The sequence below is a fragment of the Chenopodium quinoa genome, unplaced genomic scaffold (assembly GCF_001683475.1).
Source record: "Chenopodium quinoa cultivar QQ74 unplaced genomic scaffold, ASM168347v1, whole genome shotgun sequence".
NCBI lineage: Eukaryota > Viridiplantae > Streptophyta > Magnoliopsida > Caryophyllales > Amaranthaceae > Chenopodium > Chenopodium quinoa.
In genome coordinates, this window is record NW_018743955.1 from 6,246,326 (window position 1) to 6,318,414 (window position 72,089).

Here is a 72,089-nt window from a genome sequence, read left to right on the forward strand (position 1 = left end):
GTGTCCACGATCCATTCACTATTGTTCTCAACCAGGTTGACTTCAGAAACAACTGCAACAATGACATCTTCATCCTCATTCTCAACCAGATGAGCATGACCCTTGATTCCTCCACTCGATTTCAGATTTTTCTTCTTCTTGTTTTTGCATTGTGAAGCAAAGTGCCCCACTTCACCACATGACCAACACTTGATAGTGACTTTCTTCCCAATCTTGCCCTTAGCTTGGAGATTTCCCTTCTTCTCAGAGCTCCCCTTCTTGGCACGATTATCACCTGCTTTCTTGTGAGAGTCAGCACCAGATTCAACAAGGTTAGCCTTGATTTCTAACACATTCTTTGGCTTAGAGGAAACATCCTTAAGCCTGTTGGCTTCCTCAATCTTCATGTGGCTCACAAGTTCTTCTAGGGTTAAATCCCTCTTTTTATGCTTCAGGTGATTTCTATAATCAGACCAGGAATCAGGTAATTTTTCAATCAAAACATTAGCCTGAAGGATTTCACACATCTTCATACCCTGAGCAAGAATTTCAGCAACATAATTTTCATACACATGGACTTGGTCCATAATAGGCTTTGTATCAACCAATTTGAAATTCAACCAATTTCCAGTCACATACTTCTTTTTCCCAGCATCATCAGCACCATATTTCTTCTCTAAAGACTCCCACATCTCCTTAGCAAATTTCATATTAACATACAAATCAAATATGTTGTTTTTCATGCTGTTCAAAAGATGACCTCTAACAAATTTATTATCACGATCAAATTTCTTGATTTCAGATTCATTAGCAATAACAGTAGTGGTCCTTTGACTAGAGCTAGATTCTTTATTCCCAGGAACAGGAGTACTAGGAATTTCAATCATGGTATTGGTTTGCTCAATAGGTTTTGGAGCATCCCTAAACAAAACATAATCAATTTCTACTTGTTCAAAAGCAATCAACATCCTTTGTGACCATCTCTTATAATTAATTCTATCAAGAGACTCAACCTTAGACAGATCTAGGTATAAACGAGTTTGAGAATTGCTAGTCATGATATCAACAGAATAAATCAAAATATTTCGCTTCTAAATTGTTGGTAAAATAACTGTTGAAATCAATAACAAACAAAAAAGATTAGAACTTTCCTGGATTGAAGATCTCAAACTCACAGTCGCGCCGTGGAACAAAATCCACTGCTTTAGAAGCGAAATACGCCACCACCGGTGCAAGTTTCCTAGTGACGCACGCCCCCCAAGTTTAACGCAACTCTCTCTGTAATCCGTGCACCCGAACTCGAAGAGTGGAATTGCTCAAGAACTGTTCAGATCTCAAAAGGTAGGTTTGTGTTTTCGGCTAGAAAGTGAATGAAACTCATGAAAAGGCAAGGCTCGTATTTATATGAGTCCCGGAAAAAAGGAAACATGCAAAGCAAATCGACCTAGGAAAAAAGGCGGGCCCGATCGGGCGTGACAGGGTAAAGTCGTATCCCCTAATCAAAAATAATTCCTAAGTCCTCTAACTAAAGTAGATAGGGAAGTAGGGTCGATATCCACAGGGAAACAAGTCTTTTTACTCCTAATAATTAATTATTATAATCTAAATTATCTAAGTAACCAATATTTATAATTGAGTATGAAACTAAACTACAAAGGATAGGAATAGGGAGAAAACAATATATAAAAGGATCTAGGGCATAGGTTCATCAATAAATAATACTCCAGGGTAAAACATAGTAATCAATCATTGACATTGCATAAATAACATGATTAACAGGCTCTCGCAATTTATTAATCAACATAGATCTAATAGGTTCTCGCAATTTACTAGATCTAACTTCTTATTGAAAATAGTCTTTAATATCAAATTAACATCTGCTCGATTCATCAATTTAATATTGCTATACTTTTACAAGCCGCAATTGTAAAACATTAAAACAATCCAATAAGAAATTATCATGCAATACCAACAATCAATAATAGTCAATCATCAATGCATCAATTAACCAGATTGTAAAGGGCTTTCGCTACGTATTAAAATCACACAATTAATCTACCGGTATTAAATCTCATCTCTCGAATCTCGACTTAACCATTCATAAATTAATCTGCCTATTGAAACTAGACCTAAACATTAATTCTCATCTCTCGAATCTTGAATCAATATTGTCAAACTCATGCATAAAAAATAGGCCTAATCTAGTCACAGAGCATTAAACCAATCAATAGGATATTAATCTAGCATTGATAATCAACAACAATAATTTACCCCTTCATATTATTTATGGATCCCCATAAACCCTAGAAATGAAACTACTCACACATATTAAAAACTAAACTAAACAAAGTAATAAAATAAATCATGATGAAAGGAATAAAATAAACAACTAAGATTAAGGGAAGAGAAATCGTTACCAAAATAAATCTGGAATTAAGAGTAGAATTAAGAACAAATGTTTAGAGAGAAAAATAGAGAGAGAAAAACACTAAGTAGAGAGAGAAAGTCTAAGAAAGAAGGTAACTAAAAATTTCGTACATAATCGTATTTAAACCTTTCCTAAAACAAGAATTAAAACTAAACTTAATCAGGTCCTCCAGAAACACGCGCCCGATCGGGCGAAGGGCCACCCGATCAGGCGCGCCTTTTTCCTCGCGTTCCTATCCAGCACATCGCCCAATCGTGCTAGATGCTCGCACGATCGGGCGAACACCGCCCGATCGGGCGCGAGCATCCGTTTGCATTACTTATTTCCAACAATTAATGCTATTTTATACGGAACCCCTAACAACATTAGCGGTTCTATTTATAGAACTTCTAATGGTATAGCGGTTATGTACATAAAATCGCCAATCACCATGAGCAGTTTTAAAGGAATGGAGCATCATGAAGTTGGGAAGGAGACTTTAAATAGTAGTGATTGAGCAATTATATGTGAAAAGAGCTTCCCCCAGTTCATAAGCCATATGAACAAAATTCGTTCATAAGATGGCATTTTTGAAAATATTGAAACATCTTTCATTATTTTATTGTTTTCGTTCTTTTTAGCTGGCATGGCACTTAACTTGGCCGTTACCGCATAATTAACAGTTCTCCAATTCCCATCTCGTTTTGTCTTCTCTTTGGCTAAGCTCTGCCTCACCAGTTGTCTGGAGAACACGATCATGAAGTTGTCTTCTCTACTTCTGCACTCGATTTTTTTTCAAGGTTTGAAGATAGCGAGATTCCGAATTGATGTCCTTAGCCTCTAACAGAGTTCCAAAGACTAGAAGCAGCAAAAACAAGCTGAGGCCAAACAGCAGCGACATCGCGAAAGGCAACGGTAGAAGTAACACCAATGGCGACACTTTCAGGATAACCAGGTTTAGAATCAAGCTTCATTTCAATAATAGCAAGACGAGTATTAGCAGTATCAAGCTTTCTAGAAGCTTCCGCCATTAACTTATCTTTCTTCCCTTTTCCAGAAGTAAAAACCCCAATTGATCAGCAATAAAAACCCCAATTCGTTTAATTAGTGTTAATTTGTGAAATTGGTGATCTCGTTTGTTGCAATTGGTAAATATATGCATGTAAAGGGTTATTGTGTGGTTGAATTGAAGTTTTTTTTTTATTGAATTTTATTCAAAATAATCGGAAAAGGCAATTGATTGATGGGGTTAATTGGGGTTTTTATTGCTTGAACTTGTTGTAATTGGAATTCAGTATACATTCCTCATTCATGGCCAACTTAAATGCATTTATTAACGGGATTATAGTCGCCGCCAAGTCGACGCGCCGCCACCACCTCCTCCACACTTTATCATTCGTATACAGCAAATGTGTAATTTGTAAAGGCCAAGAAATTTCAGACAAACTCCAATCGACAGTCCCCTCAGTTGCAGAAGCTTGCTAAAGCTTACTGAAGTAGGATGGGTGAGCTACGGGATCATAATTCTTCAATAACGGGATGTCACATTTCCAAAACTGACGTTCGCTAACAGCGGTAGTTTGAAGTTAAGAGACAAATTTCATTTGGACGACTTTACCCTAACTATACCTGGCAAAATGACGCAAATAGCCTCTTATAAACGAAATTCGTTCATATGGCTTATGAACGAGGATTTTCTCTATGTGAAAATATTTGTTAGCGATTTTATGAAATTAATCAATAATGTCACTATCAGTTTCATTCAGTGAATCGCTAATAATTACGAAGTAGCTTTTATTTTAGAAAATCGCTATGGTTATTAGCGGTTTTTAACCTCGGATAGTTTTTAAAATAAAAATTTCTACCAATACTATAGTATGGTGGAAAGTATTTTTTAAACCAACACATTAATTGAATCGGTTTACGTATTAGCAATATAATTTAGGTTCTTACACGGTTCTAAAAAATCCAACAACACGATTTATTAAATTGAACAACATTAGTTTACAACGTGGTGCATTCAACAACATAACTATGAGCGATCACCAAATAAACACCACTTCAGTGTCTTCTCATATACCCAAAAATTATGGTGTTCCAAAAAATTAAACAAGTAATAAAACCCCAAAAATGTTGGTTAAATTCCCAATTGGGCAGCTAAATCCTCTTCGTTACGCAGAAATCAGTTTGATAATGCCCATCACTAGATATTCTTCAAAGGCTCTTGCCCTCAATATTAAGCAAGAACCCCCAAATTTAGAGGCAGTCCCAAATCAAGGTATGACCTTTTGAGTTATGGCAAACAAAATACAAGAAATATGAGCAAATATTTACATACCCTTTTGAATTTTTTGCACACTTTTTTTTTGCATTTTATCTGTTTGTTTCTGAATTTTAATGGGTTCATGATTTGTGTACAGGTTCTGAGTTAATAACCGCAGTTTCTGGATCAGAAACTCAAGTTTTTGTTAGGAAAAAGAGGGTAAAAAGAGAAGCAGATGAAGAAAATAGTCGTAGTGATAGAGTGAGTATGAATACCCTTAAAGTTCGTGTCTTTTCGTTTAATCTTGTGTTTGATATACTAGTAATAGTTAAGTGGGTGTTTGGGCATGCCCTTTATCTTTATACCCAAATTGTTTGTTTTGTAGGTAGTACTTCCTTTGTCTCTAAAAGTTATCACAAAAATTCAAAACATGAAGAAGTTTAAGAGATGGAGGGAGTATTAATTAATGTTAATATAGAAGGTTGAATTAGTTAGTAGAAGAGGTGCTACTGTGCTATATTGTTGTTGATATAATGTGCATATATGGTCTCAAGTAGTCAAGTTTGGCTAAGCTTAACCTATTGGAGTAATATGGAACGATTTGAGTAGAATTATAAAGTGTAATTTTAGGATATTCGGTCGTGTTTATACTCCACTCATCGCTAGGCTATGTTTTTAATAGACACATTGTGCTTTTCTGAGTTCTAAGTAGGTTACATGCAAATGCAACCTTATATAGTTGTATCACTTATTCATTTGTATGTGTTTTAATGGACTATGATCTTGAATTAATGGCTTTAAATATTTGGCCACTGAGGACTGAAGGCTTTCAATTTTATAACCCCTTTAGTTGAGAATATTAGATTGCATTTTCTTGTTATTCTGATCTGAATAGAGCAGTGCTCGAATCATGTTTTCTGATAATTTCTTGTCCTGCATAGCAAAAGACAATCTATGTTAATTCACTCCTCATGATGTAGAATTCTGGCCTACCTGATATTGAAGATTTCACCTTTCAAAAGCGCATTGCTAAATCATCTACAAAAGGCAAGTGCTTAAGTGCTGTGTAGAGCTGTTTGTTGCTAGAGTTTCTTACTTTGCAAACTTTTCACATAAGTTATTTGTCATAAGTCCTGACTTCTATAAATTGATTCTTTTTCAAATTTATAATGACTACGTTTGTTTCAGGAAAGTCAAAGCCTATGCCTCCAACACATCCTACAAGAACTAATGTTGTTACTTTGAAGCGTGGTAGGTGTGTCATCATGGATTCATGAATATTGAAGGAATCATTGTATTAATGATTGACATGAAAATTGCCTAATTATGTATTTGAGTTTTTCTGAATAGACTCTAATCATGAATTATCTCTCTGAATCATATCTCTATTGCTCTCCCTCTGTGGCTCTGTGTTTGTTAGACCCTTTATTACAAGTAGGAAACTTTTGCTTACAGATGAACTCATTTTTCAAGGTTTTGTTGATAAAGTCCATTTTCAACAGAAAGTGTTACTCTGGGATCATTTACTTCGAGTGAATCTCCAGAAAACTGGGAGAAAGTTCTTGAAGGAATCCGTCACATGAGATCTTCTGAAGATGCACCAGTAGACTCTGTTGGATGTGAGAAGGCTGGTAGTTCTCTTCCCCCAAAGGTACAACGCCTTCCTGATGCTCTTTACTTTGGAAACCTTCAATGATATAATTTCAATTTTCATTCCCAAATTTTTATCTAATTTAGATGACCAACATACGGGTGATGACCGCCTGTTCATCTGCAATATCACAATTTTTGGATGATTTTTTATTAATTCGGATGCAATTTTCATCTTGTCACCCACCACTCTCTGAGTGACGAGTTGAAGATTAAAAGTTAGTTCTTTAGAATTTCTGGAGAGCTGATAACCTATTATAGTATGTCAAAGTTATGTTCCATTGACTTGCTAATTTGTATTCCCTTTATTTCTCGTGATGGTCATAGTTGACTTATCACTAATAGTAATAATGTCGATAATATTTTATAGCAATAAGTATTAATGGATTAGTGCATACTGAGATAGAATGATAATCATGACAAGCATGTTGAAATGTGGAGCTTCAAAAGACTAATTATATTGCTTTTCTTCCAGGAAAGAAGATTTGCTGTACTAGCTGGTACACTTCTTTCAAGCCAAACCAAAGATCATGTTACTCATGGCAAGTTCTTGTTCCTATCTAAAAACTTATCTGTTTTTTTAACATTGTTTTTATAATAATGAAGGCATTATGAGTGGTTGAAGATGTCAAAATTTTACTTAACAACAACAAAGGTTTTCCAATCTCTTTTTCAATCCTATACCTTTAAAAGAAAAGGTCTACATACCCACTTGGTATGAAGGCTCTCTCTCTTTCTCTCTCTCTCTCTCTCTCTCTCCCCCCCTCTCTCTCTCTCTCTCTCTCTCTCTCTCTTTGCTACTCTAGAGGAAAAGAGGTGATTATTCTCCAGTGAACACCCTTCTTGTAGTTACTTGCTTGTTTTCATTCTAAAATGTCAAAGTTGACTATCAAGTGTTGGAAACACAGACACTCCAAAGCCTGCATCCTGGTTGTCTTATTATTCTTTAATATACATCTAGTTTATACCTCATTTGGTGTATTGAGGATTTGACGCCCTTACATTTATTTATGGTTTTTTGTGATTTTAAACAATTTATAATGTACATTAATATACTCCTTGTTTATAGTCTTTACCTTGGCTTGCTCATTTATTCTTTTGCACGTGTGAACAAATTTTCTGCAGTTCTCGAAATTGGAGGGAGATACTGTTTTCATTTGTGAATAGAAATTTTTAGGAATGGAATCAATGTGAAATTTATGTGGTTTTCACGGCTGGCTTAGTGAGAATGCTGTGAGGTCATATTTCTCACAGATTTTGTTTGATCTAATAAATCTTCAAAATTGTTGTAAGCCAATTTACCTAGTATATAAAAGGGTTTCCCGTATTACCTTACTCTTTTCTTCATATATGACTGGCTTCTTGGCATTGCAGGAGCAGTGCAGCGTCTCTTGGAAAATGGACTTCTTGATCCCTACTCCATTGAGAAGGCTGATGAGGATACAATCAAGAACTTGATCTACCCGGTAAGCTGATGAATAAGATAAATATTCCTGCTTTATACTGCAATTTTGAATTGATATTGGTCTGGTGATGTCTGGGGCATGAAAAGTATAAAGCAAGAATATTTATCTTACTCTAACCAATTCTGTCTGATATGTAGTTACGTGAACAAATTTTTATATATCACTTGATTCATTGTAGGTGGGGTTCTACACTAGGAAGGCCAGTAACTTGAAAAAAGTAGCAAATATCTGTATTGAGAAGTATAATGGAGATATTCCCAGCTCACTGGAACAATTACTTGAACTCCCTGGGATAGGTCCTAAAATTGCTCATCTGGTGCGTCTTTGAACTTGAATACTTTCATTTCAAAAGTTGCTTTGATTGCTAAATTCATGCCACAATGTAGGTTTTGCACATTGCCTGGAATGATGTCCAAGGAATATGTGTTGACACTCATGTCCATCGCATCTGCAACAGACTAGGATGGGTGACACGAGCTGGCACGAATCAGGTAAACTCTTCATATATTCTGCATCAGCAACACTGGCTATTTTCCTCTCCCCCTTTTTCATCCTTAGCTTTATTATTTAATTATTTATTTTATATTTTCATTTAATTTTCCTTTTTTGTCATATTATATCACATTGCCAGACAGCAATGTTATTATTTATCACCTTTTTTCTATGAAGGCTTTATGTCTGGGATTTCAATTTTAATTATGGACAAATCAGATGAATAGTTTATGTGAAATGCCCCCCCCCCTCCTTCCCCCCGAACCGAAAATGTTGCCATAGTGGCTTGCCTACACCGCTACACGTCAGTACGTCACACCTATGCAGAAAATTCCGTGTTATTCTGTATTTCTGTGCTCCTTGAATGTTGCCATAGTTCAGCTATTTTGAACTAAATCTGAAAGCCCGGCATTGTCAATGTAATACTTAAGAAGTTAAGATGGTATAAAATATTCATGTTGCATTTGTAGTCTTTTACACAGTTGCGTCCTTCTTTCGTTGTCCCCTGCATAGCCAACAATTGTGATTATACTCATACTCTTCCTTCTACTTATATTGTATGATGAACTTTCTTCTAACCGTTATTTGTTTGCAAGTATATATTTTAATATTTTTGTTCATGTTATAGAAAACTAAATCACCAGAGGAAACTAGAGAGGCATTGCAGAAATGGCTTCCCAAGGAAGAATGGGTTTCCATAAATCCACTTTTGGTATGACTGCATCTCTCATTTATACTTAATCTGGAATGTTTTTGAATCAAATATTTGCTGAATAAAACAATGTTTAAGAAGATCCTTCACATATCTTGGCCTCCCGCCTCCCGGGAGACCTTATTTATATGAAATATTTTATAATTGCTAATGAGGCGTCATATATTTTCTTTACCAGGTCTGGAAATCATAAATTAAAGCTTATTAGCCATTTAGTAGTACTGTATATGGAAAATCAATAACATTTTTATTTCAAGACTCTTCTCATGTTCCTGTGTATATTTTGTTAGTTTGCAAATGAGATGTTATTTACCAAGCTTGACTCTGTCATGTCAAGGATCTGACTATCTGAGATGTCTGATACAGTATGTTTGTGGCGATTTTGAATCTATATGCATTGAATTTATTCCTGGATGCTGTTGTGTACAGTATTTTTCTTCATTGTACTTGATATGATGTTGTGTACAGTATTTTTCTTCACTGTACTAGATTTTGTGTGCCCGAGTTATTTATTCTAACCAAGTTACCTTTTGTTACTTTTGGTGGATGTTAAACAGGTAGGATTCGGGCAGACCATATGTGCACCGTTGAGACCACGATGTGGTGTCTGTCAGATTAATAGTCTCTGCCCATCTGCTTTCAAGGAGGCACCTAGTCCATCATCAAAGTCGAAGAAACCAGTACGTGAAAAGCTATAGTAACAGAAGTATTTCATTGTGGATGTCCAGATTCTTGTAAATTTGCTACCAATTGCTAGGCCTGAAAGACTCAAGCAGCCTGCACTCTGCTGTCATTTACTTTGTGGCTTCATTCTGATTCTTTATGCTGTCAAAACAAAGTTTGGTGGCCCCCTACTTGTTGCTATTTTTGCTTTTGAGGGGAAGAATCATTGTAAACTGTAATTTGAGTGCGATTCATGACTTCGTGAGACATAAGGATGTACAGTACTAATTAGCTGCATTTAGTATATGCAAAAGAACTCAGTTCAGAAATCAATCTCTCTATAATATCTATTGATGTTCAATCAAATTCCACAACGTTTTTAAATTTTCATGGGTAAAAGTAAAATGCCGAATCAAATGGTTCAATCCACAAGGACCACAACATATATAGGATGATAAACTTAAACTTAATTATCGACATCAAGGTGTTAAAGTAGGGATGTGTTCCTTGCGCCAACTCCAATAATTCACTCTCAAGGGATCCATGCTTTCCAAAACTGAGCATATTGTTTCTGCTAAGCCAGAACTGCTTGATTCTACATTTGAACTCTTTAGAGAATCAACTGCTTCTTTTAACTCAGAGCTTGGTTGAAGACCTTGGCAGATGAGGTCCAAAAGTGTACTTAAGGCAAAAATACATCTACTTTTGGCGCTCAAGATCTTTAAGCATACAGACGAAACTCGAGGATCATTTACCCAAGACTTCAAGTCGTTTTTGTAAAGGCCCCGAAGGTACCTCCATGAGCTTTCATTCTCGGGATGTTGTACAATGGCTTCAATAGTGTAATTCACTTCAGAGTCTCTCATGGCATCTAGGCCTCCAAGCAAAGGAGATCTTGTGACAACAAAATGCCTCTGTATCACATGTAACAGAGGAGTGAGTTAGAATTGTATCGTAGCAAAATAAGGAGTAAAGCATATAAGCACACTTGTTGGATAAATCTACAGCACGGACATTATTAGCATCAGAACAAGAATTTTTCATAATGAACTGCACAATTTAAGATCTCACCACATTTTCATAAAATGAACATCAAGAAAGAGATTTTGCACATCCAACGATATAGCAATCTTTTGTCAGTCCCATAGCAAAATAAGAAAAACCATAAAGTGGCAACACCCTGGATTCAGAATAATGCATACACAGAGGAAGTACTTAAAGATTATAACAAAATAACTTTGTAAGATTAACGAGAACAAACATAAAGTGGTGACACCCTGGAATCAGAAGAAAGCATACACAGACAAGGATGTACTTAAGATGTATAAGAAAATCACTTTGTAAGATGAAGCAAGTAGAATATGATGGAACACAGTGAAGGTGAAAGGTATAGAACAGAGCAGAATAAAAAATTTAGCAAAATGATTGCTGTGGCAAAAATACAAACTATAGCGGGATCCTTATCTCACATGAAGCTACAATGATCAGTGCAGAAGCGAGATCGATCTGTCTTTTGTGCTTTCAATTAAAGTGCCAACTGCCAAGCATACAAGTACTTAGCTCCTGAAGCAAATTAGACAAATGCAGCTCTCACAGTAGCAGGAAAAGGTAAAGTCATCCATCAGTTTATAAGTAGAGGCAGTTACCAGATTGCTGGCTTTTACTCCAAATTCTTTTGAACACTCCGCTCTCCGCATTTTTTATTACACCCCCTCATCAAACACAATTACATCCCAATTTTTTTAGTACTTAAGTTATTTTTTATTTTATTTATTTTTTTTACACAATATACATCTGAATTCGTTAACTTTTTTCTTTAAGAAAAACAGAAAAAGAAATATTACATACACAGAAGTATGGACTCTTTTTGAAGGTTCCAACCTGGAAATTGGATTTCACCTACGACATCAGGAGTCAGGACTAGTGGGCAAAGATAACTACAGTATCATTTTCAACATTCCATCTTACGATGAATATTTTGATAGTTTTTAGTAATTTTAATGAATGACATCAAAAGAATTTCCTAACCTACCTCGGGAACACTATATTTTCTTGTCATTTATAAGTTCCGCTTTACTACATCAATGAAAATTTAGATACCAGTTTAGGCAATCCAGTAAATTTTAGAATCAAATATAACATTCAAGTTATGAATGGTAACTGAATTCTTCTTTCAGTTCCTACTAGGATAAAGTCAAATGTGTAAACTATACCCAACTTCTAGACACCACAATTATCCAAGTAATAGATCTCCAGGCCGCAGATATGTCAAAGGTGCATTTCAATTACCCTTGTGAACTGCAAACCTCAAAAGAGAACGACAAGATCTCACAGTCTCACTATGATTCCATCTGAAACATCTTATAAGCATTACCAAAAGAACTTCTCCAATGTAGGATTAGAGAAAGGTCCTAGAGGGGAAAAAGCCCTAAATGCAAAATGAGTGATTGGGTGAAAGAAGTTGGGAGGGAATAGGATGATAAAAACTTTGGAAGAGTGAGAAATCTATTTCTTTTACTTGGATGAAAATTAGGAATAAATTAAAAGAATAAGGGGATCCATTATCCTTTACATAGTTGGATATATTGGTAGGGAAATCACCTCCTGTCTCTTTTCTTCCTCATTCATTTTTGTGTCATCCACTTCTCCTTTCATTTCCCTAGTCCTCCTACCCTCCGATCCTCTACCTTCCACAATTATTATTATAAAATCTTAAAGAAGCCTACAACAACTGGTTGTAGCCTTTTAGAACAATAGAACCATATGAAAACCTTTCTTAAGCCCCCATATTTATAGACTATATATAGGTCATCACAACTGATAGCTAATGTCAAAATTTCAAACAGAAGTTGTAACTTGTAAGTACTAGTCAACTCTTTGTTTATGAGGCTTGGCCCTTTTCAACATTTTTATTAGAAGAGAAAAGAACAAGAGCTATTTCTTCAATGGTATCAGCAACCAAGAGACCTACATTATGCTCACCTACTTCTTTATACAGTCCACCCACCCCCCAGTTGAGCAGTATTTCGACTTAGTGCAGATCTCTCAGCACCCCTGTTACAAACAATGGCAGCTCTATCTGGATACTCCTTTTCAGAACATAGCATGAGAGAAGAGAGGTGTCGATCTTTTAGCACCCCCTCCCCCCTTTCAGTGGTTAATATGTATACCATGCTTAGAAAACTTCTTCAAACTTGATTACATGAAAGCCTTTAGTGAATATACTCACCTTTGTAGTTTGCAATTTTATTTAATCTCCGAGAATGTTTTCACATATGAAGTGATGAATTTGTGCATGCTTTGTCCTGGAAATACTGATTATATAGCTCGTACATTGTTGACTAATTTGCACAGAATAAATACACAGGATAATCTACAAGCAGATCAGTGTGATAGATTTCAGAAAATTACCCCCTTAGCGCCTTTCATGCATTTTTTTTTACTGAACTTAAAAAATAACTCAGAAAAATCTTCAAAACTAGTGGCATACCTGGTTCCAAGCAGAGTTGTTAAAGATGTCATCCTTAAGAAGCTGATTACAGTACTCGAGTTCATCATCCCAACCGCCTAATGTTTTCAGAACCCACTGCACGAGAAATAATATATGAACGTGCTTATTCATGTAATAGCATCAAGGAATGGAATAATACGATTCATAAGAAAAACAACAAGCCAAACAATTGAATTCTAAGCTCACCTGTCTATGAGACCAGGCATGGTAATTTTTAGCATCAAGAGAAAGTATTTTCTTTGTAAATTCAATTTCTCTAAAAGCAGCATCTGGTCCTAGCTTCTCGGCAAGCCACCGCCTATGATGCCTACACAAAACTATAATAAGATGAAACAGCCAGTACAGAGTATAAAGAATATCAACTTGGTGAAATTTTTATACTATCAAAAACTCTTCTCCTGGACTGCAAAATGGTTACACGATAAGCCAGAACTTATTGAGCATTAGTTCATAACAATTGTTTCTAAAATGATGGTCCTAATCAATTTATTCATCTCTGGTTATAGCTTCTCAAATAATATAAGCAGAAAAAGAGAACCAACTGTACCAAACAATGTTAATGACACAAGTGATTGTGGATATGTTATACGAGCCATATGAAATAGATCATCACTTCACGAAGGGTTAAAAACTTAAAATTAAAATAAATAAAAGATAACGCCACTTACCATATCTGGTAATTCTTTGAATTCTTCTTCGCAGCATTTTCTACATAATCCAGTTCCTCGTGCAAATCAGCATTCAGGGACTCAAGAATAAGCCGCCTGAAATGCCAAACCTGTAAAAAAGAATTAAGTACTACCCTTTCGAATGCAATATAAATAAATTACAGCAAAGTATATTTCAAAGAAAAGTTAATTCCAATGTGCAATGCATACTACATAGAGAGAAGAATATAGAAGGTGCAATCAAGAGCTATGTCAGACTCCCTAAACCACCTCAAGTACATATCCTCGACACTATGACATGGGCAGGGCACTTTCACACTTCATTTTGGAACAATATGGAAAATCGATTACACACAAAAACAGCAAAACTCCCTAAACAGATCAAGAGTGATTATTCAGCAAATACAAACAACCGATTTAGGGAAAATCAATCTTTTTTTCTCAACCCTTTTATTTATTCATCCAACAAGCCCAACAAAACCATCAAAATACTTTCTCCAATCACTAATCCTAGACACAAAAACAGCAAAACACCCTAAACTTTGTCCAACTAATATCAAAATCATTACCAAACTCAAGAATCACAATCGAAATACAGAGTAATTACACTCCAAATTAATTAATTCAGCAAAGCTACTACTATCAAACAATCAAAACCCATTTCATACCTTTTACATAGACCAATATTCCAATAAAAGCAATTCAATTAACAAGTGCAACTAAATTATCAATACCCACATAATAAAACATCAACCCCAATTGCAATTAAATGTCAACTAACAAAGTACTCAAGACCTCGGATCAAATCCCGTCTACATCACTACCATCAGCAGTCCCTTATACACCAAAATCAAACAACAGCAACAAAAATATACAAATAAAAATACCCATTAAAGAGAAAAAAGTGGGGTTTTGAAAAATTACAGTGTAATTTCCGGCGTTTAATTTGATAGCTTCAGAAGTAAGTTGAAGTGAACGAGAAGAACGCTCATCAGAGAGATAAACAGCTCGAAAATAATCCATAGTTTCTCTGAATTCGTCAGTGTATGCGATCGGAACAACCGGGTTCGGGCCGTCATTCTGGGGTACTGGATTAACGTCGGACCATTCGGGTCTTTGGCTCAGCGGAATGGTTTGATCGTCGTCGGAATCCATGTTCGAATGAAGCTCAACAGCAATGGAGAAAGGAGTGATGGGGTTTCAGCTTTTGTCCAATATTTTTGAGCTGCTTTTAAGAAAATTAAAATAAAATAAAAAATTATCAATGGTACACCTAAGTTATGACCCTTTATTAGTGGTACTCTAACTTACCTTTTGTTTATCAGTGGTACACCTAAGGTTTACTAGACTCATCTACAGTAAGTTTGGCATTAATTATAGGTTTAATCTAGGTTAAACTGATGAAACTGAAATGACTACTATGCCCCCCTACCCCACAAAACATTAAATTGCTCCCTCCAAACTTCAACTACCAAATTAATAGTACCCTAAAACGTTCAGAAGATCATTCATCTTCTTCGTTCTAACTCTCTTCTCTCCCCTGTTCTGCTACTCTGAGCTGATTGCTTGACACGAATTTGGAAGCAAAATTCATGGGAATCCTGCTCTGCATTGTTGATCGGTAAGGTAAGTGCACATCTAAGCCTTAAAATTTTTGAATTTCACTTACAATTGGATGAGTTTTGTGAGTATATGAGTTTGTGGTGTAAAGGGTTGAAATATGGTTTCCATGTACAATTGTGTTCGAATTTTGGTTTAAATTATGCACATTATGCCTGTAATTATCATTTGTTGCTTAATTGTTGTATATGTTGCACAAATAATTCGAATTGTGAGTATATGTGTTTGTGGTGTAAATGGTTGAATTATGGTTTCCATGTATAATTCTATGCGAATTTTGGTTTAAATTATGCACAACATGCTTGTGATTATCATTTGTTGGTTAATTGTTGTATATGTTGAACAAATAATTCGAATTGGGTGTGTATGAGTTTGTATATGTATGTTTGTGTGTGATAGGTAACCCTAGGTCTGATCATTTGTTAAGTATTGTTGCATGGCATGTTAAATTGAAATTGGGATTGAAATGTGGTGTTTTGACCTAATTTTGCAGAATGGATGACAAGATTTTGTTTAGATTTAAGTATAAGGTTCATATTATTGATATTGAAGTGGATCCTGATTTATGCAATATGATGGACTTAATGATTGAGTTTGAAGATAGGCTACAAAAGAAAGGTGTAGTGATAGTGAACCCTATCTTTGCATATGCATATAAGGGGAAGCATTGGCCTATAAATGATGATGGGGGTATACAAAGGATGTTTAGGACATTTCCTAGGGCTAATGTGTTTGAGATTATAGTTGGAACAAACCCATTGAAATCTAGTTACATGAATGACCTAGTGTCTGAGTTTAGGAGAAGAAAAGTAGGCCCTGAACTACCTAATCAAGCACCTCATTTGGATGAACCAGAATCACGCACCTTCACCTCCACCTTCACCTCCACCTCCACCTCCACCTCCACCTCCACCTGTGAATGAAAAAAACTCACCTCCACAAGTGGTTCAACACATAATTACACCTAGCACTGAAGATTCTGTGGTTGATCCAAATCTTAACCAACCTTTGAATGAACCAAACCTTGACTAGCCTTTGAATGTACCACAATTTGAGCAACTTTCAAAAGAACCATTGACAAAACTCAAACCTAAGAGGAGATTGGTTAAGAAATATTAGGATACCAATGATGCTCCTACTGACCCCTTGGTAGATGATATTCCTACTGACCCCTTGGTAGATTATATTCCTATTGACCCCTTGGTAGATGATATTCCTACTGACCCCTTGGTAGATGAGATGTTTCCTCCACAGTTTAACTATGATCCAAGTGTAACTGCTGCTGATTTGCAAATTGAACTTGAGGATATTGGTGCTGATATGTCTAGTAAGGAATACACCAAGGGAAGGAAGGCATTTGAGAAGGCAGAGGCAAAAACTGCAGCTTCTAAGGGTAGGGGAAAGGGTGAGACTTCTGCTGGAAGTAAGGGAAAGAAGGGTAAAGGGAGGGGTAAGGGCAAGGGTGAGAATTCAGGGTTAGCTATTACTAATGCACTTGGTAAAAAAATCCCACCTTCTCCAGAATCCCCACACACCTTATTCAAGTCCTTGCCTTTAAGAAGGAGTCCTAGATTCACAGTCCCTCAATCTAACCCAACTATTTCTTTACCCTAAACAACCTTGTTTGATAGGAAGATGCCAAAAACCACAGCTTTGAGAAAGGGTATTTGGGAAAAACCTACAAAAAGGGCAAGATACTAGAGAGTTGCAGTGTCAGTGCTGTTTACAGAAAGGTCGACTTTGATGATGACAGTGATGGTTCTGATGGTGCAAGTGAGGAAGGTTCTGGGAATGGTGCAAGTGAGGAAGGTTCTGGGAATGGAGGGTCTGAAAATGATGATTCTGAAAATGAATTCATCAATTCTGGTGACATTCAACCTGATGAAATGGAAGATATAAGTGATGTTCCAGATGTTGAGGACAATTGGGAGGCTGAAAATTGGCATGGGTTTATTGATTCTGATGATGATGACAGTTACATAAACAAGTTGTACAAAAATGGAGAAATGTATGAAGAAAAAGATTTTGGGAAGATTCATTTGAAACCTTGGATGTTGTTCATTGACAAGGGTCATTTGAGAGATACACTGAAGGACTATGTTGTTCAAGAGGGGTTTGCAATGAATGTTGTGTTTGCAGACAATGGGAGGTATACAGTCACCTGCTATGTTGAGTGTTGTGGGTGGAGATTACATGACATGGGCTATAAAGAAGATATGGCCTGATGTGCACACATGTAGGGGTTTGGAGACATACAACCCAATGTGTACTGTCAAGTGGGCTGCAAACAAAGTGATGGAGGATATCAAGGCTAATCCCCGGGAAAGCCTTGAATGAGCTGTTGTTCCAGAGGTATGGCATATATATGAAGCAAGCTTCTCTTTACAGAATGAAGAGGTTTGTGAAAGATGTCCTGTTTGGGGGGCATGATGAGTCTTACACTCATCTTCCAACATATGCAGAAATGATCAAGAGTACTAGTCCAGAGTTAGCTGCATTTGTGGCTTGGAATTTGAGTGACAACATTCCAAGGGTGAATCTATTTAGCAGCATCTTCATTTCTTTTGCTGGGCAATGGAAGGGTCTATTAAGCAGTTGCAGGCCACTAATTGGTGTTGATGGGGCACATTTGACAGGCAACTATGGTGGTATACTGCTGTCTGCTATTGCTATTGACCCAAACAATGAGATTTTCCCAGTGGCTTATGCTGTAGTCAGTGCTGAAGATAAGGATAGCCGGACATACTTCTTTTGGCATCTGCACAACCTTGTCAAAGACTCACCAAGGAAAGATTGGACTATAATATCTGATAGACAAAAGGTATGCACTTGTATTTTTGAAATCAGTTATTTATATGATATGAAAAGAGCCAGATATGTTGACTTATAGATTTTAACTTGTTCTTGTAGGGTGTTGACATAGCTTTGAAAGAACAGTGGCCTGAAGCAAAGAGAAGATATTGCTGCAGACATCTAAGCAGAAATTTCAAGAAGCTCTTCCCAGGTCCAATGATGTATATCCTGTTATGGAGGGCCTGTAATGCAACAAGCAAATTCAGCTTTAGAAAAGCCATGGAGAAGTTGCAAAAGGAGGGAGGTGATGATGTTATGAAATGGTTTGCAGACATTGGGGATCAGTCAAGATGGTCTAAGCATAAGTTTGACCCAAATGTTTGTAATGACTCAAACACATCAAACTTTGTGGAGAGTTTTAACTCCACTCTTGGGGTTGACGGGTGCAGACTTGTGTTAAATCTGCTAGAAGGAATAGCTCAATACCATTGACTGATTTAGCTTTGAAATTACACACATATGCTAACTTATTCATGTTTTTTGTCATAGGAATTAGAAGGGTGTGTATGGTTAGGATGGCAACTAGGCATGAGAAATCCAAGACTTGGAATGATGATGATGTCTGTCCTAAAATAGCTAAGAAGGTGAAGGACATCAGCAAGGCAACCACATCTTGCAAGGCATACCCATCTAGTCCAGGAGAGTATGAGATACATGAGGGTAAATCTCAGTTCCCATTGAGCTTGAACAACAAGATATGCTCTTGTGGTGCTTGGCAGCTATCTGGGATACCTTGCAGACATGCCATCAGGGCAATGTTCCATGCAAAGGTTGATCCATACAATTACACCATCTCTTGGTATTCAGTGAAAACATACAAGCAACTGTACAACCATTGCATAAATCCAGTGCCTGATATGAGTCAGTGGCCAAGCATGGATGCATTCCCTCACATTGACCCTCCAAAGATGAAAAGAGGGATTGGTAGGCCCAGGAGGAATAGAAGAAGGGAAGAAGGGGAGGAGCAACCTGGGAAAAGATCAAGGACAGTCAAGTGTGGCAACTGTGGCTCCTTTGGTCATAATTCTAGGACATGTAAGGGAGGTCCCACCAACAAAGAGGCTGCACAACAGATAGCAACACTGCTGGATGCTTCACAACTGCAGAGTCAGCCCCCTCTCAGTCAGTCACAACCCCAACCTTAGATGCAAAGCTTAGTCAGTGATGGTTCTGGTTAAAAAAAAGTACAAAACTTAGTACTTTGATGTTTTTTGCTTGATGGCTTAATACTTTGGGTTGTTTTTTTGTCTGTAATAGCTTTTTAACAATCACTTTTAATTTTAGATTTTTGAACTATGTTTTTTGACAATGCAACTGGTGCTATAAGCTTTTGACATATGCAATGAATGACACCTCTTCAATTTACTTTTGTCATTTGTGTGTTAAGTTATGCATTTGGATTTATTTAGTTATGAATATGGTAGTATAAGCTTTTGACATGCTTAGTAGTTTGAAAATAAGTACAGCAATATTGACATAAAAAGTCATGAGTGACTTAGCTTTTATTAATATTCATTAACCAAAGTACAACAGCATTACATTATTTTAGAGATACTACTAATAACACAAAGTACATAACAACTGCTATTTTGACGACCAAATGAACAAAGTCAGCAAATTTATTTGTTCTTAGCATAAACTCGGTAAATTCTCTCCTTAACAGTTGCACACTTGTAGATTCAGATGTACTAGCCACTCTACTTGCTGTGTCACTAACCATTTGATCCTCTTTCACCCACATAAAGAATTCACATAATCTACACTTGTAGTAGGGTATTCCTGGGTTTGATAAAGAGCTTGAGAATCTGATTTCCGCATATCATGATGGGTCACAGTTGCAATTAACCATTTTGAACCACAAACCCCTCCCATTTCTGTTGCTAGAAGAAGACATTGATAACAAAAAAAAAAATGAAAAAAACAGAGTGATATTCGAGAGAAAGATAGAACGGAAAAAATAAGGAGGGAGGGAAAGCACAGGGTAGATTAAATAAAGGAGGGAAAGTAAAGAGGGAAAAAAAGGAGGGAAAGTAATTTTTTTAGTTAAAAAACATAGATTAAACCTATAATTAACGTTTAATTAACGCCAGGCTTATTGTAGATGAGTCTAGTAAACCTTAGGTGTACCACTGATAAACAAAAGGTAAGTTGGTATACCACTGATAAAGGGCCATACCTCGGGTGTACCATTGATAATTTATAAAAACTTTGAAGGTAGGAGCAAGTTTAGCCCCAAGTCTTAGGGCCTGTTCTCTTCCGTTGAAATTCAATTCAGTTTAGTTCAGCTCAGCTCAGTTTAGTTCAGCTCAGTTCAGTTTAGTTCAGCTCAGTTCAGTTCAGCTCTTAATTTACGTCTAATGATATTGCTAATGATATAAAGCCAAATTTCATTCTTTTAAGCTCTTATTGCAACGGCGACGACAACAACAACAACAACAACAACAATAATAATAATAATAATAATAATAATAATAATAACAATAATAATAATAATCAATAAGTAATAAATAATAATAATAATAATCATCAATAAATAATAATAATAACAATAATAATAATAATAAATAAATAATAATAATAATAATAATAATAATAATAATAATAATCATCATCATCAATAATTAATAATAATAATAATAATAATAATATGTACATTTGTATATACACATATGTATAGTAATAAATAATCAATAAATAATCAAAGATCACTAATCCGTAGTTAAAAATCACTAATTAATAAGTTCAGTTCAGTTCAGCTGAGTTCAGTCAATCGGAACAGACCCTTATATGACATCATTTTTTGTGGTTCCTATTAAAAATGATGTTATTAAATTCTTGTTAAGACTGACTAAGAGTTATACAAATTTATCACTTTAGCCGTAATACTTAAATATTCACCCTATTATCTATAACCCTTATAAAAGCCCCAAGCACCAGGACTATTCACATTTTACTGTTCCTTATGAACAAGAAATTGACGCTTATGCCCTCCCCTACCCTTAGCACCCTTCCCTGATTGACCAATTTCCAAGGCTATTTTGGTCTTTTCGGATTGTCCCATTTCTCTCTCCTGCTTTTGCTCCTCTGAGTCCTCTCATCCTCACTCTTCTCCTAATAAACATCCTCAAATTTCTCTCTCTCCTCCATTGAAGCGCACTCTGAGTTCTCCATTAAAGCGCACTTTGAGTTCTCTATTGAAGCCTACTTTGAGTTTTCTCTCCTCCATTGAATCAGTTTCTGAGGTATAATGTTTTTTTTTTTTTTTTTCAATAATCGTATATAATTTTCACCATCTAGGGTTTCATTTCACTCTATTGTTGATTTAGTCAAATTAGGGTTCTTCTTAGGTGGATTTCATGTAATTTTTGGACTATTTTTGATGAAAGAGTAGTGAAATTCCGACGAATTTTTGGTTCACATTTCTTGCTGTTCCTTCAGCTGGTCTTCAGGTATCCTTCCCTCATTTGTTTGATTTCATATTAGAATAATTTATCAGGTAGCATTTAGATTGATATAATTTGATTTATGTGGGTTTGTGTGTTGTGTCATTGTGCTGCATTTTTCTTTTTTGCTGCAGATCGAAACCTGTGATAGCTCAAGCAAGGCTCACAGTGTATTCTCAGCCCGAAAAACCCAAGTTTCTATTCTCCCTATTTCTTCCCAATTTGAGATAATGCTTTGATCGTTATTTTTTGTGTGAAAATTGTTGAGATTCTTTAATTTCTGCATTTTTTTTGCTGTGTAATTTTGTAGATTGTGGATTTTGGAATTTAGAGTAAGAAGACAATGATGGGTCCAACAATGGTTGGGATGCCTGAAGAGATGTGGGTTTTGTAAATGTTTTACTTGTTGTTCTGATTTTTCTGGGTTTTTGGGGTTTTATTTTTACTGAATTTTGATTTTAATTGGGGAAATTTACTTAACAACTTGCTACTAAGGTATCTCTTCATTCCCATGGTTTCCTTTATTCAGTTTGGGGAATTTTTCAATTCGATTTGATTAAAAATTCGAGGGTTTCCGATTGGTATCTGTATATGGGGGCTCTAAAGTGTCAAAGATCTGGGTATGGGTGAGATTTTCTGTATTTTTTGCAATTAAATTGATTGTTTTGTTTTATTTTAGTTTAATTAATTGAAAATTTGGTATAATTTGATTTCATGGTTATTGTTGTTATTTTGTCATTAATTTCTTAAATTGTTGTTATATTGTCGGAAGACAAGTTTGTTGTTATATTGTCGGAAGACAAGTTGTAGTAGAAATAGTATTGTTAAACGATGCTACTGTTGATAAATATGTTGTGTTGAAGAGTTAAGACTATGGTCAAAACTCTTTTTTTGTTACTTTGTGTGAGCGGTGAGCCTGGTGTAATTAGCTACTCTTCGGGCTCTCTCACATGGGCATCCCTTAAAATAATATTTTGACTATATAAGTGTATAATCTTAAAGATTACTCCTACCTTTCAATGGTTGTCCAATATATTTGTATGTATTATCAACAAAGTTATCCTAAATCATATCTTTTGTTTAGCTTGAGATACGATGAAGAGAGGCAAGTTCTTAATTATGACATCACTTTTCTTGTTCAAGCTTCTATTTCTTAGACATGATAGTATGCTACATTCTTCTAAACCATGTTATATTGTGCAGGCTGATATTGACAATAGTGGAACGATTGACTATGGGGAATTTATAGTTGCTACAATTTATCTCAACAAGCTCGAGCGTGAAGGACATCTTGTTGCTGCCCTTCAGTACTTTGACAAGGATGGCAGTGGATCTATTACCATTGATGAACTCCAACAAGCCTGTTAAGAACAGGGCCTTTACCTTGAAGATGTTATCAGAGAAGTTGATAAAAATAGCGTAAGTCTTGTCACTCTCAGTCACATTTCTCTGCTCCACCTTTTGTAATCTTATCCGCATACTGTATGGTTTTGTGCTAAGGGCAATTGGTGGATATTTTGTAGTAGGAGTCTTACCGTGAAATTTGAAAGAATGGTGTATCATTGCTGGTAAAGGTTTTTATCTGTGGTAACAAAGAATGACAATATAAAAATCTCAGCCATTGATTTTCATAATAATTTAAAGTTTTCTTATAAACTTGGAGGGTATTTTGAGGAAAGATGTTATTGTTCTTTATAAGAGTTGTTTCAAACATTAAAAGCCAACTTTCTTTCGATATTTTAAACAACAATCTTCACCTTACAACGTAGCTTGCAAAATGAGTGCATGAAACTTTGGAATTTGTGTTATGCACATTTAATTAAGTGAAAATAGGAAAGATCTCAATATTTGTTGTATTAGCTTGCATAAGGGCTTTCATGTCTTTTTTTTTTTCCTTTCAATAATCTCTACTGAACTAATTAAGCTTTACTGATTTAATGATTACATCTGAGTTTTGTTGATTATTACTGATGAAAACTGATTGTTCATAATTAAATTTAATTTTTTTACCAAATATGAAGATACCTATTTTTATTTCTGACTTTAACTTTAAATTTGAAACGAATGCCTTGGACTAGCTAACAAGCAGAAGTAGATTGTTGAATCTTCTTTACAATGTGATGTTGATAGCATCGTGTGGTTTACAAGTTTGTACTGCAATGTTGGTTTAGTTAATTTTACAGGGTTTTAGCTTTAATAGAAGTAAACATAATTTGATTTTTGATATTTATTTTGTTAAATTTACAAGTTGTTTGCATATTTGAATATAGAATCTCAGCCGTGTCGGAACAGCAGCAGCTACCCAGCAATGAGCACCCCTTGCCAGATGCCAGTGGGCCAAATGTCATCAGATGAGCTGTGGTAATGTTTTTATTTATTTATAATGTTAGCGAATATCAATTTCTCAGTCCAATTGTGTTAGAAAAGTCAATTTAAGCTTCTGACCTTGCTCTCTATGGATACACAGTTAGGTTTTTGCAATACAATTGCTCTGTAACATCACTTTTCAAAGTTGAGGATTCAAGGACTCTGGATGTAGCATATGATATGGACCTGAGTTTCTTGGCTGGACCAGCTAACTGAGGTATGTTTGTATTTTCATTGATATGCTGATTCGTACATCATTTTGGTGATGTTGGGAATGACATACGGCTATTTGTTTCTGTTTCTATCCATGGTTTCTTTGCTGTCAACATGTTGGTTTCCAATTTGGAGAATTTATGCCCTTTTTCTTTTTAATTTTAGGTTATGGGATTTTGGGGAAAAATTGAAAGAAACTTGATTTGGGTTGTATAATTTGGATCTTTGATTACAACTTACAGCAAATTTTTGTTTTTCTTAGCTGAAAATTTATAGTATTTAGAATTGTGATTGTTCCTTTTAATAAATAAAATGAAAGCCAAAATAGCAATAAAATCTAAACACACTTGATATTTATCTAATAAAAAAGCATATGTTCTGTATATTGAATGTGGTACTCATTTCTTTATGCATTTGAATTTTTTTGATTAGTTTAATTTTGGGGCGTCAAACTGTTGACTGTGGTTGATGTTAGTGTTTGATGATAGTTGATTATCCTTTAATTTGCTATGTTTAATGATTGATTAGAGGTAGGCCTTAGTATGATTCATAAGAGTTGAGATTGATCCTTTGAAATGTTTGTTTTTTTCTCAGTTCTTGATTTTGCAAGTGGGTTAGGATGGTGATAATGGTAGTGATGAGGATTATTTATTTTCTTAGTCTTTGATGGTGCAGGTGGGTTAGGATGGTGATTATGGTAGTACTAAGGATTGGATCATGCCTTCATGGCCTTGAGTGATGTGGTAGAGAAACTGGTAGAAATTTATAATCCTTGAGGAGAGAGATTGGGTATAAGGAATCCAGGAGTTTAGGGTAACGCAACCAAAAAAGAATAGAGGAAATTATTATGCACACTAGTAACATGGTTTGCTGACTTGGAGGTGTAAAAAAATATCTCTAATTAATGGATTTTGTTTAGTATCTGCATGATTGTGGATTTTGTAAAAGAGGGAAATCAGCTGTATTTATGCTCACAGTTACAATTTATTCTAAATGACCACTATCTTATTGCTGCTGCAATTCTGGGTATTGATGGAAGTGTTTGGGCTCAGAGTTCTACTTTCCCTCGGGTTGAATTTTTTTGCTTTTTATTTTTGTTTTTTATTTTTTTTTGGTGGGTTTTTTGGATTTAGTTTGGGTTTAATTTTATGTGGGCATGATTGTTTTTTTTATTGATCTGACGTTTTAATTTTCTAGGTCATTTTGTTTAGTTGGAGCAGTTTCAATATTTCACTCTCTTCATTTTTTCAATTTCTTTTTCTCTTCGTAGTATTTTGCACCATTATTGGTAATTTCGATTTGGTTTGTGTGTGTGTGTGTGTGTGTGAGAGAGAGAGAGAGAGAGAGAGAGAGAGAGAGAGAGAGAGAGTGTGTGTGTGTGTGTGTGTGTTTTATTTGTCAAAATAGCCAGGCTGCTTGTTTTCACTTCAAAGTTTTCTCCGATCCTCCATTGAAGGAAAAATCTGAGCTTTCCCCTCCATTGAAGCAGCTTGTGAGGTTATTTGTTTTTCAATTATCAAATTTTGCATTTCAAAAGCTAGGGTTTGTCGTTAATTATCCGAGTCATTATAAATTACCATATTTACTGCATGTCTAAATCTTGATCGAGATCACTAAAAATTAAACCTTGTGTAAAAAATTCATGATTCACGCACAATAAAGGATTACTATTGTAACTATCTATTGTGAGAGGATCATCAATTTTTAGTGCACTGAGCGCATGTAAAACCATAATTTACAAGCTTGAAATGTAATAATACCTTACAGTGGTGATTAAAAGCTTGTGACTTTTATATATGCTCAGAGAACTACTTGAAGGCTATGATGATAAATAATTGTTTAATTGTAATTAATTTTCAGTTTGGTTTTTGTGGGCTTTTCTTGTTTTGGGTAATCTACCATTTGGTTTGACAGCAATGTGATGGGTGTTTTGCTACCATGGCTGATTATCCCTTGCTTAAATTGCCACACCAAATTTTTTGTTTGATGATATGCCGATCCAAGCCTCCTCTGTCATTCTTTTTTAAGTGGGGAACTCATTATTTAGCCTAAAAACAATAATTAGATGATTTGAAGATGTTAAGATGGACAAATTTGAGGTTCAGGTTGTTGGGTTTTTTAAATTGCCGAAAGTTAGATGGTTAAATACCAATTTCTTCTTAAAAAAAAAGAACACAATTGCAAGTCAAAGAGTTCGTTTTTCATTCTTCCTTTTTTCCTTGAGGATTTGAGCTTTTTCATGTAGGTTCCCATTATGCATAAGTGATGATACTTTTGTATTTTGATTGGCTCTGGTCATTATTATATTTGTAATATTGATGTAGGCTCTGAAGGTCAGTAATTATGAGAACCTATGCTTCATTTTTGTGGAATCACTATCTGTAGTTCGTTTACTCAAATCAACGGCCGTGTCCTTCCCGCTCCTAAGGTGCCTTCTAAATTTCTAATTGCATATTTAACAATTTATGTTTTATGACTTATTGAAATAACAACTGTCCATAGATGGATTTTTCACACATTTCTTTCTGGCTTGGTTTCAGCTTAAATGTTGAAAAGGAAAAGATTTTTTTCCCCCGTAAAGGGCGTTGGAATTTCAACAAGGTGTGATTTGTTCAGATCATCTGATAACTTAAGTTTGTCTGTATTTCTGCTCTTTAATATCTTGTTTTTTTGCAGCAAATTTCCAACCATAAAAAATAGAGCGCAGGGAATGAGGGAAGTGGTCAGCTTCTCTCCCAATGTGATAATAGGAGCCTTGTCAGAAATTTGGAAAAATGTGCTAACATGAAAGATGTTGTAAGCAGGATTAACCAAATTATATTTAAGTTGATAGAAGGAGTGGTCTTTTGTGCTTTTTGGTAAATGGTCTAATTGTACTTGCTGGTGCATGATTTCTAGGGCTTTGAGGCTCCGTATGATGTCTTTGGAGAAAAGCCATCAAATAAAAATAGTCATGTATATTATTGTCTTTTGAGGTCATTGAGTCATATAGTATCCGAAATTGTGTCCAAAATCATTATGGGGTTGTCTTTAATCATGGCTAGAACCTGCTTTTGCCAAGGATTGGTGTGCTTCATTGTTATTGGTTTTGCTCTTCAAGTTCACGCTGTTTGTAGTTAATTGTTGTAATTCAATGACTATTGATTGCTGATTGTGATTTTATTTTTGTGGTTTTCTCATGTGAATGGACACAGGATTTAAGGGAGGTCTCAACCCCAATTCCAGAGCATATAGGGGGCTGACGTTGCACAACCATCTGTTGTTCATGGTATAGATGTAGGTGCAGAGTTTAAACCTGTTGAACATCCAGTTGAGCCTCTTGGCAATGATAAACCCGTCCATTTCCCATTGCCAGAACCGTCTATTCTAAATGTAGATTTTTATGCATATTTGATAATCCCTAGAGTTTAATTCTCCTTTGCTTGTAGTGTTACAACCTCCCTTGTCTTGCATGGCTCAATAATTCTATTGCTTGTCACTCATGTGTCCAACTTACTTGTTAAGAAATTATAACTGGTACAGTACTATTTGCTGCTTTGGATTACAGGTGTGAGAGAGTACTAGGTTGTGGACAATTACATTGAGATAGAAGTGTCTCATATCTGTACCTTTTAGTCTCCATTTCCAAGCAAATTTGTTGAAATTAACTTCTTTTAGATGCATAGTTTGGGTATTGTTACTATGCATAATATGTACTTAGGTCATAAATATATAAAAAAAATGATGCAGCATTATTAAAGGTCATTTGCATCTTGAGTAGATGATGACCTTTGTATTGAATCTATTGGATTATTAGTATAAACTTATATGCTCTGTGCTACTGATGATTGGTAATCATGATTAAAGCTGGTGAGTGGTTTATGAAAAGAGAGGGGAAGAGAGTACAAACTATAATTAGATTGAGATGGATAAATATTCTTATGAAGTTGAAACCCAATGAAGAAAGTACATCTGCAAGTAGAACTTTACTATAAACTCTGCAAATTGTTAACAAATAAAAAGAGAAATTAAGAGGATGGAATATAAACCACTTAAAAGAGAGATTCCTAAATAAAAGAGATTACTAGAGAAGGTAAATAGGGTACAAGTAAGTAAGTAAGATACATAGAAGATTTTTACTCTATTAGTATTATAGCCCAAAGACCTCTTACGTAAAATAACACAAGAACAAGCTATTTATGTTATAATAAGAGAAAACCTTTAAGATAATTGTTCAACAAGTAAAACTTATAATTATGATAAGCTTATTGATTGGCTCGTAATCAGTAAGAATCATAAGCACTTTTAACAAAGGTTTTGTGCTAAATTAGGGGGGGTGGGGAGGCAGAGGGAAGGGGGAACAAGTACTACCTATAATTTACCTATAATTTTTTTTTAAAAAAAAGAGGGAGTTTGGTTTAATAAAAGAAGGAAGTTGTGAAAAGTAAGCAAGTATATACCTAAAATTTTCAAAGAATGAGTAAGTAGACAAGGTCAGGGGAAGAAAAATAGAGAAAGAGAGGAGAGCTTTGGGACAATAGGAGTAGGTGATAACAAAACACTTTAAGAGACCATTTTTAGTATTTAATTTAGATACAACTGTTATAAAGGAGATAAATGAGAGAAATTAGAAATGTGAAAATGAAAATGAAAAAAAGAAAAACAAGGAGGGGGTTCAAAAAAGAAGAATGTGATGAAGATCACTTTAATTAGAAGATTTTTTTTTTTTTTTTTTTTTTTTTTTTTTTTTTTTTACAATGTAATCTAAAAAGTGATAGAAAGTACTTTTTGAAAACATTCTAAAATTTAATAAACCATACTGATTAAGTGTAAAAATATAAAGGAAGATGAAAAGAGAGAGGAGAGCAAGTGAGGGTTGGAAAGGTGGTATGAATGCAAGTAAAGATTAACTTTATGAATTTTGTAAAATTATAAAGTAAGGAAGGATGGAGTGATAGGAGAAATGACCGAGAAAGAGAGATGTGGTCACTTAATTTCCAACTTTATGTGCTCAATACTAATGAAAATTGATTAATAATATGTTTAGGAAAAAAATCAACCTTAATGTAAAATCATGATAGAGGGGGAGAAAGAGTAGGAGAGATAGGGGGGGGGGGGTGAGGGAGAGCGAGAGAAAAATAAGGGACATGGGAGAGAGCAAGAGAAGGGCGGGATATAGGGATGCGTTATTGGAGAAGAATCCAAGTTAGAGAAAGGATGTGGAAGAGAGAGGGGCCGAGAGAAAGAAAAGGGGTCAGGAGAAAGAAAAGGGCTAACGTATAAAGGGTAGGCTAGAAGAGGAGAGGAAAGAAGAAGGCATGTTAGGAAAAGAGAGGGGTCAAGAGAGAGAGAAAGGAAGAGTGGACATGAGAGAGATAGGGAGTGTGAAAAGGAGTCCGGAGAGAGGAGCCGCAAGAAGAGACAAAGAAAGAAAGAAAGAGGAGATGAGAGAAAAAGAGAGCAAAATAAAGAGACTAGGAGACTGGCGGCCACAAAAGAGACATAAGAATCAAAAGAGAAAGAAATAGAGCAATACAAGGAGAGAGGGGTTAGAGATCGAGAAAGATAGGTCGTTAGAGATAGAGCAGGCCCGAGAGAGAGAGAGAGATTGAGAGGACAAAAGAAAGAGGGATATAGAGAAAAGCCAAGAGAAATAGAGGGAACTTGAGAGAGGGAAAAATCGGGGGAGGAAAGGGACCAAGTGTACACTACAACAAAAGTGACATAGAGTAACAATAATTGGTAAAACTTTTAAAGTTACAAGGTTAATCAATAATTGAAGTTTATTATTCAATCATTGAATTTCAATTCTAATTTCAGAGATTTAGCATATTGCGTGATGTTCAATAGAAATTTGTATTCTATAATTAGTGCATTTTACATAATGATAAAATAATACTTTATAATTTTTTTTCCAAAACATATATCATCTAAGACTTACTTCCTACAATTATTGTCCATATCAAAAATATTTTGTGGTGCTTTGTTGTATTGAATTACTTTACAATTTGTCTACAATTTAGACATTGAAAACTTTAGTTTTATACCTAATTCTTTTAAATTGTTAATTTAATTTACTTAATCCATTTCTAGATTTTATACATCAATTTGTCAGTTTCTATTCATATAGTTACAGGCTTCAAAATCACACTTTTTTCTAATAATGAATAAGCTAAATTCTATGATCTAAACACATTTCTTTGACATTATATTGTAAGTCGTTCTAGTTTTAGTTGAAGCATTAGTGATATACAATTATTTATTTGTCACTACCTGTTGAATTCCTATGCTAATCCAACCACTCTAGGTAATGAGGATCAAGCTTGATGATCCCAGAGAATATCCACACAAAAAGAAAGGAATACTCGAGGGTGTTCACCACAAAAAAACAAGACTGTATTTAAGAGAAAATTATGGGAAAATTGTAATGATTTGATTAATTGATGATAAAACCATTACAATACTGAGACTATATTAATAGCTCATTTCTTACAATCTTTCTGTTATAGCAGAATCTAAATATCTCGACAATCATTCCCCTTAACAGCTATTCCCAAACTACCATCTTCCAAACTGGCAGTTAGTTGTAAATTCTGTTGAGATTTATCTAGTTCATCAGTACAATTAGCAGCATTCTCAGCAATACTCACATCATGTGCCTTCTGCGTGCCATCCAATGTAATAGTAAAAAAAGCAATCTCCCTACCCACTCTGGCCTCTATGCCTGCTTTACTATTTACTATACCTAAAGTGATCATTATATAATAATACACTAACCAATAAGAGAAAAAGAAAATCGACAAACAAAATGCAAGCAATTACGTTAACATATAAACTACGACTAATTATACACTACTTACCGAGACGAAATCACATTGGGGGACCGCGCGCGTAGCGCGCGGGCCAATAACTAGAATGTAGAAAATGTGTAAAAAAAAAAGGATAAACTCAACTTAAGGTGGGTGAAGTGGGTCCCAATCTCAAGTCTTAAGTTGAGTTATGGAATTTATAAACTCAACTTGAGACTTGCTTGAGATTTTTGAAGAAAAAATGGGAAAAATTTTAAGTATAAATCTTAAAACTCAAAATGATGATGTCATCCCACTTAGGGCAAAACTTGCTCTAAGAGCAAGATTAGCCCTAAGACTAGGATGACATCATCGTTTTTTGATTTTGTGATCTTAAGACAAGACTTTTTTTTTTTTTTTTTTTTTATAATGCATTTAAGAAGCTAAATCTTAACAAAATCTGAAGTGGAATCTTGAAAACTCAAGACTCAACTTAAGACTCAACTCTATATACTATACACAGTGTTTTCCCTATATATACATCAAAACACAGTGTTTTGATGATAAAAAAAACCCATTTTTTTTATTTCTTAAATACATTAAAATCTATGTACATTTCTTAAAAAAAAAATTGTTACGTTATTTAAAAAAAAAATGTATGTACGTTGTTTCAAATTTTTTTTTATAGATATGTACGTTGGTTTTAATTTTTTATATACAAAGATCATATTGTTTGTTTTATTTTATCTTAATTATGTACTTATCTTGTTGCAAAAAAAAATAAAAATACATACTAATCATGACTCAACAACAATTATAAATTTAAATTATCTTGTATTTTAATTATCCTATTTTTTTGTTATTGTTTGTTGGTTTTTAATATTTATTATGTATGTACCTAGTCATAATAAAACTACACTATATATGTTTTATTAAAGCTAAATATCCTATTGATTTTATTATCATTTATTTGTGTTCTTTAAAAGCCTACTAAAAATATAAAGAACGTACAATATTATAGTTTTTTTTCTGAACATGATTTGGTTGAACATTTGTGGAGTCGTTTTGGGGGAAGTGATATTTAAATTCAGATCAATTTTACATTAGTCATTTTTATTTTACATTTACAACTATTTGATGCAATATGTGTATAGTAATTATAAAATTTCATGCATTTTTAAATCAATTAAATTCATGTAGTTCCATTATAATTGATTTTTTTTTTCTTGATCTATTTTGCTATTATTTTTCAACTATGACATACATCTAAATTGGGTTAAAAATTGTTATCCCACTATTTATTTTTATCATATTAAAATTATATATGTATTTCAAAAAAAAAAAATTTGAAATATATATGTTAAAAGACAAAAAAAAGTAATAAATAATTTAAGAAATCTAAAATAATTCTTAGGATTGAAGAGATAAATTTGATTGAGTCTTAAGGAGTCTTAACATAATTAAAATTAAAAAAATAATTATATTTAATATATAATCTGATGTGGCAATTAATTAAAATCTTAAGACCAGACATGGCTAATCTTGCTCTAAGAAAAAAGAAAAACATTAGGAGGACATTGGAGAGTTATTATAAATATTCATATTATCGCTAACTACATGACCCACATTTATACTTATATATTAAAAAGCGTTCCTACTAGACCTCAAAGAAACAAGATCTACTTCCTTACCATCTTAGCCAATAACAATTGATGTCATCAATACATATAAATATAATTATAAATGACATGCATCAATAAAAAAGGAAATATGAGATAAGCAGTTTGAAAAAAAAAATCACAAACAATAAAAAAATAAAAATAAATAAAAAAAAGTCTATCAATTAATAACATAATTTATACTAACATTTATGCATAACATACATAATCGATGATAATATATCACATTATGTCAAAAAAGATAATAATATATTTCATAAAGAAACAATTTAATCAAAATGGTAACTCGGTGCAACGCCCAGACCGCACACTACTTTGCTTCTAATCTATTGCTCTATTCATTTCTCGGTAGAGATATGGTGAATGCTTCAACGGTGAAATTGGGAAAGAAGAGCTCCAAAATCGAAGATAATGTGCTCGATCTCCCATGGGATGGACCAGATAACTTTAAACTGCGTTTGATAACAAAAAGGTTGTCGCCCTCAATTTGAATATTGTGAATATGTTGTTGAAGAGCTATGAAAATGCCTTTGTGGAGCATCATAGCTTCTGCAATGAAAACTTTGGTACTACCCAAGTGGTGGCCTTGATAACTTGATAAGTATATTGATGCTATCTTTGGTGATGGCTCCTGCCGCTGCTAAGTTGTAGTAAACCGATCCGTCAAAGTTGAGTTTAAAGAAATTTGAAGTAGGTAGCTTCAAAGAAACAAGGAGGTGAGGTTGGGGAGTGGAGTGGAAGGTTAGGTGTTTGTAGGGATTAATTCAAGCCTTTAATCCCACTAGCTTGAACCCCACTGTGATCATACACTAAAGTACGGTGGCGTCCAAAAGGGAAGAAGATAGAGCAAAAGAGTCGCCAACAAGTTTTTTAGGAACTTGTAAACCGTTCATAGGATGAAGGTTACACCCCTTAACGATCCAAGAGATCGTCAACTCCATAAGGTCTAGAACCAAATAAGGGTTCGGGGATGAAGGTACAAATCCAACCTAAAAGAGATTGAACCTGCCCTAATAATAGGCCTCTACTTTATTCTGCTCGTATTCATGTGCGCTTTCTGACTAACATGCAATCAATAGGATTAACCCTAAACCTGTTTATCTACGCTGGTTGAATATTAATGCACAAATAAACTATTATTGATGATCACTTGAATTATAATCAAATTAACCCTAACAAGATTATTAATTATCTTATTAAGCGTGGTTACAAGTACAAATTCCCTTTAAACAAGCATAAAAGGCGTGATCAAGCAATAAATATCAAGCAACATAATAAATAATCAATATCATCATAAAAATAAATTATAATTGAAATAATCATGATAATAATCATAAAATAAAATTATCATCATCAAATTAATAATATTCATAATATTCATAATCATCATAAACTATAACAATTATAATCATAATCATGTTCATGTTAATATTAAAGCATAATAATAATAGCAAGATCCTATGCATGATACTAACAAGATTAATAGCAAATCCTAGCATGTCACTAAGCAATAAAAATCAAATCTTTAACCATAACATGATACTAACAATCATAAATATTAGGAAGAACATAGGAAGCATCATAGGAATCATATTTAATATTAAAAATACTCTAGATATGATACTAGGAATATCATAATACAATATAAACATGATTTCTACATCATAATATCAATAAATCAATAAAGTACTTACTTTGATGCCTCATACCTCTTTCTAATAACAAAATACACACGTTAGTAACTTCAAGGAAAATAATAAACAAAACAATTAAATTAAATAATTGAAAGAGAGATTTGAGACCAAACCCTCAGAAATTAAAACCTTTCACGTCTAGGGCGAAGGCAACTTCGAATATGGCTAGGTGTTTTTAGATCTTGCGAATGCGGAATTTTGTATGAAAACACAAAGTTTAGGAAAAAAGATGAGTGAGAGAGATGAATGAATTAGAGAATGCTAAAGAATTAATGATTGTTGATGAAAACTGATCGTTGATGAATGAAAACGGGGTTTTTGATACGATATTTATAGAGAAAATCAGCCAAAAAAGATAAATTAACAAAACAGAGTCTGACGCTCAGGAAACAGAGCTGGCGCCAACCCTGGCTAGCTGGCGCCAGGCATCAGCACTAGCGCCAAGCACCAATGGCTAGCGCCAGGCCTGGTTCCAGGCGCCAAGGCTTGGGGTAAGGCGCCAAGCCTGATACCAACGTGTTTTCGAAAATCCGATAAGTTTACCGTACTCAATGCTAATTGAATTAGGAATGAAAAGAACCTTCTAGAAGAATCTAGAAGACTAAAACCATTCCTAATTGCATTAGGAATGATAAATAATATTAGGCCCTCCCCTAGATCATTGGGCCGCATATAAAGCTCAAACCGGGCCCAGTTTGGTAAATTGGCCATAACTTCCTCAATATTCATCAGAATTGGGCTTATAATATATCGTTGGAAAGGTCTTTGCAAGCCCCATCCAACTAAACTATTGGACCCATATCATGGACCTACCAAACTGGATTGGCTGTTTTATTAAAATAAAGTTTTCAAAAACAGAGAGAAGAGAAAAGAAAATAAAACTTTCCGCAACACTAGACCTTCCACACTTTCGTTTGATTCGATTATGATTCGACGTGAAAGGTACTCATCACTGGGTTTGGTTTTGGGGAGACACAAATGGGTGTCTACAGTGTTGAGGGTAAAAATACCTCGTATACGTGGACCAACCCCGTAGTAACACGTGGCTCAGTTATAGGGTGACACGTGTCACCACGGGAAGATGCCACGCATTCAGCTCAAGAGCACCCAAGGTTTCAGGCCAATCTCGTAGCGACACGTGGCCCAGTTAGAGGGTGACACGTGTCATCACGAGAAGATGCCACGTGTTTAGGGCATGTGTTCCCTTTAAATCAGCACGCCAAAGAGGCCTAACAACGTTGGGCCCAAATCCCGAGAGATATCAATGAAAGCCGCAAAGCGGCGCCCCCAATGTAACACGTGGCATTCACTGATTGCGCAGCCAATCATGTAACACCCCAATAATTCTCCCTTTTCCAAACCACTTACTTTAAATAAAAATAGAGGAGAACCATCGGCATGTTACCGCCACGTGTTAAAACGTTAAGGCTTTATCAAAGTATTGTAGCGGAAATCCAACTTAAATCTTAAAATAATATAATTTAGAAAACCAATAAGTCAAAGCTTACAAATTGGAACCATAAAGGCCCTTATTAAAACCAAACCAATATTCAAAATCCCAAAACATAATTAAAATAGTAAAACATAAATAAGTTCAACACAAAGAACGAATACTCTCAATCACACCAATCCCTTGACAACGCGTATGTCAAATCCCCGAACTTCATATCATCAAGCTAACCTGTGCAATACTGCTCCCCAATAATACAAGTGTAAGAATTGGATCGTCACAGGGTCATTGAAAGGCGAAGGCCATGACCAAAAGAAAACACACAAAAGCACGCAATCAGCAAAGCTGAGTACATACAAGCTACAACGTACCAAGCCTAGCATGCTCAACTAATTAAAGTAAATAAACATACAACACGAATTCATTAATCAAGACTCCACACTTAAACAATTCAATCGACTCAACATACTTGCTAATCAATTCCAAACTAAGTTCTCTAATCATGAAACTAAGTTCTTTTCTTTGGTACCTAAACATGATACTACTTACAACGAAGTAGACATGTACCTACCTCGTATAAACAATTCTTTGTGCCACTTTTAATCACTTAAAAGTCTCCTAAGAAATAATCACTTCCTAGAAAACAACCAACAACAATAAATTAATACTTAACCAAATTTCCAGCATTATAATTTAGATTAGAACTCCTTAAAACTTCATCAAAAACATGTTTTTATGGTTAATTAATCATTATAATTACAGTAGGAACAAAAGTCCCAAATTAATTGCTCATTAGAACCCTAAAATCCCAATTTGAATAAATTGAAACCCTAGGTTTAAAAATTATAAAATCTGAAAATTAAATCAACATTATAATCTGAAAATTATAAGTTTAAGCTATCAAAAACATGAATTTGATACTAAAAATATGAACTTTATACCATAAAATCAAAACATAAACAAAATTAATACTTTCAAGCAAAATAGGAAAACAAAAGAGGGGAGAGAAAGGGGGCAGCCACGAGGGCTGCTGCTTGGTGGGTCGCCGGCGGCGGGCGGCCGGCGGTGGTGGCAGCAATGGGCAGCAGGTGGAGGCAAACCTGGGCACGGGCCGGGTTGGCCCGCGTGCCGCCCGACACGGCCCGAATTCAAGCACGGCACGACACGAAGTTCAACTCCCGTGCCACGGGCCGTGCCACGGACAGGGTTGAGAATTCCCAGGCACGGCCCGGCACGAGCACGGGCATGGCCCGCCGTGCTGGCCCGTCGTGCCGGCCCGCAGGCACGGCCCGCGGGCCAACGGTAATGTTACCGTTTATTCTATCTCCTTAATAAGCCAAAAAAACGGCTAAAAAACGGCTAGTTTTTTGCCAATTTGCTCCCCAAAAAATCTATAAATACTCACCTCCATTTCATTTCCAAATCACAAAATCACAATCTCTTCTTCTTATCTCTTATATTCTCTAAATCTCTAATAATCCTTATTTTCTTAAATTCTCTAATTATTCTCTTAAATTCTCTAATTATTTTCCTAATATCGGAAAAAATTAAAAAGTTCGTAATTGTAATTAGTGGAGCGTTGAAGCACGGTTGTAAGATCTAAACTAATCTTAAATTTATTATTGTTTTATTGTTATTATTAGAATAATCTTGTTTAATTATTATTGTTGTTAATTGTTATTGTTGTTGTTATAATTGTTGTTATTAATTATTATTATTGTTACAATTGTTGTTATTATTTATTTTTGTTGTTATTGTTATTGTTATAGTTGTTGTTATTAATTAATATTATTGATATTTTGATTGTTAAAATTGTTGTTATTAATTATTATTATTATAGTTAACCACTTTTTATTAAAAAATTAATTGTTAATTATGGCATCGAACAACCCATCATCTAGGTCTAGGGGAAAGGCCGACTTATCCGTAGTAGTAGTTCTAGGGAACCACCAAATACAACGAGCCCCCAAATTACGAGTCAAACCAATGACCCCATTTACTTCCCCCCGGGCTATGAGCCATATAATACGTCGGGATTTCCAGCACCACCACTAAACCAATTTCCACTACCACCATACCAATTTCAACCTAATTATATCGGTAATCAACAAAACTATTGTTCTAGCCAAGGTAGCCAAGAAAGTACCCGAATTCCCTCCGGTTCTACCCCTTCTACTGCCACTCCCACTAGTCCCACTACTAACCATCACACACATCATGAATGGTTAACCGAAACTGAGATGCTACTTTTGAAAAACCGAAGGAGTGAGGTATGACGTTATTTTGTCCTAAGTAAAGATGGTGAACAATGGGCAAAATGTAAAACATGTAATAGTGTATTCACGGCAGTTACCAAAAACGGGACGGGACACTTATCTAGACACATGAAAGCTTGTGCAAAACCAGCTAGTGATCCAACCCAGCCCAAAATTTCCCAATTCCATCCATACGGCTTTACATACAACTATGAGAGGGGTAGGGATGAACTAGGAAAAATGATAGTACACGCCGAACAACCTTTTCTTTTCTCGGAAAGTGACGCATTCAACACCTACATTAACAAAGCACTACAACCCCAACATAAAAGAATCTCTAGGAAAACCGTTCGTTCCGCCGCAATGAAAAATTTCCTAGAGTACAAAGTCCGGTTACAAGCCGAATTGAGTAACCTTAACTGTAGAGTATCTTTAACAGCCGATTCTTGGGATAGTGGTTATAAATATCACTATTTATGTGTGACTTGCCATTGGGTAGATGATCAATGGATGTTACAAAAAAGAATAATACATTTCAAAATGCTGGAATACCCACACACTGGCATTAACATTGCTCACCATTTAATGCAAGCAATAGACGAATACAACCTTCGAGATAAAATGATGTCTATGACTTTTGATAATGCAACCTCTATGACATACACAGCTAATCTTATCAAACAAAACTTAACCGATGTACTATTAGACGGTGAAGCTCTTCATACTAGATGTGTTTGCCATGTACTTAACTTATGTGTACAGGATGGAGTTCGGGCAATTGGCCCATACTACAGCAAAATCAGAGATGCTATTATGTCTATTAATAGCTCTAACATGAGATACCAAGAATGGAAGAGTTTTCTAAAACAACAAAAGATAAGGGTAAAAAAAATTAGAACCGATTGCCCAACTAGGTGGAATTCCACCTATGACATGTTAACAAAGGCAATTGAGTACAAGGGCCCGTTAACATTATTTTACAACCAAAAATTTCCACAAAATGCTTTGTATGATGATGATTGGAATAACTGTGAAAGATATATGCAATTTTTACAGTTATTATATAACATGACGTATTGTTTTTCTACTGTTTACAATCCTTGTGCTCAAAACTTTCTTTCTAATGCATGCTTACTCGCCCAACTTTTCGCTGATCATCGCCATCAAAGTGATTATGATCAGTATCTTCCAGCAATGGAAAAAAAGTGGCGTAAATATTATAGTGAGATTCCTTTGATTTATATTTTTGCTTCCATATTAGATCCTAGGCAAAAGTATGAAAACACATTTATGTTAGTTGACATTTACTTTCAATGCATGTTTCTTGACGATGATGTAGAAAACTATAAGACTGATGTGAAGGATCAGTTTTTTGCTTTATATAGAGTCTATGAAGCCAAATATGGCACCGTTCCTCGCTCAGGGCCTTCCCAACCATCCAAAAACGTAAGTAAGAAGGCCAAACATTTATTTTCACAAGCTACTAACTTGATTTCAAGGTTTTCAGGTGATTCATCAATCAGGAGAACGCAAAGCGACGTCTCGGAGTTGCAGATGTACCTGAGTTACGACTTCACCAAAGGCATGGACGACGATGAGATAAACAGCCTCGACCTCCTTGCATGGTGGAAACAACAAAGCTCGAAGCATCCAACTTTGGCGGCAATGGCACGAGACATTCTTGCTATCCAAGTTTCCTCCGTCGCCTCCGAACGAGCTTTCAGCGCATCCGGAAGGGTTTTAGACGATAGAAGAACAAGTCTAAAACCCGAAACACTAGAAATGTGCGTGTGTTTCAAAGATTGGTTGGATGCGGAAAATCGCTCACAAGACCGTTCTTACGACCACAACGACAACGAAGAAGGAACCTCCGCTTCCGGTTCGGGTTCGGCTAGTTCCCAATCTATGCAACTAGCCGATGACCTTGAAGGCGAAGGCGAAGACGAAGACGAAGACGAGCAAGAAGAAGGAGAAGAAGAATAGACAATTATTGTATATTGTACGATTTTAAAAATATCAATTTTATCATTTTCCAATTGTTGTTTAATACCATCATTGTATGATTTTTATCATTGTTATCATTGTACAATTTTCTCAACTCAAGTAATAATAATATAAAGTACGCATTATTCACATCCAAAGTCCAATTTGCCTTTTTTCCCCGTTTTGTTACAATTTGTAAATTCATATTAAAAAAAAATAAAATTATACCAATTACTAATAAATCGTAAACATTAAATTTTAAAGTAATAGTATAAAGTAAATATATAAATATAAATATTGAATATACAAATTATAAAACATAAATATTCAACTTATAATTATAAAATTCATAACTTAATAACTTATAACTTATAAGTTATAAACTTATAAGTTATAACCTTATAAAACTTATAATTATAATTTTATAACTTATATACATTATAAACTTATTAATTTATAATGTTGTCATATAAAAAAAAAAAAAAAAAAAAAAAAAAATTATTTGAAAACTGCACCAGCCCGCAGGCCGACACGTGGCCGGCACGGCACGAGCCCGCCAGGCACGAGGGCCGTGCCGTGGGCTGGCCTGTGAAAATGGCCGGCACGGCACGACACGAAATCCTGGGCCCGCCGGCACGACGGGCACGACACAAACCAGCCTGTGGCCCGCCAGGCACGGCCTGCGGCGGCCCGGCGCCCAGGTTTAGGTGGAGCAGTGAGAAAGTTCTCACGTAGGAAGGAGGAATAAGGGGAAAAAAAGAAAGGAAAAAAAGAAAAAGGAAAGAAAAAAAAATAAAAAATAAAAGAAAGGAAAAAGAAAAGAAATATAAAATTAAAAAGTAAATAATACTAACCTTTTGTGTGGGAAAAATTTTAGGGATGTATGGGGTATTTATAGGAGAGAGAGTGGTGTAGGGTAAATAGTAAGATTGGGCCTCATAAAATTAATGGGTCAATTAGGAAGTAAAGTGGGTTAGGCTTTGATTGTTTGGACATGAATTATAGAATGAATTATGTATAAGAAATTTGTACCAAAATAATTTTCGACCCAAAATTAAAAATTGAAACTTTTGAAATTAAATTCCGGAAAAATACTAATAAATATTATAAATAATATATAATTTCATTTATAATATATTTTAAAAATATGGAGGATTACAATCTACCCCTCTTAAAAGAAGTTTCGTCCCAAAACTTAGCACAAAATCCCTTAAATTGCAAAACATTTGCATAAAACCTTTTCAAAATTATCAAAATTATGTTGCTGGAATTCCCATTGTGTCATGATATCAACACTAATGACTCATCACCATCCCAATTTACGCACTTTACTAGATACGTAAACAATAAAATAGTTATGAAAAGCACAAAAACACCACAAAATACCATAAGGTAGGGTAAAAGCGCAAAATTATACGCATTCTACCCCCCTTAAAGAACAAGAGTTACGCCCTCGTAACTCACCTCATTAAATAACTTAGGTTATCTCTTATGTATCTTGGTGCACCTCACAACCTTACCAATAGGCAAACTAATAAGTAAGCGATATGTCTATTTTATATAGTGTTTTACCCCCGTCCCGTGGTCATTATTAGTAGTGTTTTTGGCTTTTTCGGGCCACTTTTATTACTAATATGTGTTTTCTAGTGTTTTCGTAGTTTTGGTTAAGTTTTGCAGGGAATTGCACCTTTGGAGCATTTTCCTGGGATTTTTATGAGGCGATTACGAGCATTGGAGGAACACGACCACTTTTGGAGCCCAAGGCCGGCTAGAGCCATCGAGCCGGTGATTAAGGGCTCGGTTATTTGGATCACGACGCAATTGGACCATGTATTCGAGACCCGAGAGGAAATATGGATTGGGCCGAGAAATCTAGCCCAATCGAAGTCCAAGCCTTGAAGATGAAGACCGGGCCCGATCGGGCAAGCATACGCTCGATCGGGCGGCTGCGCGCATGAATGCTATCAAGGAAAGGCGCGCCCGATCGGGTGAGCGTAGGCTCGATCGGGCGCGGCACATTAGACTGGGCGTTGTAAAAAAGGCGGACCCGATCGGGCGCCTCTTCGCCCGATCGGGCGCGTGTTTTTCTAGAGTCTGATTAAGCTTAGTTTAATTCGTGTTTTAGGGGAAGTATATATACGTTTTGTACGGATAATTAATTACCTTCTTTCTCTTAGACTTTCTCTCTCTACTTAGTATTTTTCTCTCTCTTAAATTCTCTCTAAACTCTTGTTCTTAATTCCTTCATTAATTCCAGATTTGTTTTGGTACAACTTCTTCCCTTTTTAATTTCAGCCATTTTAATTATTTTCTTGTTTATGTTTTTAATTGTTTATTTGATTGGATTAGTTATGATGATTAGTGAGTAGTTTAATTCTAGGGTTTATGGGGATCCATAATTAATATGAAGGGATAGTTTGTTATTATTGATTGTTGATATTGCATGATAATTTCCTATTGAATTGTTTTAATTCTTTGCAATTAGATTATGAATCGAGCAGATGTAATTTGATTGTGAATGTTTAGCAATATTGAATTGATGAATCGAGCAGATGTTGATTTAATATTAAAGGCTATTTTTAATAGGAACTTAGGTCTAATAAATTGCGAGAGCCTGTTAGATCTATGTTGGTTAATAAATTGCGAAAGCCTGTTAATCATGTTATTTGTGCATTGTTAATTATTAATTACTTCGTTCTATCCCGGAATATTAATTATTGGTGAACCTGTGACCCTAGGTTTCCTTATTATTGATTCTTTTCTCCCTAAACTCATTCTTCGTAGTCTAGAATTCACATTTAAAATATTGGTTACTTAGATAATTTAGATTATATTAATTAATTAGAATTAAAAAGACTTGTTTCCCATTGGAGTTCGACCCTACTTCCCTATCTACTGTAGTTAGTGATTTAGGTAATTATTTTTTATTAGGGGATACGACTTTACCCTGTCAAAATTTGGCGCCGTTGCCGGGGAGACGGTTTTATTTTTATTTTCTGATTATATTTTTGTAGTCTAGATTATCTCCCCTTTTGCCTCAGAGAACATTAGTTCTTTGAGGCAAATCTCATATTTGTCTTTAGTTCTTTGTTTATGCCCAGGTGTTCTAGATCAGGTGACATCCTTTTTGATCCTGAGATCGAGCGTTCTTTTCATAGGCAAAGGAGACTCTATAGACAAATTCTGGCGGGTTCTGAGGAGGAAAACGATCGAAGAGATCCTCCCCCTGATTCTAGTGATACAGATATTCCTTCAGATTCAGAATCAGAGATGACGGCCCAGAAGAAACTCAATGATTATTCGCAACCGAAGCTCACAGATTTCCCACACCTTACTCCTACTCCGGCTCTAGATGGAGTTCAATTTGATATCAAGCCCCAATTTATCACTATGATAGAGAGGAAGCAGTTCAGCGGAGCTAAGGGTGAAGATCCTAATCTTCACATCGCAGATTTCTGCCAATATTGTAACACCATTAGACAAGCCGGGGTTACGCAGGACCAAATCAGGGAGATTCTTTTTCCCTTTTCTTTATGTGGCAAAGCAAAATTATGGTTTAATGATTTGAATAGAACTGCACTTGGTATTACTGACTGGTAAACTCTTGCTTTGAATTTCTATAATAAATATTATCCTGCAGAGAGAACAGCGGTGCTAAGGAGTGCTATTCAGAACTTCGCCCAAGAGGCCGACGAAACATTATATGAGGCTTGGGAGAGGTTCAAGGATCTACAGAGAGAGTGCCCCCACCACAATCTAGCACAATGGCAATTGATCCAAGCATTCTATAATGGACTTGGAAATTCTTCCAGATCAGTACTAGATTCGGCAGCTAGTGGGAGGTTTATGAATTTAAATGTGGATGATGTAGGACAGGTTATCGAAGACATGACAATACACAATTCCCAATATGGGAATCCGAGGGGGTTTGCAAATAAGGGAAAACATAATGTCGGTTCTGTATCCTTTTTGCAAGCTCAATTAACATCTATTTGTAAAAAATTAGATAATCTTACTGCTGCTCCTAACTCTGTAGCTAATGTTTCTGCTGTTGTTAACCATGAAGCTTTTTGTGAAAATTGTGGAATTGTAGGTCATTGGGAGCAAGATTGTAGGAGCTCTATGGAACAAGTTAATGCCTTTTAAACCTATAGCCAAAATAACCCCTATTCCAATTCCTACAATGCCGATTATAAAAATCATCCTTATCTTTCATACCGAAGTACCAATGTACAAAACCCTCCACCTCCACAACAACCACAACAGCAACCCCCACCACAGCAAAAATATTATCATCCTAATGCCGGCCAGAAAAGCCAAGCATCACCCCCATCATCTTCCGACCCTGCCATGACAGAAATTAGAGCGATGCTAGCTAATATGCAAAAGCACATGGAGAGTAGGGATGCGCAAATTGATTCTATTCTAGCCCATAATAAAATCATGGACAATCAAATTGCACAACTTTCATCTACCCTACAATCCCGTCAGCAGGGGGCTCTACCATCACAACCTATCCATCCTACAGATCATTCTAATGCAATCACTCTAAGGAGTGGTTCACATTATATATGATGGACCTCCTATGCCAAAGGAAGATAGACCAGTTCCTGATCTAGATTCCTCTATACCAAATGCTAATCCTGCTAGCCCTGCAGGGCTACAAATAGATACTAACCCTACTAATGTTTCTGTGCAGGGTAAATTGCAGGATAAGGGAGGAGATGTGCAGAGCCCAGTTATCAAGCTTCCATTCCCTAATAGACAACTGAAGAGTAAGCTTGATAAACAATTCGGTAAGTTTTTAGAGGTTGTGAAAAACCTGCAGGTAACATTTCCTTTCACTGATTTAAACACTCAAGTACCTGCCTATGCTAAATTCATGAAAGACATTCTGACTAGGAAAAGGGCCTTTAATAAAGTAGAAACTGTAGCTTTCACAGAGGAGTGTAGCGCTTATTTGCAAAATAAATCCCCTCCTAAATTAAAGGATCCTGGTAGTTTTTCTATCCCTTGTCATATTGGGAGTGTTTTTATTGATAAAGCTTTATGTGATTTGGGTGCTAGTGTCAGTGTCATGCCATCATCTATATGTGCTAAATTAAATATGGGGGAATTAAAAATTACTAATATAACCTTGCAAATGGTAGATCGTTCGGTAAAATATCCCTTAGGTATTTTAGAGGACGTACCTGTCAGAGTTGGTAAATTTTTTATTCCAGTTGATTTTGTTGTTTTAGATATGGCAGAGGACACACAAATACCCATTATATTAGGTAGGCCTTTCCTCCACACTACAGGAGCTATTATTGATTTGAAAAATGGTAAACTAACCCTTTCTGTAGGTGACGATAATGTTACCTTTAATTTAGGGAAGGTTTTGAAAGGGCCTATGTTAGAGGAAAATTGTTGTTATATAGATACAATTGATATAATGGACAATATTTGTGTTGATAGCTTGCCACAGGTTCTTGCGAAGGATCCCTTAGAGGAAGTTCTTTGCGGGAATTTATCTAGCGACAATGCAAGCATTTAGGGTAATGAGATACAGGATATTGAAAAGGCTCTTTCCTTAGAAGAGTTAAGCCCCAAGGAGACAATGAAGGTAGTAAATTTAGTTCAGGAATCAAAACCTGCAGAGGTCAAGAAACCTGAGCTAAAACCTCTCCCTTCTCATTTAAAATATGTTTTTCTAGATGAGCAGGAACTACACCCCGTGATCATCAGTACTTCACTCACTGACCTACAATCTTCCCAACTTCTAGGGGTCCTCAAAACCCATAAGAAGGCTATAGGGTATAGTATTGATGATCTCAAGGGTATTTGCCCTGATTTTTGCATGCACAAGATTCATCTAGAGGAAAATTACAAGCCTTGCATTCAACCCCAACGAAGATTTAATCCAAACATGCAGGAAGTAGTCAAGAAAGAGGTGATGAAATTACTTGATGCAGGTATCATCTATCCTATTTCTGACTCCAAGTGGGTAAGTCCTGTGCAGGTAGTACCGAAGGGTGGGATGACTGTGATAACTAATGATAAAAATGAATTAATTCCCACTAGAACTGTAACAGGGTGGCGTATGTGCATAGACTATCGTAGACTAAATATCGCCACTAAAAAGGATCACTTCCCTCTCCCCTTTATTGATCAAATGCTTGAGAGGTTAGCTAATCACAAATTCTTTTGCTATTTGGACGGGTATTCGGGATTTTTCCAAATTCCGATTCACCCTGAAGATCAGGAAAAGACCACCTTTACATGCCCTTATGGCACTTTTGCATATCGTAGAATGCCCTTTGGTTTATGTAATGCACCTGCTACCTTTCAACGTTGCATGATGAGCATTTTTTCTGATTTCATAGAGTCTATTATGGAAGTCTTTATGGATTATTTTAGCGTATATGGTTCTTCATTTGATTCATGCTTAATTAACCTCGCTAAATTTTGAAAAGATGTGAAGAGTGCAACTTAATACTTAGTTGGGATAAATGTCACTTTATGGTGACAGAGGGAGTAGTCCTTGCCCATATTATATCTGACAAGGTCATACAAGTAGACAAAGCTAAAATATCAGTGATTGAGCAATTACCTCCCCCAGTCAATGTTAAGGGAGTTAGAAGCTTTTTGGGTCATGCGGGGTTTTATCGCCGCTTTATCAAAGATTTTTCTAAAATTGGTAAACCACTGACACAACTTTTGCTCAAGGATGCCCCATTTATTTTTACTGACAAGTGTCTTGAGGCTTTTAACAGGATAAATCAAGCTTTGATATCGGCACCCATCATATGTGCTCCCGATTGGAACCTCCCTTTCGAGATCATGTGTGATGCAAGTGACTTTGCACTAGGAGCCGTGCTCGGACAGAGGAAGGATAAGGTTTTGCATGCTATTTATTATGTTAGCAAAATCTTAGATGAAGCCCAAGTAAACTATGCCACTACAGAAAAGGAGTTTCTTGCTGTTATTTATGCTTTAGAAAAATTTAGATCATATCTAGTTGGTTCTAAAGTTATTGTTTTTACTGATCATGCAGCATTGAAATACTTAATAGCCAAGGCGGAATCAAAGCCAAGGCTAATCCGTTGGGTTCTCTTGCTCCAAGATTTCAACATTGAAATAAAAGATAAAAAGGGAGCAGAGAACTTAGTGGCAGACCACTTGTCACGTATCAGGTATGATGAGGGTAAGGATTCTTTACCTATAGATGATTCTTTCCTTGATGACAAGTTGTATGCAGTTGTAGAGCATCACCCTTGGTACGCCGATTTTGCTAATTATATAGTGGGTGGTACTCTACCTCCTGACCTGTCCTACCAACAGAAAAAGAAATTCCTTTATGATGTTAAACATTATTTTTGGGATGACCCTTTTTTGTTTCGTGAGTGTGCAGATGGATTATTTCGCAGGTGTGTTCCCGAATGGGAGGTTCACGGCGTCCTTACCAGTTGTCATACTTCACCTTATGGTGGACATCATGGCCCCACTAAAACGGTGGCTAAGATTAATGAGTCAGGCTTCTTTTGGCCTACTATGTTTAAAGATGCTAACACTTTTGTGCAGGCTTGTGACTCTTGCCAGAGGACTGGCAACATTTCGCGGAGGCATGAGATGCCCCAAACTGGGATTCTCGAAGTTGAAATATTCGATGTTTGGGGTATCGATTATATGGGGCCGTTCCCATCTTCCAATGGGAATTGTTACATACTTGTAGCCGTCGATTATGTGTCCTAGTGGGTAGAAGCCATAGCTTCACCAACAAATGATTCCAAGGTAGTCATTAAGCTCTTCAAGAAGATCATATTTCCCAAGTTTGGTGTTCCACGAGCTATTATTAGTGATGGGGGTACCCACTTCCATGAAAGACAATTGGATAACCTCCTCAAGAAATATGGCGTATATCACAAAACAGGGCTTAGTTACCACCCTCAAACTAGTGGTCAAGTTGAGGTCTCTAATAGGGAAATCAAGGCGATCCTAGAAAAGGTAGTAGCCAAGTCAAGGAAATATTGGAGCATGAAGCTTGACGACACACTTTGGGCATACCGAACAGCATTTAAGACACCGATTGGTACTTCACCTTATAGATTGGTTTATGGTAAGGCATGTCATCTTCCCGTAGAATTGGAGTACAAAGCTTTTTGGGCGATCAAAGAGCTTAATATGGATTCTAAGGCCGTGGGTAAGAAGAGACTCCTTCAACTCAATGAGTTGGATGAGTTTAGATTGTCGGCATATGATAGTGCGCGGATCTACAAGGAGAAGACCAAGAAGTGGAATGACAAGAGGATCCTACCAAGAGACTCTTTAATTCTAGATTGAAGATTTTCCCAGGAAAGTTGAAGTATAGATGGTCCGGTCCCTTCACTGTCACAAAGGTAAACAAATTTGGTTCGGTAGAGTTGGTGAATGACAAAGGTGAATAATTCAAGGTGAATGGCCAAAGGTTGAAAGTGTATCATGAAGGTTCTACCATTAGAGATGTGGAGGAGACTCTCCTAACTCCACTTCCAACATGAGCTTCAAGGTGGTGAGAAGGTCGTGCGGGACCTAGATAAACCAGCGCTTTGCGGGAGGCAACCCGTATTTCATGCTTTCTAGGCTAGTTTTCCTTTTCCTTAATTTTTCTTATTTTATTTTTATTTTTATTTTTTTTAGAGAGGCGAGGAGAGTGATATTTCACCAGTTTTAAGTGTTGTTGTACAAGTATGAATTTGATAGGTATAAAGACTTAGAAAATTTTTGAAGAAGAAATGAAATCGGGGAATAAGGCTCTCTCGGGCCCGATTGGGCGAGGCTCGCCCGATCGGGCGCGCAAGTTACCCAGAATTCAGCAGCAATTTCTCCCAATCGGGCGCGAAAGTGAGCTAAAAATCAGAACTAATTTCGCCCGATCGGGCGAAACAGCCCGATCGGGCGCGCAAGCACAGTTGGATTCAGGGGAAATTTTCACCCGATCGGGCAATTTTTTTGGAAAATCGAGTAAAATAAAAAGATATGTCGGGCGAAGCTCGCCCGATCGGGAGAGCAACGGGCAAAAATTTCGTTCGCGTTCTCGCCCGATCGGGCGGAGCTCGCCCGATCGGGCGCGCAGCTTGAGTTTTGGAATTTCGCACTTTCGTCCGATCGGGCGAGGCTCGCCTGATCGGGCGCGCCTTCAGTCCGTCCCCCCTTTATTTTCTTTTCTCTTCTTTCTTTCCTCATTTTCTCCTTATTTCATCTTCTTCATTCACTTTCTCTCTCTAAAACGTCCATTTTCAAACCTTAAACTTACACTCCAATCCAAGATCTTCTCCAATTCCTCCATCCAAAATCAAAAATTCTTACATATTCCATCTCCCCTCATCCTCCTCTACATTCTATACTAATTTTCCCCAATTTTCTCTCAACTTTTCTCAAACCCTAAGAGAGAGAATCCTCAAATTTTCTACTATTTTCAAAGATAATGGCCTCCAAGCGTTCAAGGAATCAAAGGGGTGAGAGCTCTAGTGCACCACAACCAACAATCAACCCGGACCTTCAAATTCCGGGATGGGAGGAGGTTGTAATCACCTCGGAGGAGCAACGGGTTCGGATGATCAACCTCATCGATCTTCAGGTAATTTCTACCCGTTTCATTCATCATCCTACTTTAGCTAGGCTAGGTCTTGATAAATACGTAGAAAAATTGTTTAAGGGCATAGGCATGAGTGGTTTTTTTCAAATGTGCCACGATACTTATGATTATTTAACATTGGAATTTATCTCAAGTTTTAATGTTATTAAAATGAATGCACTTATCACTCATGTCCAATTTCGATTGTTAAACAACAATGTGAGACTAACTTTAAAAGAATTTGGTAAGTTGTTTGACTTGATATCGGACAAGCCTATTGAACCCTCTCAAGACCACACCGCCGTGGTCTATAAGAGGTTAACCGGGGAGGACTTAGTGAACCTCCAACATGCCAAAGGGACGTGGATTCAACATCTCGTCCCCAAACTTTGGCAAAGATTTGACGGCCTCACTATTTTTGGGAGGCATGAACCGGCAAATGTTCGGAGGGATGAATTGGAATTATTGGCTTCCTATATAATTCCCACTGCTGAAAAATTAAATACACCCCATAGGATAGCCAACCATTTCCAAAGGGCGGCCAATGCGGCCGAGGCTAGTAGGTCTAGAGCGCCTATTTACTTTGGGGGGTTAGTGACCCATATAGCTAGGAAACACTTAGGTTGGAACCCCGATGGCCATAGGAAAGTTGTGGGATCTAACCTAATGGACCTACCCTATTTAGGGAGCTTGAATTGGTTACAACCGGTGGGGAGTGATACTTGGTGGATTGTCCACCGACAATCGGGTAGGAGGGACCAAGCCTTTACCTTACCCAACCCCGCCTTGACCAAATTTGAGAGGGGGAAGCCCTCTTATACTTTCGAGTTAGATGGTCAAGGTGAGGTTCAACCACCTCACCCCTCTCCACAACCTCACCAATCCCCCATTCACCAATCCCCCATCCACCACTCACCCCACTACCCACTACCCCCACCTTTCACCTACGACATGCCCACTTCCTCGGTCGATTACAATGTCGACCCAAATGCCCCATATGATTTTTCGGCTTTTAGGAGCCAATTAGACCGCATTGAGACGGGGCAAGGGAGGGTTGAGGGCATGATGCAAAACCTAGACTCTAGGTTAAGCACCCTATATGGGCGGGTTGGTCTTATTGAGAGGAACCTAGGGAGGGGCCTTTACCCAATGTATGATGATTATGCCCGTTGGGGGGCTATTCCTCCCGATTCCCTTACTCCCGATTGGTTCCAATACCCCCAAGGAGGGTATTCTCACCCCGGTGGTTATGGTACTTATGTGGACTACTCTTCGGTCCACGGATACGGGGGTATGGGTGGGAATGTAGACCCTAACTACTATGCCGGTGGTTCGGGGTATGGTGGTGGTGGCTCTAGCCATGGAGGAGCCGGCTCTAGCCACGGTGGGGGGTACTCTAGGATGGATGAGGATGAAGAGTAGGCTACTCTCCCAAGTCAATGAGGGCATTGCTTGATTTGGCTTGGGGGGTGTTCTTTCACTTGGAAATTCTCTTCCTTTTCTCTCTTTGTTTGCTTTCTAGTATAGTTTTTATTTGCTTTCCTAGTGTAGTTTTTTATTGCTTTCTTATATTTGAAAAATACAAAAAAATTGAAAAAATAAAAAAATTCAAAAATACGTTCCAATGAATTGTAAATCATGCTTCCCTGTGCCCTATACTTGAGAAAACTTGTTTTAATTCTTGGTATTTGATGATGAATTTTGTGGATTTGTTGGTCATGATTTGAAGTCTAATTGTTTGGATTCCTAAACTTGCGTCAATTTTGCCCAACTACTTGTGAATATAGTGCTTGACTAGTTGATTTGGTTAGGAAATGTGTGATAGTTCCATAATTCCTGGTATGTCAATGAATTTGAGTATTGATTTGCAGCTATGAGTAGTGTTTCATGACTTTTTATTATGCACATGAGGAGGACGAAGGCGTTCATTCTTTTAGGTAGCCTTCAGAGTATTTAGATACATTTGTTCCCTTCTTGTCACCCATGTTGTTGCTTGTGCCCTTTTATTGTTTATAGCCACATTACAAGCCTTAATTGCCCCATTGGTTACTAGTCCCAAGCTTGGCTTGGGGGAGCTATTAGTGAGTGAGGTGAGGAAGTTTGTAGTGTGCACTTTATTTGCACAATTTGGGTGGGGTTTTGAGAAGTAATTTGTTCTTGATCATATTTTTGTTTATATGAGTTTGAAAGTTGTATATATTTGAGAAAAATAAAAGTGTGATGAAAAAAAAGAAGTTCAAGAAAAAAAAAGGTGAGAAATTTGAAAAAAAAAGAAAGTGAACTTCTAAGAAAAAAAAAGAGGAAAAATGTTTGATGTTCAAATGTTCTAAGTGAAGGTTAATCAAAAGAAAAGAAAAAAAAAGTTGAGTTTCAATGTAAATATTTCAAGTTATGAGTTCAAAGTTTGTTATTCACTCTTGTTCTACATTATCATATTTTTATGAGTGAAATTGTGAGTGTTTGGATTGTTTTTATTGTTTGGAGTATATATTTGGTGGTTTGTTGTTGGAGTTGGTTATGTTGGAGATGTGTATGATCATTATTTTTTATCATGGGTTTATTAGGATTTGGCTCCCTTAATGCATAGCTTTTCTCTCACATGATCCCAAATTTATCCTACCTTTACCCTAGCCTTACATTACAAGCTTAAAAGACCTTCCGACCTTGTGCATAGAAGTTATGTAAATGTGAAAGTGTTGTTTTTCAATGCAAGTTATGACTTGACATATTTCGAGTCGACTAGTAGGATGAGCGTTCAATGTTTTTATATACACGAGAGTGTGAGTTGGGAGGGCATTGTTCACATTAAAGGGTTTGGGTGGAGAGCGATCGAGTACATTCTTTACTCGCCACATAAATGAGAGTCGAGTGTGTGAGCACTAGTCTTGAATTCTATATGCTCTTGTGGTTTGCTCTACTTGACAATTGTTGGGGAGGAAGGGTGATTAGATGAATAAGATTGATTGATGTTGAAGCATGTTCATTTAATTTTACCTTGAATCGTTGGCTTTTGATTTGTTTACTGGGGTGAAGTATGTTTTATATGTTCATTGATGACCTCTTTGCTTAGGGACAAGCAAAGGTTTGGCTTGGGGGAGTTTGATATGTCTATTTTATATAGTGTTTTACCTCCGTCCCGTGGTCATTATTAGTAGTGTTTTTGGCTCTTTCGGGCCACTTTTATTACTAATATGTGTTTTCTAGTGTTTTCGTAGTTTTGGTTAAGTTTTGCAGGGAATTGCACCTTTGGAGCATTTTCCCGGGATTTTTATGCGGCGATAACGAGCATTGGAGGAACACGACCACTTTTGGAGCCCAAGGCCGGCTAGAGCCATCGAGCCGGTGATTAAGGGCTCGGTTATTTGGATCACGAAGCAATTGGACCATGTATTCGAGACCCGAGAGGAAATATGGATTGGACCGAGAAATCTAGCCCAATCGAAGTCCAAGCCTTGAAGATGAAGACCGGGCCCGATCGGGCAAGCATACGCCCGATCGGGCGGCTGCGCGCATGAATGCTATCAAGGAAAGGCGCGCCCGATCGGGTGAGCGTAGGCTCGATCGGGCGCGGCACATTAGACTGGGCGTTGTAAATAAGGCGGGCCCGATCGGGCGCCTCTTCGCTCGATCGGGCGCGTGTTTTTCTAGAGTCTGATTAAGCTTAGTTTAATTCGTGTTTTAGGGGAAGTATATATACGTTTTGTACGGATAATTAATTACCTTCTTTCTCTTAGACTTTCTCTTTCTACTTAGTATTTTTCTCTCTCTTAAATTCTCTCTAAACTCTTGTTCTTAATTCCTTCATTAATTCCAGATTTGTTTTGGTACAATTTATTCCCTTTTTAATTTCAGCCATTTTAATTATTTTCTTGTTTATGTTTTTAATTGTTTATTTGATTGGATTAGTTATGATGATTAGTGAGTAGTTTAATTCTAGGGTTTATGGGGATCCATAATTAATATGAAGGGATAGTTTGTTATTATTGATTGTTGATATTGCATGATAATTTCCTATTGAATTGTTTTAAATTCTTTGCAATTAGATTATGAATCGAGCAGATGTAATTTGATTGTGAATGTTTAGCAATATTGAATTGATGAATCGAGCAGATGTTGATTTAATATTAAAGGCTATTTTTAATAGGAAATTAGGTCTAATAAATTGCGAGAGCCTGTTAGATCTATGTTGGTTAATAAATTGCTAAAGCCTGTTAATCATGTTATTTGTGCATTGTTAATTATTAATTACTTCGTTCTATCCCGGAATATTAATTATTGGTGAAACTGTGACCCTAGGTTTCCTTATTATTGATTCTTTTCTCCCTAAACTCATTCTTCGTAGTATAGAATTCACATTTAAAATATTGGTTACTTAGATAATTTAGATTATATTAATTAATTAGAATTAAAAAGACTTGTTTCCCTGTGGAGTTCGACCTACTTCCCTATCTACTGTAGTTAGTGATTTAGGTAATTATTTTTTATTAGGGGATACGACTTTACCCTGTCAGTAAGTCAATCGAATTTGGTTCAACTAGTCCAAATGGTTTCACTACAACAGAACAAGAAATAAAAGAATAGGTGGCTCTAGAATCAAACAAAGCTTTAGCAGAAATAGAATGAATATAAAAGTTACCAGTGTCAAAAGACCTTTCAGCTTCCGTTTTGCTCATCACAAACAAACGACTTGGAGTGACATTCTTTCCTTGATTCTCGGAGTTGTTGTTTCCAACATTTCCGTTCTTTCCATTCCCATTATGGCCATTCGAATTCCCTCCTTGGTTGCTTGTTGAAGTCAACTTGTTCTCATTCCCTTGTTGCTATAATTTGGAGAAACACTCAAACTCCCTGTGGACCTTCTTGTTACAGTATCTACACACAACCAAGTTCCCATCACAATCCTTTCCAGGATGATCCTTGCCACATCTCTTGCAGTTGTAATGCCTCTCAGCTTCGCCATTAGTTCTAGATGACCCTCCATTGTTCTGAACATTCCTATTCTGGAAATTCTCGTTCCTTGGCTTTTCGGAGTTACCTTGGTCACTCGAATTCCCAAAATCCTTACGCTTTTCTCCAACACTTCCACTCTCAGGTGCACTCCTGAAATTTAGACCGTACAAGTGCGCTGCTCTCCCATAAACCTTATCTAGAGTCTTAAATGTCTTTCCAGCCAAGTCCTTCTGCAATTGTTTAGTCAAACCTTGAGCCTTCAACTCCTCAATAGGCACTACCTCAAGAGCAAACCTCGCCAAGTTCATAAACTTGTTATAGTACTCAATAATCGACACATTGTTCATTTTCAGATTGATAAACTCTTGAGCCTTTTGCTTCCTTAAGAATGGTGGATAGAACTTCTCCCTAAGTTTGGTTTTGAAAGTCTCCCAACCAAAATTAGCCTCAGCACGAAGCACGTTTCCATTATCCCTCCACCAAATATCTTCCTTTTCCTTCAAATACATGGCAGCTTGATCCACTCTCATATTCACAGGACAATTCAAAGCAGCAAAAATCTTATCAAACTCCCTAATCCAATTCTCCAGAAAAGTTGGGTGATAGGGTAAAGTCCTATCCCCTAATAAAAAATAATTACCTAAATCACTAACTAAAGTAGATAGGGAAGTAGGGTCGAACTCCACAGGGAAACAGGTCTTTTTAATTCTAATTAATTATTATAATCTAAATTATCTAAGTAACCAATATTTTTAGGTATGAATTCTATACTACGAAGAATAAGTTTAGGGAGAAAAGAAACAATAATAAGGAATCCTAGGGTCACAGGTTCATCAATAATTAATATTCCGGGATAGAACGAAGTAATTAATAATTAACAATGCACAGATAACATGGTTAACAGGCTCTCGCAATTTATTAATCAACATAGATCTAACAGGCTCTCGCAATTTACTAGACCTAAGTTCCTATTAAAATTAGCCTTTAATATTAAATCAACATCTGCTCGATTCATCAATTCAATATTGCTAAACATTCACAATCAAATTACATCTGCTCGATTCATAATCTAATTGCAAAGAATTAAAACAATTCAATAGGAAATTATCATGCAATATCAATAATCAATAATAACAAACTATCCCTTCATATTAATTATGGATCCCCATAAACCCTAGAATGGAACTACTCACTAATCATCATAACTAAGCCAATCAAGTAAATAATTAAAAGCATAATCAAGAAAGCAATTAAAATAGCTGAAATTAAAAGGGAAGAAATTGTACCAAGAATAAATCTGGAATTAAAGGAAGTATTAAGAACAAAAGTTTAGAGAGAACTTAAGAGAGAGAAAATACTAAGTAGAGAGAGAAAGTCTAAGAAAGAAGGTAAACTAAAAATTCCGTACATAATCGTATTTAAACCTTTCCTAAAACAAGAATTAAAACTAAACTAATCAGCTACTAAGAAAACACGCCCCCGATCGGGCGAAGGGCCGCGCGATTGGGCCCGCCTTTTTACTCTGCCCTTGCTTGGTATGCTGCGCCCGATTGAGCCTACGCTCACCCGATCGGGCGCGCTTCTTCCTTGAGGCTTGGATTTCGATTGGGCTCGATTCCTCGGCCCAATCTGGATTTCCTCATCGGGTCTTGATTGATTGATCCAGTAGCCCCGGTATCACATACCGAGCCCTTAATCACCGGCTCTCACCGATCCTGGGCTTCAAGAGTGGTCGTGTCCTTCTAGCTTCCGTAGTCGATCCATAAAGCCTAGGAAAATGCTCCAAGAGTGCAATTTCCTGTAAAATACAACTAAAACTACGAAAACACTAGGACACACAAATTAGTAATAAAAGTGGCCCGAAAGAGCCAAAAACACTACTAATAACGACCAAGGGACGGGGATAAAACACTATATAAAATGGACATATGAAACTCCCCCAAGCCAAACCTTTGCTTGTCCCTAAGCAAAGAGCTCATCAATGAACATATAAAACATACTTAACCCCAATAATCAAATCAAAAACCAACGATTCAAGGCAAATCTAATGAACACGCTTCAACATCAATCAATCTTATTCATCTAATCACCCTTCCTCCCCAACAATTGTCATGTAGAGCAAACTACAAGAGCATATAGAATTCAAGACTAGTGCTCACACACTCGACTCTCATTTATGTGGCGAGTAAAGAATGTACTCGATCGCTCTCCAACCAACCCCTTTAATGTGAACAATGCCCTCCCAACTCACACTCTCGTGTGTATAAAAACATTGAACGCTCATCCTACTAGTCGACTCGAAATATTCCAAGTCATAACTTGCATTGATAAACAGCACTTTCACATTTACATAACTTCTATGTACAAGGTCGGAAGGTCTTTTAAGCTTGTAATGTAAGGTTAGGGTAAAGGTAGGATAAATTTGGGATTATGTGAGAGAAAAGCTATGCTAAAAGGGAGCCAAATCCTAATAAACCCATGATCAAAAATAATGATCATACACATCTCCAACATAACCAACTCCAACAACAATCCACCAAATATACTCCAAACAATATAAACAATCCCAACACTTACAATTTCACTCAGAAAAATATGATAATATGGAAAAGAGTGAATAACAAACTTTAAACTCATAACTTGAAATATTTACATTGAAACTCAACCTTTTTTCCTTCTTTTCTTTTGATTAACCTTCACTTAGAACATTTGAATATCAAACATTTTTTCTCTTTTTTTTTTCTTAGAAGTTCACTTTCTTTTTTTTCTTCAAATTTCTCACTTTTTTTTTTGAACTTCTTTTTTTTCATCACACTTTTATTTTTTTTCTCAAATATATACAACTTTTAAACTCATCAAAACAAAAATATGATCAAGAACAAATTACTTCTCAAAACCCACCCAAATTGTGCAAATAATGTGCACACTATAAATTCCCTCACCTCACTCACTAATAGCTCCCCCAAGCCAAGCTTGGGACTAGTAACCAATGGGGCAATTAAGGCTTGTAATGTGGCTATAAACAATAAAAATTCAAGGCAACAACATGGGTAGCAAGAAGGGAACAAATGTATCTAAATAAATCTGAAGGCTACCTAAAAGAATGAACGCCTTCGTCCTCCTCATGTGCATAATAATAAGTCATGAAACGCTAGTCATAGTTGCATGTACCGATGAGTAGTCAACGTAGGTACCAAAGGCACTTGGGTTCGTATATCCACCCTGCGGATATTGGAATAAATCAAGGACAAGTGAATCGGGGGGAATAGCCCCCCGACGGGCATAGTCATCATACACGGGGTATAAACCCCTCCCTAGGTTCCTCTCCACATGACCTACCCTTCTATCTAGAGACCCTACTCTAGCATCCAAATCCCGAACCAAACCCTCAACTCTCCCTTGCCCCGTCTCAATCCTATCCAATTGGCTCCTAAAACCCGAGAAGTCATAAGGGGCGTTGGGGTCTATGTTATAGTTGGTAGAGGAAGTGGGGATATCGTATGTAAAGGGTTGAGGTGGTGGATAATGTGGTGAATGGTGAGGAGGTGAGAGGTCAATGGGAGAGTGATGGGTTTGAGGTGAAGGGTGAGGTGGTTGCACCTCACCTTGACCGTTGAGCTCAAAAGTGTAAGAAGGCTTCCCCTTCTCAAATTTGGTCAAGGTGGGGCGGGGTAAAGTGAAAGCGTTATCCCTCCTACCAGATTCCCGTTGAATCACCCACCAAGTACCCTGATATGTTTATTTTATATATTATTTTACCCTCGTCCCTTGGTCGTAATTAGTAGTGTTTTTGGCTCTTTAGAGCCACTTTTATTACTAATCGATGTTTTCCAGTGTTTTCGTAGATTTGGTTGACTTTTGCAGGGATTTATGCTTTTGGAGTATTTTCCCGAGATATTTTGGAGCGATCACGACCATTGGAGAAACACGACCACTTTTGGAGCCCAAGGCCGGCTAGAGCCATCGAGCCGGTGACTAAGGGCTCGGTGATTTGGATCACGAGGCATTTGGACCATGTATTTGAGACCCGAGAGGAAATATGGATTGGGCCGAGAAATCTAGCCCAATCGAAGTCCAAGCCTCGAAGGAGAAGACCGGGCCCGATCGGGCAAGCACACGCCCGATCGGGCGGATGCACGCAAGGGCAAGATGCGCAGTAAGCCAAGGCACGCCCAATCGTGCAAACCAAATTTTGACAGGGTAAAGTCGTATCCCCTAATCAAAAATAATTACCTAAATCACCCTAATTCCCTATCTACCTTAGTTAAAGATTTAGGTAATTATTCACAACCAAAGAAGCTTAGTGATTATTCACAACCAAAGCTTACGGATTTTCCACATCTCACCCCTACTCCGGCTCTTGATGGGGTTCAATTCGAAATCAAACCCCAATTTATAACGATGATAGAGAGGAAGCAATTCAGTGGAGCCAAGGGTGAAGACCCAAATCTTCACATTGCCGACTATTGTCAATATTGCAATACCATCAGGCAAGCCGGGGTCACTCAAGACCAAATCAGGGAGATTCTCTTTCCCTTCTCTTTAACTGGAAAAGCTAAATTGTGGTTTAATGGATTAAATAGAACTACACTTGGTATAACTGACTGGTAAACTCTTATTTTGAATTTCTATAACAAGTATTACCCTGCAGAGAGAACAGCAGTACTACGAAGTGCGATTCAGAACTTTGCCCAAGAAGCCGATGAGTCTTTATATGAGGCTTGGGAGAGGTTCAAGGACCTAAAAAAGAGAATGCCCTCACCATAATTTAGCACAATGGAATTTAATCCAAGCCTTTTATAACGGCATTGGAAATTCTTCTAGAATAATTTTAGACTCTGCAGCTAGTGGGAGATTTATGAATCTTAATGTTGATGATGCAGGTCAGGTTATTGAAGACAAGGCGATACACAATTCCCAATACGGGAATCCTAGAGGATTTGCTAATAAAGGGAAACATAGCGTCGACTCTGTATCCTTTTTGCAAGCTCAACTGACCTCTATTTGCCAAAAATTAGATAATCTGAGCACTGCTAATGTAGCTAATGTTTCTGCAATTAATAATAATTCTAATGAGGCTTTCTGTGAAAATTGTGGTGTTGTAGGTCATTGGGAGCAGGATTGCAGGAGTTCCGTGGAGCAAGTTAATGCCTTCCAAGATTATAGGCAGAATAACCCATACTCCAATACTTACAATCCTGGGTATCGGAATCATCCATACCTTTCCTACCGGAGCACTAATGTTCAAAATCCACCACCACAAGAACCATAGGTGCCACATCAACAGCAGCAGAAGTATTATCACCCAAATGCTAGCCAAAAGAATCAACCACAACAACCCCCTCATCTTCCGACCCTTCTTTGGGGGAAATTAGAGCAATGTTGGTCAATATGCAAAAGCACATGGAGAGCAGGGATGCGACAATTGATCAAATTCTAGCGCATATTAAAATTGTAGATAATCAAATTGCGCAACTCTCCGCTACTCTACAAGCACGCCAACAGGGAGCCCTGCCGGCACAACCGACTAGGCCTACGGATCAAGCATTTGCAATTACTCTAAGGAGTGGTTCAAACTATGAAGGGCCCTCTATGCCCAGATTTGATGAACCTGTTTTACTAAATAATGCTAATCTTGATTCCATTAAACCAAACAATGTAGTTGATAGCCCTGAAGGGCTAGAGGATATTACTAACACATTTAATTCTACATTGCAGGGTAAAACTCCAAAGAAGGTGGCTACTCCAGACAAAGATAAGAATGCTCAAAAGCCAATTATCAAACTTCCTTTCCCTAATCGTCAATTGAAGACAAACTTGGATAAGCAGTTTGGTAAGTTCCTGGAGGTGGTTAAAGATTTGAAGGTAACAATTCCCTTTACTGAATTGATCACACAAATCCCCTCGTATGCAAAATTTATGAAAGAAATATTGATGAGAAAAAGGTCTATTAGTGAGGTAGAGACAGTAGCTTTCACTGCAGAGTGTAGTGTCGTACTTTAAAATAAGTCTCCACCTAAATTAAAAGATCCGGGTAGTTTTTCTATCCCTTGTCATATTGGCAATCTTTTGATTGATAATGCATTATGTGATTTGGGTGCTAGTGTTAGAGTCATGCCATTATCTGTGTGTTCAAAGTTGAATATGGGTAAATTAAAAGCTACCAATATAACTCTGCAAATGGCCGACCGTTCTTTCAAATACCCCCTAGGTGTTTTAGAGGATGTCCCCGTTAAAGTAGGTAAATTTTATATACCTGTAGATTTTGTTGTTCTTGATATGGCTGAGGATATGAAAACCCCAATTATTTTGGGTAGACCATTCCTTAACACTGCAGGAGCAGTCATAGATGTAAGAAGTGGTAAGCTAACACTATCAGTAGGGGATGATAAAGTGGTTTTTAATCTGAATAATGCCCCCAAAAGCTCCATGACTGAGGAGAATTGCTTCAGTGTTAATGTGGTTGTAAATTATTCTAACAAGCCCCAAGCTCTTGAAAAAGATCCCTTGGAGGAGGTATCTTGTGTTTCATCCTTTTCAGATGAGATAGACAAATGGAAGAAGGAAGTCGATGCAATAGAAAGATCACTCTACAATGTTGGTCTTGGTTTCGAGGATGAACAAGTGGAACCGATCGAGCAAGTTGTGCGAATCGAGCCTACGTTAAGTGTTCCGCCAGATCGAGTTGCAAGTGTTGAACGCAATGACAATTTGAAGCAGCATTCGATCAAAGAAGGGTTTTTAGCGTGTAGCATTGAAGATCCCCCAGTCTGAGTCAAGGAGGATCCACCAGATAAGGCGACTTGGCGTCCCACAAGTTATGTCAGGAAGCCGCATCGAAGCCTAAACATCGCTAGACCGGGTGAGAAACCACCCGATCAAGCATTAGGCCAAGGGTCCTAGAAATTGTACTTGGTAAGAAGGTCGTGCGGGACCTAGATAAACCAGCGCTTTGCGGGAGGCAACCCGTATTTCATGCTTTCTAGATTAGTTTTTCCTTTTCCTTATTTTTGTTTTTTTTAGAGAGGCGAGGAGAGTGATATTTCACCAGTTTTAAGTATTGTTGTACAGGTATGAATTTGACAGGTATAAAGACTTAGGAAAAATTTGAAGAAGAAAAGAAATCGGAGAAACTCTAGGGGCTTGGTACGGGCCCATTCGGGCGAGGCTCGCCTGATCGGGTGCGCAAGTGAGGCAAAACTCGGACAAAAATTCTCCCGATCGGGCGCGCAAGTAGAGCTGATTTCTTGGCAAATTTCGCCCGATCGGGCGCGGCTGCCCGATCGGGTGCGAGAGGAGACCTGGAAACAAATTCTCTTTTCGCCTGATCGGGCGAGATCGCCTGATCGGGCGCAAATCGAGTGAGAAGAAAAGAAATATCGGGCGAGCAAAGGGCGAAAATTTTGTTCGCGTTCGCGCCTGATCGGGCGCGCAACTTATATTCTGGAAATTTCCCTATTCGCCCGATCGGGCGAGGCTCGCTCGATCGGGCGCGCCTACAGCCCGTCCCCCCTTTATTTTCTTTTCTCTTCTTTCTTTCCTCACTTTCCCCTTATTTCATCTTCTTCATTTCACTTTCTCTCTCTAGAACCTCCATTTTCAAACCTTCAACTCACACTTCAATCCAAGATCTCTTCCAATTCTTCCTTCCAAACTTAAAAATTCTTACATTTTCCAACTCCTCTCATTTTCTCTACAATCTACACTAAATTTTCATCACTTTCTCTCAATTTCTTCTCAAACCCTAAGAGAGAGAAAGCTTCAGTTCCTACTACTTTCACATAAAATGGCTTTCAAGAGATCTAGAACTATTAGGGGTGAAGGATCGAGGCAACAAGCACCTAGCATTGACCCGGAGTTGCAAATTCCGGGGTGGGAGAGGGTGGTCATCACCACCCAAGAGCAAAGGCAAAGGATGCTCAACCTCATCACACGGCAGGTAATTCCTATCCGTTTTATTCATCATCCTACGCTTTCTAGACTAGGAATTGATAAACATGTTGAAAAATTATTTAAAGGAGTTGGCATGAGCGGTTTCTTTGACATGCATTACGATACTTATGATTATTTAACCTTAGATTCGTTTCTAGTTTTAATGTCATAAAATCAAATGTCTTAATTTCTCATGTTCAATTTCGTTTGTTCAATAATGATATTAGATTAACTTTGAAAGAGTTTAGAAAATTTTTTGAGTTGAAATCGGATAGGCCTCTTGAACCACCCCAAGACAACATTGTCGTTGTCTATCAATCCCTTACGGGGGATCCTAACTTGAACCTCCAACACGCTAAAGGCACTTGGATACAACATCCCGTGCCAAAGATTTGGCAACGGTTTGTTGGCCTTACCATTTTTGGTAGGCATGAACCCGTCAATGTTAGGCGGGATGAGCTTGAATTACTAGGGTCATACATGGTCCCTAGGAGTGAAAAGCTCAATATAGTTCACAAAATGGCCACCCACTTCCAACGGGTGGCCAATGCGGCCGAGGCGGGTAGGTCTAGGGTACCCATTTATTTTGGTGGCCTAGTTACACATATAGCGGTCAAACACCTTAGCTTTGTCCCTAACGATGATGGTAAGGTAGTCGGCCCAACTCTTATGGACCTACCCTATCTAGGTAGCCTTAAATGGGTTAATGTCATAGGAGGGGATACTTGGTGGGTGATTCAACGGGAATCGGGTAGGAGGGATAATGCTTTCACTTTACCCCACCCCATCTTGACCAAATTTGAGAAGGGGAGGCCTTCTTACACTTTTGCACTTGACGGTCAAGGTGAGGTGCAACAACCTCACCCTTCTCCCCAACCCCATCAATCACCAATTGACCACTCACCTCCTCACCATTCACCACACTATCCACCACCTCCACCCTTTACATACGATATCCCCACTTCCTCTACCAACTACAACATAGACCCTAACGCCCCTTATGACTTCCCGGCTTTTAAAAGCCAATTGGATAGGATTGAGACGGGGCAAGGGAGAGTTGAGGGTTTGGTTAGGGATTTGGATGCTAGAGTAGGGTCTCTAGATAGAAGGGTAGGACATGTAGAGAGGAACCTAGGGAGGGGTTTATACCCCATGTATGATGACTACGCCCGTCGGGGGGCTATTCCCCCCGATTCACTTGTCCCTGATTGGTTCCAATATCTGCAGGGTGGATATACGAACCCAAGTGCCTTTGGTACCTACGTCGACTACTCATCGGTACATGGTTATGGGACCGATGTACCTTTTGGCGGGCTTGGGGGGAACGTGGACCCTAACTACTATGCTGGTGGTTCGGGGTATGGTGGTGGTGGTTCTAGCCATGGAGGAGCCGGTTCTAGCCATGGTGGAGGTTATTCTAGGATGGATGAGGATGAGGAGTAGGCTACTCTCCCAAGTCAATGAGGGCATTGCTTGATTTGGCTTGGGGGGGTGTTCTTTCACTTGGAAATTCTCTTCCTTCTCTATTTTTACATGCTTTCTAGGTTAGATTTCTTGCTTTCCTAGTGTAGTTTTTATTGCTTTCTTTATATATAAAAAATACAAAAAAATTGAAAAAATAAAAATATTCAAAAATACGTTCCAATGAATTGTAAATCATGCTTCCCTGTGCCCCATACTTGAGAAAAAATTTTTTGTTTTGATTCTTGGTATTTGATGATGAATATTGTGGATTTGTTTGTCATGATTTGAAGTTTAATTGTTTGGATTCCTAAACTTGCGTCAATTTTGCCCAACTACTTGTGAATACAGTGCTTGACTAGTTGATTTGGTTAGGAAATGTGTGATAGTTCCATAATTCCTGGTATGTCGATGAATTTGAGTATTGATTTGCAACTATGAGTAGTGTTTCATGACTTATTATTATGCACATGAGGAGGACGAAGGCGTTCATTCTTTTAGGTAGCCTTCAGACATTGTAGATACATTTGTTCCCTTCTTGTCACCCATGTTGTTGCTTGTGCCCTTTTATTGTTTATAGCCACATTACAAGCCTTAATTGCCCCATTGGTTACTAGTCCCAAGCTTGGCTTGGGGGAGCTATTAGTGAGTGAGGTGAGGAAGTTTATAGTGTGCACTTTATTTGCACAATTTGGGTGGGGTTTTGAGAAGTAATTTGTTCTTGATCATATTTTTGTTTATATAAGTTTGAAAGTTGTATATATTTGAGAAAAATAAAAGTGTGATGAAAAAAAAAAAGAAGTTCAAGAAAAAAAAAGGTGAGAAATTTGAAAAAAAAAGAAAGTGAACTTCTAAGAAAAAAAAAGAGGAAAAATGTTTGATGTTCAAATGTTCTAAGTGAAGATAAATCAAAAGAAAAGAAAAAAAAAAGTTGAGTTTCAATGTAAAATATTTCAAGTTATGAGTTCAAGGTTTGTTATTCACCCTTATTCCATATTGTCATATTTTTATGAGTGAAATTGTGAGTGTTGGGATTGTTTTTATTGTTTGGAGTATATTTGGCGGATTGTTGTTTGGAGTTGGTTATGTTGGAGATGTGTATGATCATTATTTTTGATCATGGGTTTATTAGGATTTAGCTCCCTTTTTGCATAGCTTTTCTCTCACATGATCCCAAATTTATCCTACCTTTACCCTAGCCTTACATTACAAGCTTAAAAGACCTTCCGACCTTGTGCATAGAAGTTATGTAAATGTGAAAGTGTTGTTTTTCAATGCAAGTTATGACTTGGAATATTTCGAGTCGACTAGTAGGATGAGCGTTCAATGTTTTTATACACACGAGAGTGTGAGTTGGGAGGGCATTGTTCACATTAAAGGGGTCGGTTGGAGAGAGATCGAGTACATTCTTTACTCGCCACAAAAATGAGAGTTGAGTGTGTGAGCACTAGTCTTGAATTCTATATGCTCTTGTGGTTTGCTCTATTTGACAATTGTTGGGGAGGAAGGGTGATTAGATGAATAAGATTAATTGATGTTGAAGCATGTTTGTTTGATTTACCTTGAATGGTTTGAGCTTGATTTTTATATTGGGGTGAGGCATGTTTTATATGTTCATTGATGAGCTCTTTGCTTAGGGACAAGCAAAGGTTTGGCTTGGGGGAGTTTGATATGTCTATTTTATATAGTATTTTACCCTCGTCCCTTGGTCGTAATTAGTAGTGTTTTTGGCTCTTTAGAGCCACTTTTATTACTAATCGGTGTTTTCCAGTGTTTTCATAGATTTGGTTGACTTTTGCAGGGATTTATGCTTTTGGAGTTTTTTCCCGAGATATGTTGGAGCGATCACGACCATTGGAGAAACACGACCACTTTTGGAGCCCAAGGCCGGCTAGGGCCATCGAGCCGGTGACTAAGGGCTCGGTGATTTGGATCACGAGGCATTTGGACCATGTATTCGAGACCCGAGAGGAAATATGGATTGGGCCGAGAAATCTAGCCCAATCGAAGTCCAAGCCTCGAAGGAGAAGACCGGGCCCGATCGGGCAAGCATACGCCCGATCGGGCGGATGCACGCAAGGGCAAGATGCGCAGCAAGCCAAGGCGCGCCTGATCGTGCGAGGCTTAGCATGATCGGGCGGTGCAGTGAGAAGAGAAGTGCGAGAAAAAAGGCGCGCCCGATCAGGCAGCCTCTAGCCCGATCGGGCGCTTGTTTCTGGAAAGGCTTTTTGTGGAGCAATTAGTTTCTAATTAGGAGTTGTTTTAGTTTTGTTTAAGTACGTTTTTAGGACGATTAATTTACTTATCTTCTTCTCTCCTAGACTTTCTCTCTCTACTTAGTTTTCTCTCTCTTAATCTCTCTCAAAACCTTTGTTCTTATTTTCTTTGATTAATTCCAGATTATTTTGGTAACGATTTCTCTTCCTTTAATCTTATTTATTTTTATTCCTTTCATCATGATTTATTTTATTGTTTTGATTAGTTTAGTTTTTAATATGTGTGAGTAGTTTAATTTCTAGGGTTTATGGGGATCTAATAAATAATATGAAGGGGTAAATTATTGTTGTTGATTATCAATGCTAGATTAATTTCCTATTGATTGAATTAATGCTCTGTGACTAGATTAGGCCTATCTTTTATGCATGAGTTTGACAATATTGATTCAAGAATCGAGAGATGAGAATTAATGTTTAGGTCTAGTTTCAATAGGCAAGTTAATTTATAAATGGTTAAGTCAAGATTCGAGAGATGAGATTTAATACCGGTAAATTGATTGTGTGATTGTAATACGTAGCGAGAGCCCTTTACAATCTGGTTAATTGATGCATTGATGATTGACTATTATTGATTATTGGTATTGCATGATAATTTCTTATTGGATTGTTTTAATGTTTTACAATTGCGGCTTGTAAAAGTATAGCAATATTAAATTGATGAATCGAGCAGATGTTAATTTGATATTAAAGGCTATTTTCAATAAGAACTTAGATCTAGTAAATTGCAAGAGCCTGTTAGATTTATGTTGATTAATAAATTGCGAGAGCCTGTTAATCATGTTATCTATGCAATGTCAATGATTGATTACCCTGTTTTACCCTGGAGTATTATTTATTGGTGAACCTATGCCCTAGATCCTTTCATATATTGTTTTCTCCCTACTCTTATTCTTTGTAGTTTAGTTTCTCATTCAGCTTTAAATATTGGTTACTTAAATAGTTTAGATTATAATAATAAATTAGGAGTAAAAAGACTAGTTTCCCTGTGGAGATCGACCCTACTTCCCTATCTACGTTAGTTAGTGATTTAGGTAATTATTTTTGATTAGGGGATACGACTTTACCCTGTCATATCCCCTCCCATGACATTAACCCAATTGAGGCTACCTAGATAGGGTAGGTCCATAAGAGTTGGGCCGGCTACCTTACCATCATCGTTAGGGACAAAGCTAAGGTGTTTGACCGTTATATGTGTAACTAGGCCACCAAAGTAAATGGGTACCCTAGACCTACCCGCCTCGGTCGCATTGGCCACCCGTTGGAAGTGGTTGGCCATTTTGTGCACTATATTGAGCTTTTCACTCCTAGGGATCATGTATGACCCTAGTAATTCAAGCTCATCCCGCCTAACATTGGCGGGTTAATGCCTTCCAAAAATGGTAAGGCCAACAAACCGTTGCCAAATCTTTGGCACGGGATGTTGTATCCAAGTACCTTTATCATGTTGGAGATTCAAGTTAGAATCCCCCGTAAGGGATTGGTAGACAACGACAATGTTGTCTTGGGGTGGTTCAAGAGGCCTATCCGATTTCAACTCAAAAATTTTACCAAACTCTTTCAAAGTCAATCTAATATCATTATTGAATAACCGAAATTGAACATGAGAAATTAAGGCATTTGATTTTATGACATTAAAACTAGAAACGAATTCTAAGGTTAAATAATCATAAGTATCGTAATGCATGTTAAAGAAACCGCTCATGCCAACTCCTTTGAATAATTTTTCCACATGCTTATCAATTCCTAGTCTAATGAGGGTAGGGTGATGAATGAAACGAGTGGGAATTACTTGCCTCGTAATGAGGTTAAGCATCCTCTGTTTTTTCTCTTGGGTGGTGATGACCACCTTCTCCCATCCCGGAATTTGCAAGTCCGGGTTAATTCTCGCCTCTTGGTTCCTTAAGCCTTCGCCCATCACCATTCTTGACCTTTTGAAAGCCATCTTCTTGTAAAATAGTAGGAAATTGAAGGTTGTTCTCTCTTAGGGTTTGAGAAAATTTGAGAGAAAGTAGTAGAAAATTAGTGTAGATTGTAGAGGAAGATGAGAGGAGTTGGAATATGTAAGAATTTTTTAGTTTTGTTGGAAGAATTAGAGGAGATCTTGAATTGAAGTGTAGGTTGAAGGTTTGAAAATGGAGGTTTTAGAGAGAGAAAGTGAAATGAAGAAGATGAAATAAGGAGAAAGTGAGGAAAGAAAGAAGAGAAAAGAAAATAAAGGGGTCGTGGCTGAAGGCGCGCCCGATCGGGCGAAGAAACGATTTTCCAGAACTCTAGTTGCGTGCCCGATCGGGCGAGCTCCGCCCGATCGAGCGGGAACACGAAGCAAAATTTCTCCACTTTGCTCGCCCGATCGGGCGAGCGTCGCCCGACATTTCTTTTCATTCACTCGATTTTCCACAAAAATGTGCCCGATCGGGCAAAAATAGCTCCGAATTCAACCTTGTTTGCGCGCCCGATCGGGCGAATTTGCGGCTGAAATCTTGGGTTGCTTGTGCGCCCGATCGGGCGAGCCTCGACCGATCGGGCCCGAGCCCAACTCGGCTACACTCCTTTTTCTCCGATTTCTTTTCTTCTTCAAATTTTTCTAAGTCTTTATACCTGTCAAATTCATACCTGTACAACAACACTCATAACTGGTGAAATATCACTCTCCTCGCCTCTCTAAAATAAAAATAAAAAATAAGGAAAAGGGAAACTAGCCTAGAAAGCATGAAATACGGGTTACCTCCCGCAAAGCGCTGGTTTATCTAGGTCCGCACGACCTTCTTACCAAGTATGATATCTAGGACCCTTGGCCTAACGCTTGATTGGGTGGTTTCTCACCCGGTCTAGCGATGTTCAGGCTGTGATTCAGCTTTCTAACATACCCTGTGGGACGCCAAACCACCTTATCTAGTGGATCCTCTTTGACTTGGATTGGGGGATCTTCGATGCTACGCACTAAAAATCCTTCTTCGATCGAGTGTTGCTTCAAATTGTCATTGCGTTCAACACTTGCAACTCGATCTGGCGGAACACTTACCGTAGGCTCGATTCGCACAACTTGCTTTAACGGTTCCACCTTTTCACCCTCAAAACCAAGACCAACATTGTAGAGTGCTATTTCTATTGCATCGACTTCCTTCTTCCATTTGTCTATCTTATCTGAAAAGGATGCGACACAAGATACCGCCTCCAAGGGATCTTTTTCAAGAGCTTGGGGCTTATTAGAATAATTTACAACCACATTAACACTGAAACATTTCTCCTTAGTCATGGAGCTTTTAGGGGCATTATTCAGATTAAAAATAATTTTATCATCCCCTACTGATAGTGTTAACTTACCACTTCGTACATCTATGACTGCTCCTGCAGTGTTAAGGAATGGTCTACCCAAAATAATTAGGGTTTGCATATCCTCAGCCATGTCAAGAACAACAAAGTCTACAGGTATATAAAATTTACCTACTCTAACGGGGACATCCTCTAAAACACCTAAGGGGTATTTGAAAGAGCGGTCGGCCATTTGTAGAGTTATATTGGTGGCTTTTAATTTACCCATATTCAACTTAGAACACACAGATAATGGCATGACGCTAACACTAGCACCCAAATCACATAATGCATTATCAATCAAGAGATTGCCAATATGACAAGGGATAGAAAAACTACCCGGATCTTTTAATTTAGGTGGAGATTTATTCTGAAGTACGGCACTACACTCTGCAGTGAAAGCTACTGTCTCTACCTCACTAATAGACCTTTTTCTCGTCAATATTTCTTTCATAAATTTTGCATATGAGGGGATTTGTGTGATCAATTCAGTAAAGGGAACTGTTACAGTAGACACCCATTTGTGTCTCCCCAAAACCAAACCAGTGATGAGTACCTTTCACGTCGAATCATAATCGAATGAAACGAAAGTGTGGAAAAGTCTAGTGTTGCGGAAAGTTTTTATTTCTTTTCTCTTCTTTCCGTTTTTGAAAACTTTATTTTAAGAAAACAGCCAATCCAGTTTGGTTGGTCCATGATATGGGTCTAATAGTAGTGTAGTTGGATGGGGCTTGCAAAGACCTTTCCAACGATATATTATAAGCCCAATTCCGATGAATATTGAGGAAGTTATGGCCAATTTACTAAACTGGGCCCGGTTCGAGCTTTATGTATGGCCCAATGATCTAGGGGAGGGCCTAATATGATTTATCATTCCTAATGCAATTAGGAATGGTTTTAGTCTTCTAGAATCTTCTAGAAAGTTCTTTTCATTCCTAATTCAATTAGCATTGATAAGTTGACTTTGTTGACTTTTCAGAGTTTTAATCAAAATCAAATAGCATTTTCGAAGATATTATATTATTTTATCTTCCAGTACAGTAAACTTATCGGATTTTTGAAAACGCATTAGAATCAAGACTGGCGTCCAACCCCAGGCCTTGGCGCCTGGAACCAAGCTTGGCGCCAGGCGCTAGCCATTGGTGCCTGGCGCCAGCTAGCCAAGGTTGGCGCCAACCTCGTTTCCTGAGCGTCAGACTCTGTTTTGTTAATTTATCTTTTTTTGCTGATTTTCTCTATAAATATTGTATCAAAAACTCCGTTTTCATTCACCAACTCATCATCTACATCAACTTACAATCAGTTTTCATTCGCAATCATTAATTCTCTAATTCTCTCTTAATTATTCACCAATCCTCATCAAGTTTTCTTGATTATTTCATCTCTCTCTTTCTCTTTTTCTAAACTTTGTTTTTACATACAAAATTCTGCATTCACTAGATCTAGAAACACCTAGCCATATTCGAAGTTGCCTTCCCCCTAGACGTGAAAGGTTTAATTTCTGAGGGTTTGGTCCCAAATCATTATTTCAATTATTTAATTTAATTTTTTGTTTATTATTTTCCTTGAAGTTATTAACGTGTGTATTTTGTTATTAGAAAGAGGTACGAGGCATCAAAGTAAGTGATTTAATTGATTTATCGATATTATGATGTAGAAATCATGTTTATATTGTTATTATGATATTCCTAGTATCATGTCTAGGGTAATTTTAATACTAAATATGATTGCTATGATGTCTTTTGTTCTCTTCTTAATATTTATGATTGTTAGTATCATGTTAGGGTTAAAGATTTGATTTTTATTGCCTAGTGACATGCTAGGGTTTGTTATTAATCTTGTTAGTATTATGCCTAGGATCTTGCTATGTTTATTATGCTTTAATATTAACATGAATATGATTATGATTATAATTGTTATAATTTATGATGTCTATGATTATTATTATTTATGGTTATTATGATATTGATTATTTATTATGTTGCTTGATATTTATTCTTTGTTGCTTGATCACACCTTTGATGCATGTTTAAAGGGAATTTGGTACTTGTAATCACGCTTAATAAGATAATTAATAATCTTGTTAGGGTTAATTGTGATTATAATTTCAAGTGATCGCCAATAATAGTTTACTTGTGCATTAAATTCAACCAACATAGATAAACAAGTTTAGGGTTAATCCTATTGATTGCATGTTAATTAAAAAGCGCACATGAATACGAGCAGAATAAAGTAGAGGCCTATTATTAGGGCAGGTTCAATCTCTTTTAGGTTGGATTTGTACCATCATCCCCGAACCCTTATTTGGTTCAAGACCTTATGGAGTTGACGATCTCTTGGATCGTTAAGGGGTGAAACCTTCATCCTATGAACGGTTTACAAGTTCCTTAAAAAACTTGTTGGCGACTCTTTTGCTCTATCTTCTTCC

The 72,089-nt window shown here is 37.0% G+C and overlaps 3 protein-coding genes and 1 long non-coding RNA gene across 15 annotated transcripts; 3 read left to right on the forward strand and 1 right to left on the reverse strand.

Annotated features, from left to right (window-relative positions):
• The first annotated feature begins 4,392 nt into the window (after nucleotides 1–4,392).
• On the forward strand, nucleotides 4,393–9,998 carry LOC110689263 (endonuclease III homolog 1, chloroplastic-like). Of its 3 annotated transcripts, none has more exons than XM_021866012.1 (11): nucleotides 4,393–4,664; nucleotides 4,807–4,931; nucleotides 5,630–5,696; nucleotides 5,838–5,904; nucleotides 6,138–6,300; nucleotides 6,775–6,841; nucleotides 7,674–7,765; nucleotides 7,944–8,081; nucleotides 8,152–8,256; nucleotides 8,886–8,969; nucleotides 9,527–9,998. In XM_021866012.1, the coding sequence occupies exons 1-11, from the start codon at nucleotides 4,517–4,519 to the stop codon at nucleotides 9,665–9,667; spliced, it is 1,197 nt and encodes a 398-aa protein (XP_021721704.1). In that variant the 5' UTR covers nucleotides 4,393–4,516; the 3' UTR covers nucleotides 9,668–9,998. The 3 variants fall into 3 exon arrangements, with proteins under 3 accessions (XP_021721704.1, XP_021721705.1, XP_021721706.1); XM_021866013.1 differs by having other exon boundaries at nucleotides 4,394–4,664; nucleotides 5,838–5,900; nucleotides 6,152–6,300; XM_021866014.1 differs by having other exon boundaries at nucleotides 4,394–4,664; nucleotides 4,807–4,910.
• LOC110689264 (protein farnesyltransferase/geranylgeranyltransferase type-1 subunit alpha-like) lies at nucleotides 9,954–15,083 on the reverse strand. The gene is made up of 5 exons (XM_021866015.1): nucleotides 14,736–15,083; nucleotides 13,812–13,921; nucleotides 13,330–13,450; nucleotides 13,123–13,218; nucleotides 9,954–10,546 (listed from the first exon to the last, which is right to left on the reverse strand). Exons 1-5 carry the CDS (start codon nucleotides 14,964–14,966, stop codon nucleotides 10,112–10,114), a joined length of 993 nt encoding a protein of 330 aa, XP_021721707.1. The 5' UTR covers nucleotides 14,967–15,083; the 3' UTR covers nucleotides 9,954–10,111.
• Nucleotides 15,084–18,799: 3,716 nt separating this feature from the next.
• On the forward strand, nucleotides 18,800–19,429 carry LOC110689495. Its single transcript, XM_021866279.1, has one exon. It carries the CDS (start codon nucleotides 18,800–18,802, stop codon nucleotides 19,427–19,429), a length of 630 nt encoding a protein of 209 aa, XP_021721971.1.
• Nucleotides 19,430–21,317: 1,888 nt separating this feature from the next.
• On the forward strand, nucleotides 21,318–28,091 carry LOC110689265. 10 transcript variants are annotated; one of them, XR_002504868.1, is made up of 8 exons: nucleotides 21,318–21,526; nucleotides 21,611–21,733; nucleotides 21,862–23,146; nucleotides 23,998–24,088; nucleotides 24,195–24,311; nucleotides 26,632–26,735; nucleotides 26,848–26,908; nucleotides 26,984–28,091. It is a non-coding gene; the product is annotated as an uncharacterized LOC110689265 (long non-coding RNA). The 10 variants fall into 10 exon arrangements; XR_002504869.1 differs by having other exon boundaries at nucleotides 21,319–21,526; nucleotides 21,620–21,733; XR_002504867.1 differs by having other exon boundaries at nucleotides 21,321–21,526; nucleotides 21,632–21,733.
• Nucleotides 28,092–72,089: the final 43,998 nt, after the last annotated feature.

Excerpts from the sequence above, each read along its gene's own strand:
- LOC110689495 (XM_021866279.1), top strand. The coding sequence starts at position 18,800 with ATGGCAACTAGGCATGAGAAATCCAAGACTTGGAATGATGATGATGTC.
- LOC110689264 (XM_021866015.1), bottom strand. The coding sequence starts at position 14,966 with ATGGATTCCGACGACGATCAAACCATTCCGCTGAGCCAAAGACCCGAA. Across the intron at positions 13,922-14,735 it reads TAAACGCCGGAAATTACACT|GTTTGGCATTTCAGGCGGCT; the intron begins GTAATTTTTCAA and ends TCTTTTTTACAG. Across the intron at positions 13,451-13,811 it reads TCAAAGAATTACCAGATATG|GCATCATAGGCGGTGGCTTG; the intron begins GTAAGTGGCGTT and ends AGTTTTGTGTAG.
- LOC110689263 (XM_021866012.1), top strand. The coding sequence starts at position 4,517 with ATGTTGGTTAAATTCCCAATTGGGCAGCTAAATCCTCTTCGTTACGCA. Across the intron at positions 5,697-5,837 it reads TGCTAAATCATCTACAAAAG|GAAAGTCAAAGCCTATGCCT; the intron begins GCAAGTGCTTAA and ends CGTTTGTTTCAG. Across the intron at positions 8,257-8,885 it reads CACGAGCTGGCACGAATCAG|AAAACTAAATCACCAGAGGA; the intron begins GTAAACTCTTCA and ends TTCATGTTATAG.